Source organism: Primulina eburnea, chromosome 1 (genome assembly GCF_022965805.1).
Source record: "Primulina eburnea isolate SZY01 chromosome 1, ASM2296580v1, whole genome shotgun sequence".
In the NCBI taxonomy this organism is placed as follows: domain Eukaryota; kingdom Viridiplantae; phylum Streptophyta; class Magnoliopsida; order Lamiales; family Gesneriaceae; genus Primulina; species Primulina eburnea.
This window is the reverse complement of record NC_133101.1, coordinates 9,449,951-9,522,039: the sequence shown is the minus strand read 5'-3', so window position 1 is coordinate 9,522,039 and position 72,089 is coordinate 9,449,951. Positions and strand designations below refer to the sequence as shown.

At 36.2% G+C, this 72,089-nt stretch overlaps 3 protein-coding genes and 1 long non-coding RNA gene across 6 annotated transcripts; 1 reads left to right on the top strand and 3 right to left on the bottom strand.

Moving 5' to 3' along the window:
* Window positions 1-37,811: 37,811 nt before the first annotated feature.
* On the bottom strand, window positions 37,812-42,841 carry LOC140826946 (uncharacterized). 3 transcript variants are annotated; one of them, XM_073189505.1, is made up of 6 exons: window positions 42,599-42,841; window positions 41,167-41,418; window positions 40,716-40,859; window positions 39,121-39,867; window positions 38,204-38,625; window positions 37,812-38,107 (listed from the first exon to the last, which is right to left on the bottom strand). In XM_073189505.1, the coding sequence occupies exons 1-5, from the start codon at window positions 42,710-42,712 to the stop codon at window positions 38,206-38,208; spliced, it is 1,677 nt and encodes a 558-aa protein (XP_073045606.1). In that variant the 5' UTR covers window positions 42,713-42,841; the 3' UTR covers window positions 37,812-38,107; window positions 38,204-38,205. The 3 variants fall into 3 exon arrangements, with proteins under 3 accessions (XP_073045606.1, XP_073045615.1, XP_073045621.1); XM_073189514.1 differs by having other exon boundaries at window positions 38,373-38,625; XM_073189520.1 differs by lacking the exon at window positions 38,204-38,625.
* On the top strand, window positions 41,425-42,582 carry LOC140826961 (uncharacterized). Its single transcript, XR_012116898.1, has 2 exons — window positions 41,425-42,190; window positions 42,244-42,582. It is a non-coding gene; the product is annotated as an uncharacterized lncRNA (long non-coding RNA).
* A 1,853-nt stretch (window positions 42,842-44,694) lies between the features above and the next one.
* LOC140826937 (mechanosensitive ion channel protein 6-like) lies at window positions 44,695-48,202 on the bottom strand. Its single transcript, XM_073189498.1, has 5 exons — window positions 46,360-48,202; window positions 46,096-46,219; window positions 45,683-45,976; window positions 45,397-45,599; window positions 44,695-45,294 (listed from the first exon to the last, which is right to left on the bottom strand). The coding sequence occupies exons 1-5, from the start codon at window positions 48,069-48,071 to the stop codon at window positions 45,003-45,005; spliced, it is 2,625 nt and encodes an 874-aa protein (XP_073045599.1). The 5' UTR covers window positions 48,072-48,202; the 3' UTR covers window positions 44,695-45,002.
* Window positions 48,203-67,180: 18,978 nt separating this feature from the next.
* Window positions 67,181-67,924, bottom strand: LOC140803621 (uncharacterized). Its single transcript, XM_073159525.1, has 3 exons — window positions 67,907-67,924; window positions 67,263-67,823; window positions 67,181-67,204 (listed from the first exon to the last, which is right to left on the bottom strand). Exons 1-3 carry the CDS (start codon window positions 67,922-67,924, stop codon window positions 67,181-67,183), a joined length of 603 nt encoding a protein of 200 aa, XP_073015626.1.
* Window positions 67,925-72,089: the final 4,165 nt, after the last annotated feature.

Here is a 72,089-nt window from a genome sequence, read left to right as displayed (position 1 = left end):
TTGAGCAAATTGATTACAAAAATAAAATTAGATGTAATTTTTTTTGGACCATTTGACCCTTCATTCACATAACTTATAAAGTACTAAAGTTATTATGCTAAATGATATATTTGTAAAATTACTAAAATAATAAGGAATAAATATAAAATAAAATCATATTTTTTACTATTAATATAAATTTAAATTTTAAAAATCCTAATTCAACGCAGATACATGGTAAGACCAAGTGTTTGACGTTTGACCAAAAGATATAACTGGTGGTAACGATTCAACCTAAATCTATCTAATAAATAACCTCACATGAATTTATTTATTAGATAGATTTTATGCAATAATTAAATTAAATTAAATTTACTATAATTATATTATATAAAAGTGTGATGCATAAAGTTTTCATTATTAATTTTCAATTTTGTCTTTTAATGTACATATTTTACAAAACGTTGAAAATTCACTTTGATGCCCTTAAAAATAAAACTAAATTGTTAAAATAAGGCAAAAATTTGAAAATATCGTTTTTTTAGATATCTGAAGATATTTATTACAATAATGATATATATTTCAATATATATGAAGATTTAAAATTTTCATTTCGAAAATTAAATTTGAAAATATGATATATCTTTTGAATAAGTTCATATATGCAATAAGTTTATTAAGAGGAAAGTATTGCTATGTTAAAATATATATTATAATTTGATAATAATATTTGAAAAATTATTTCAATTATTTGGTCTCTCAAATGATAGTTAAATATTAATATCTAAATTATGGAATAAAAATGGAGTTTTCAATTTGATACATATTATGCAACAACATATAAAAGGGATAATGAACAAGATTATTGTGAATTGTGATGGAGGCAACCACAATATATATTCTTAAAAAAAATTATTTTTAATTCAATTTTGAGGGGAAAAAGGTGCGTTAACAGGAGAAATTATCTACATTTTTGAAAGATTTCAAATGAAGCAAATTTGAAACGAGTGGTACTCATTCATTAATTATCAACTAAAATTGTTCAAGATTTAGGCTTTGAGGGTCGTCAAGTAAAGCTGATCATAGTTCTCAAGAACCATGGAACCAAGATCAAAAGTAACAAAATATAAAATTATGAAACATTATAAAAAAAATTCAATTGTGAATTCTCAACTTTTGTCATTATTTTATATATATTTCTAAAGAACCCTAAAAATTGGTGTGAATGTTTTTGTAAAATAAATTATTATGACAAAGACAAAATAGAAAACATAGCATGTCTTATGTTTATAAGAAAAAATCCAACTATAAATGAATATCTATTAGATAGATTTATTTAATAATTAAAATAAAAATTATAAATATTATTTAAATTTTTAAAAGTTAAAAATTAAATGGATCGTAATTTGGAGTATAATTACAAATTGTATTAATATTATTTAAAATAAAAATAATATTCCACTAAATATTTCATGTCAACTCATCTATTAGAGAGAGTTTATGGAAAATATAATCAAATTATATTTGTTATAATTATATTATATAAAGCATAAATGTTTAGAGATAAAATTTTCATTATGAATTGTCAACTTTGCTTTTTATTTTATATATTTTATAAAATGCTGAAAAATGATCTAAGTTTTTTTTTCTATAAAAAAAATAAATTATTAAGATATGACAGAAATTGGAAAATATCATTTTAAAAAAAAATAGATATGAAGATATTTGTTAAAATAATGATATATATTTCAATATTTATATAGAGATTTTAGCCTTTTCACTTTGAAAATTTATAATTGAAATATGATATTTTTTTAATAAGTCTATATATGTAAGGTAAGGGGATATTTGGGAAAATGGAACTTGTCAACTATTTTTTTTTAAAAAAAATAACCTCCCCAATTGTATTTGAAATACACTGAAAAAAGTCATTTTTAAAAAATAAATATTGACTAGTGTTAATGTAAAACTCATAATTTTATTTAACCGTGATCATATTTTAGTGATTTAAATTTGTAAATAAGATTTGTACCATCTTGGATGCTCATCCCATTAATTAAGATTAAATATTTTCTTATCAAGGTTGGAGATATACAGAATACTTGAGATATATTGAATAATTGAGATCTACAAAGATATACATGGATAAAGATTTAAGCAAGAATATAACTCAATCTTGGATCTCAAAATCTTGAAGAATATATCATTGAATTTTCGAAAATATTGGAAGATTTATTGTGGATTTTCGAAAATAGTTAGAAATAGGGAAAATTCTACACGATATAAAATACAGGCTTGGGAAAAATTTAAAAGTTTAACTACCAGGATTTTTGGGAAAAATCAAAATCTTATTTTTGGAAAGATACCACTAAATTTCGGATTTAGATAGGTAATTTTTTGGGATTTAAGAAAAATAATTTTATTATATTGGGAAATAAAAAGTTTACCGCATATTGGAAATTAGACACAAAAGTCGAAATTTTTCAGGCTGGACAAGGCATATTTCGAAATTATCCAAGGGAGAGATATCTTGATTTCGAAATATTATCCAGGATCAGGGATAAAAGATTGATATGTATCTTAGATTCAGATTTGATTCAGAATTTAAACGCGAGATAATACACGATCAGGATAGCAGCCAACCCTTATAAATAAGAGTGCCCTATAACTCGAAAATCACACCATTTTCTACTCCAAATTTTTGAGTTTCTCTCCTAGTTTTCTTAGGATTTTCGAGAGCTTGCTCTCTCAGTGTGCGAAGAAGCGAAGCGCTGCTGCAGTCCAAACCCGAAGCTAGGGTTCGAAATTCCAGTGCAAGATTCCCCTCTATCCACGTTTTTTTCTACAAGATCTAAGGTAAGTGGGATTGTTTTAAATATTGAATTTTCGAGTGATGCATTTTCGTTTTTTATGAAAATACGGTCGAGTACACTTTCTTCTTGTACTCCATTCTTGTGTTGGTTGTCATATGAATTCTGGACACTGTGAGGATTCGACTGTATATGGAAGGGAATCCCAACCATGACATGACCCTCATACGGTGGGGATATAACCGATTCGGCCTCGCCCCCTTAGAGGAATAAAAATTAGGGACTGATATCAGTTAACCATAGAAATTTGAGGAATCTCATTGTCAGGTAAATGTTATGCATGTGATATGAATGATGTTACGCAAGCCTTGTGATTTCGAAATTTGCATGTTGTAATTTGGTGCTCAAACGCCCCCACTTGTTGAGTATTTCCCAAAATACTCACCCCTTACTCCCCTCCCCAGATAAATCTGAAGAGCAGGTCGAGGAAGAAGAATCAGAAAAATTCTGGGGCTGGTGATTAATTTCGAGAATCGTAGTACTTGGATTATTTTTTAAATTTTCGTAATTTTATTTGTAAAACGTTTCCGCATTTGTTTAGTATTTTCGGTTGTAAAGACATATTTTTGAGATTTATGAAATAAACTGGTTTCGGTTTGTACTGGGCTAAGAGGCTGGTTGTTTTTCGATTGTGTGATTGATGAACAACGCCGATGTCAACTAACCCCGATCTCGGGGTATGACAGTTAAATAATAAAATACTCATATATGTAAGAAGTTTATCAAGAAGAAAAACTGTATTTGTTAAAGTATATATGATAATTTGAAATAAGTATCTCAATTATTTGGTATTATTTTTTTCTATGTGAAATTTTAAAAGTGTTTAATGATTATTGACCAATTATCTGGTGTTTATTATCATACTTCATACTTAGTTTTAACAAATTATTGCAAGATTGCATGTATTTTTAGTGAGCATATTAAATCTAGTGATGATGTTTTAGTTCAATGTATTTATGTCATTAAAGCAAATGAGAAAAATACTTTTTTAGAAATTTTTGAAATACTTTTATGTGCTTTTGTTTTAAATCCTAGACTTAAATTAGATTATTTACAAGAAATACAAACATTATATTCTGATTCTTTAAAACCTACTACGGAAACGGTTTCATCAACCTCGTAGATTTTATTTAATATTATAATTCATTTATATGATATTTATAATGAATATAACACCAAATATGGTGGACAAATTATTCCACATGAACCACAATCCATTATCATTAGTAATATCATTTATTAACTTACTAAAACATAACTTTTATTAAAAGAATGGACAAAATGTCTATGAGGATCCTCAAGTTCCAGTCAAGAACTTAAGAATTATTTTACCACTACTTTTGATTTTACTGATGCAGATGAGGACACTTAGACATATTACGATTATGTTTGCAAAAAACACATGTATATCTAATTTTGTCTATAATGACAAAAGAATTCTAGCTTGCCCCGTTTCAATGGTTGCAGTGAATCAAACTTTTAGTATCGAATGAAATACGTTAGATTAGAGACGTTCTAGATTAAGGCAAAAAAATTTGGAATTCCAATGTTTACTAAATGATTGGTCAAAAGCAGCTACCCGAACACAAGATGTTAAAAGTGATGAAAAACCAAGATGAAACTGAAAGAACATTCAGAACAATGACGGGAGGAAATGTGAGTGATTGAGCAACGTCACTCTTAAAGGTAAGTATGTAAATGTAAGCAAACTATGAGGGCTTTGATTTCTTTACATCAAAAGAAGATATATAGACGAATTACATCGTTATACTATATAATTATATACAACTATATAAATGCAAACCTTTTACATATTTTTTTTAGTTGTATGTGATACCTTGCAAACTTGAATACTACCATACTGGTTAATGAAACAGTGTGTTGGGGCTGGGGTGGAAAAATTTGGCCGCCCTCGCGGGTCCTTCACTCCCTGGAAAATCCAGGTAGTGTACCACGAGCTAGGATGACCAAAAATAGCCGTCCTAGCGCAGTTCACTTAGCTTGGATTTTCTAGCCAATGCCCCTCGCGCTGAGGCGGCCATTTAGGCCATGCTGTCTAGAAATTTCCAAGCAGCTTCTTTGCGCACTTTGAGTTTGGGTTCGAACCCCGGTGTTAACTTTTTGAATTTTTCTTATGCTTAATTTTCATTTATTTAGCCTACAAATTCCTACAAATTTTTCTTGTATATATATATATATATATATATATATATATATATATATATATATATATATATATATATATATATATATATAAAGATTGAACTGGATATGAAACCTGAAAAGGATCGATTTTAGGTGTCCGAATGCGCAACGGAAGTTCAAAAATTTCGATTTTTACAAGAAAAATTCGAGCACCTCTACTAAGATGTGTAGCAAATACAAAAACACAAAATGACATTCATAGAGTGTTTCAAAAATGTACCTATCAATCTTAAAAGATTGATGTTTGGATCCAACTAAGTTGTAAACAACTTAGCTCTTGAAGGTAGACAATCTACAAGCTTCCTTCTTTCCTTCAAAATAAGGTCCACCACTAACAAAGTAGAACCACTCTAATTTTGCACTAGAAAAATTAGAGCATTTTTCATTGAGAAATGTAGGCTTTTCTCTACCAAAATGAAGAGAAAAATGAGAGAATAATATCAAGGAAATTTCAGCCATTCTAGGTTGTAGGATGGAAGGAGAAACATTTTTCTTGGTTTGGCAAAAAGTTAAAGTTTGCATGTGTGACATAGGTCTTGATTATTGAAAAGGTTGTCTCCCAACTTTTCACCTCCCCATGCATATTATTTGGGTTTGTAACAATTACAAAGCCCATTGACTATTATTTAAATGTCTCAAACATAATTGAGCCCAATTAAACCTTACTTGAATTTACTCAAGTCCACTAGTTAAATAATTTAATTATTTGGACTCTACTAGGCCCACTAGTGTTTAATTAATTCAACACTTGAATTAATTTAATTTAGTCCACAATAATATTTATGAAAATCACAATTTTCAAATACATTATTTATTTGGTCATCTTATAATTTAGGAACACTTCCTCAAATTAAAAGTTACATTCTCCATAATTCTCTTATAGAAGTCATACTTCAATTTTTCCTTACGCTTATAAACTCCTTTATAAGCCGTTCAACACATTGAACTAATTTACTTCTCAACGGGATCTAAAAGGTTAGCACTTGTGTGACTCTCAATGGTTCATTGATACAACTAGCCGTGGGTTCACATCTCCATGTGATTCGGGACTAAACATGTCCTTATATGAGCATACCCTAATTTCTCCATTCTTACTTATCAACTCCTTGATAATAAGAACGTCAGAACTCAAGTCTGATAGTACCCAACCAATCATGTTAAACGCCTAGCAGCATCGCTTACATGATTCCCTAGATATCAAATGATAGTCCTGCAAGAACCATTCAATTATGGTTAACGTACAGTACGGTCCCTTCATCTCATATATCCCGACCGATTCGACAACCATTGGTATATCGAGAGTTGTCAATGAATCGATACTATGTGTCATGTCGTAGTTGCATCGATGGTGTAATCTATGAAACCCCTTTCATAATTACCACCAACACTCTGATCAGAGATTTCATACTACATACACTTAGGATATCCATACCTGAAGGTAAGCAGTGAATCCCCGACTACAATGCATCGACTCCTATATGTTTCGACAGAACACCAAACCTTGCCACCTGATGACCCCTTGAGAGTCGGTAAACAAGTCAAAGTGCAATGCTAGCACATAGAGTCTCAATGTTGTCCCGGATCATAAGGACTAATGATGTACAACCATAAACTAGGACGTTTCCACTCGATAAGTGAGAACCACTTGGAAAGTCCTTTATGGAGGGTTGTTCAGTGCACTCTACAAGGAGCACCTATCTGTATGTTCGGACATCACAATATCCCCTACCAATGAAACATGGTACTCACATCGTAGATACTAGTCTCGAACTCGAGCGGCCTATATCCTTCTTAGCAGCGGCTGAATCGACTAGGAACTGTTTAGAATATACAGTATTGCAAATATGAGTTTCATGATACTCATCATATGAGCATCTCATATTATTTCTTCTATTTGTATATTCAAGGACTTTATCTATGCAACTAGCATGGGTATACAGATAAAGAAGTGCCAAAACAATAATTTCAAATATTATTAAAATAAAGACTGTTTATACATAGAGTTTCATTGTGAACACTCGACCAACACTTGGCTCGACGTGCACCTACTCTAACAATCTCCCACTTGCACTAGAGCCAACTACCCATATGCTTTAAACCCATCGATTCGCGATGCTTCTCAAATAATGGTCCATGTAAAGGCTTAGTTAGCGGATCAGCAACATTATCTGCGGAGCCGACTTTGTCAATCGACACTTCTCCTCTTTCCACAATCTCTCGGAGGATGTTGTACTTTCTCAATACATGTTTGAACTTCTGATGAGACCTTGGCTCCTTCGCTTGAGCTATAGCTCCCGTGTTGTCACAAAACACCGAGACAGGAGCAACTCCATTAGGAATGACGCCCAACACTTGGACGAAATTCCTTATCCAAACAGCCTCTTTTGCTGCAGCTGATGCAGCAATGTATTCGGTCTCAGTGGTAGAATCCGCTGTACTATCTTTCTTGGAATTCTTCCAAGAGACAGCAGCACCATTGAGCATGAATACGAACCCAGAGGTTGACTTCGAGTCATCGACATCGTTTTGGAAGCTAGAGTCGGTATAGCCTTTCAATTTCAGTTCTTCACCCCCATAGACCAAAAACAACTTATTGGTCCTTCTCAAATACTTGAGGATGTCTTTCACAGCTTTCCAGTGTGGAAGACCAGGGTTCGATTGATATCTACTCACTACACTTAGTGCAAAAGCCACGTCAGGACGTGTAGATATCATCTCATACATGATGATACCAATCGCAGATGCATAAGGAAATTTTGTCATCGCCGCTATCTCTGCATCAGTCTTGGAAGACATAGACTTGGATAGGGACACGTCATAACACATTGGTAGATGTCCTCTCTTGGACTCATCCATCGAGAACCGCTTCACGATAGTATAAATGTATGTGGACTGGGTGAGACCAAGCAATCTTCTTGACCTATCTCTATAGATCTGTATTCCCAATAAAAAAGATGCTTCACCCAAGTCCTGCATCGAGAACTTACTCGCTAACCATATCTTAGTTGATTGCAACATTCCTACATCATTCCCAATGAGTAGAATGTCATCAACATAAAACACCAAGAATGTCACAGCACTCCCACTGACCTTCTTATACACACAGGGTTCCTCACGATTCTTAGTAAAATCAAACTCTTTGATTGTACTATCGAATCTAAGGTTCCAACTCTTAGATGCCTGCTTTAGACCATAAATAGATCTCTGAAGTTTGCATACCATATGTGAAGTCCCGAAAATTTTAAGTCCATATGAACCACGTGCGTGCAAGTTATTAAATTATTTATGTATTTTATTAAATGATTTTAATGCATACTTTCATTTAATTTATGAAATTTATTATTTTAATTATTTATGTTTATTTAATGTATGTTAAAATGTTTTTGAGTTTTATGTTTCAGACGATTATTCGAGGCGAGATCGAAGAAAGGAGACCGGGACGATTTTTAGTAAATTTTAATGTGGTAATTATTTTTAAATTAAGGATGGGGTATTTTAAATAATTTATTAAGTTTTATCAATTTATAGCCTAATTTAAATATTAGGTAATTCTTGTGAGTTGCAAACTTTTAAAGATTTAGCACATGTATATGCTAATTTTAAATTAAGATTTTTATTTAAAAAATTTGTAGAGATAGTATTTTATTTAAATTGTTAATTGAGTTAGCATTTTAATTAACATTTAATTAGCATCTTGATTAGCAATTATAATGGAATGATTAAACCTTTTAATTCCCTAATTAACCACTAACTAACACTTTACCAAATTCTTCACGTAACTCACACATGTTGACTCAAGCATACACGTATATCACACACACCCACACAATTCTATTATTTTATTTGACTAAAGCAGAAGAGAATTTTGTTTTAAACTCTTGTGCCAATAATCTCCATATCACTCACACATATATTCAATTATATATATATATACACTCACACACGTACAACATATACATACAAAACACATTTCATATATTGTCTCTTTTGACTATAGGAATGAAATGTTTTTAAAACTCCTACCTATCAATTCTTCTCTCCCTTTTCCTCCTCTTCCCTTTCCCCTTCATCGAGCTGATATTTTCTGAAATTTCCAGCATATATTTAGTAAGTTTTCTTTGAAGAAAACTGAGCCAAGTTCGTCCCGTATCGTCTCCGCTTCGGCATCGTCGTTACGGTATTTTTAAATATCAAAAGGCACGTATATTCTATTCTTGCTGCATCGATCATGTCATATTATGTGTTGAGTTGTTTTTAAGCATAAAAACATGTGATGGATGTGTAGTAGTTTGAGCAGAAAATTCATTTGATGTGTTTTGAAGTAGTTTTGGATCTGAAATTTATATTTTTGCTGTTCTGAAAAATACTGCGATTTTTCAGTAAAGATTTTGAGAAAACTTTTAACTACAAAAACGTAGATCTTTTCGATACGTTCGATTTGATATAAAATTCGAGTTATTTGGATTAAAAACGAGTGAGTTATGGAGTTTTTAGTATGACTGCTCAAATCGTGTTTCAAGAAAGTTATGAATTTTAATATGTTCTTGAAGTTTTTATGTTGCAGGCTTTGTTGGGGATCGACGGGTGATCGTTGCTGCATATAAGAAAGTTAGTAATGATGTTTAGAGTATTTTTGAGGTTTTGATTCATGTCGTTAAGAGCTTGAATTATTAAGAAGTCTTAAGAAATAAACTTTAATATAAATGACAGTATTTTGGGTCGTATGAATTGTAGCGTGATTATAAAAGTTTAGTTCATTGTATGGTGTCCTAGAATGGTCTCATAGTGATGAATCTTGATGCATTATGTGTTAATTGGGAGAATAGACATGTCGCAAAATTTTCATAAAATAATTCGTCGAACAGAGCGGACATGGACCCAGACACGGAGGCAGGCACGGGGTCCGTGCCTTCTCATTTCTTCACAACATTTTTAAACGCACGGACACGGACCCGGAGACGGAGGTTAGCACGGGGTCCGTGCCTTCTCATTTTCAAAACACATATTGCAACGCATGGACACGGACCCGGAGCCGGACCTGGGCACGGGGTCTGTGCCCCTTATTTTTCCGAATACTCCTTTGGCAGTAGGTAGACGGACCTGTATACGGACCCAAGTTTGGGGTCCGTGTACACACTGTTTTGGACAAATATTTTTATCACTTAAGGTTTGGTTTGAGGTTTTATGCTATAATTTAATATGATGTATTATAAGAATTTTTATGGTTGATTCAAGGGAAATTTTAGAATGTTCTAAGAATTTATTTAGTTTGAGATTAAGCATGACTTTTACATTTTAGTTGTACAAGTTAAGTTTATGAATTCATGTTAGTATGTTGCAGCAACGGCCTCGATTGACATCCAACGAATCCCTCAATGCAAAGTAAGTATATATGACCTGCAAAGAAAATATTTGAAGTTTTTGAGGTATGCTAAATGTCTTGTGACCAAAAGTGAATGGGTTTGGAAGTCGGTGAACGTGGCCGAGGACCTCTCCACCCTGTTAAATTATGAACGGGTTATGAAGTTAAGGATTGGAAAGCGTTAAATTATGAACGGGGACCAATCCGCCCGTTAAATTATGAACGGGTTAGATCGTGATTGTGAAGCGTTAAATTATGAACGTGGATCAACTGGCCTGTTAAATTATGAACTAGGATCTTATGTATGTGGCAGTGGATACGTCCCTGTCAGCCAAGTACTGTGGTTTGTCTGATCAGATATTTATTATGTTAAGGGTCACTTGCTTTGAAACATCCTCTACGAAAATGATGAAGTTAAGTATGTTGAAGTATGTTCAAGTATGCAGTATGTTTATGAAAGTTTATGATGATGGCACGTCAGAGTATGTATGTACGTATGTTCAAAGTCATTATGCAAAGTTCAAAGTTATTAGGCAAAGTTCAAGCTATTTTCAAGCTCAAGTTTCAAAGTATGTATGTTCAAGTTTTAAGGTTATTATGAAAGTTTTAAATTTATTATGCAAGTTTCCAGTTTATTATGCAAGTTCAAGTTTCAAGTTATGTATGTTCTATTTTTAAGTTGCATGCGATTTTATTATGTAGTACTCGTTATTCCAGTTTATACGTGTTGAGTCTTTAGACTCACTAGACTTGATCGATGCAGGTGAGTATGTTGAGGAGGAGACAGGAGGTGGCGATCAAGGGGCAGGCTTGGACTGAGCGGAAGGCTAAACCCGAGGACCACTATGTTTATATTTTATGAAAACTTTAAAATACTATGTTTTTATGTTGGATGTGAGATGATTTGAAATAAGTACTTTGTTGGAAAATATTAGTTGGGAATGTTGAATTTAATATTATTAAGTTAAATGACAAGTGACAACCGTATGAAATTTTATGTTTAAGAAAATTTTTAATTTTTCCGCAAATTTTGAGTAGTAAAAAGTACGGTACGTTACAGTTGGTATCAGAGCGGTGTTCTTGTAAAGGGTTATGCCTACTGCCAGTCGCAAGAAGCTCACGAAGTCACACCTCATGTCTGTAAGTTTTAAAGTTTTAAAGTCTTTTAAGTAATGAGCATCAAGTCATGATTTCAGTATGTGTATGCTTTAAATTCTATTACCTGTATGTTTACATGACATACGTTTCAGAGTACAGGCTGACTTGTCGTTATGAATTGAGATTTGATCTTTAAAAATTTTCTGCATGTTATGACATGAAATGAGAAAGTAATTAATTTCTTGCATGTTGGTGTGGTGGACTTGGACATGAGTAAGAATTTTACTTTTGGGCGTTTGGAAAAGTTGAAAATGATTTGTCTATATTAATTTTTGGTTAGTAGTATTGATGTTATACTTGTGGGTCATAAGTTAAACTTGACAATGATAATGCTTTTGGGACTTGTAGATTTTATAAGAAATTTCTGATGATTCATGGTTGTTAGCTGAGTTGATTCTTTTAGAACTCCATTAAAGGATTAATGGTTCGGGACTACGACGATCTTTAGAAATATAAAGACGTAGAATTTATTTAGGATGCATGTCTTCCCAGTTGGATTTAAGGATTTAATTTCACGAATTGAGAATTTTAAAGATCTAGTTGTATTGACCAATAATTTCAGGACCTAAGTGCAAAACAAAATTCTAAGCGATTATTTTTGAATTTACCAAATTTTGGGATTTAATTTTTTTGAGTTCGAGAATTTTAAGATTAATGGGGTTAAATCGAAAACTTTATTAGGGACCGAAGATACAAAATTCGAAGAGTTGTAAAAATCAAAATCAAAATTTTTGAGAATTTTAAGGACCAATTTACAAATTTCGAAATTTTTTTGAGGATTAAGTTCGAAATTTTGAGGAACACTTGAGTAAGATCAGTAGCTTTTCGACGTTATGGAATTGATTTTGGGTTTAATAAGCTTAATATTGTTGAATTTTATGATACGAGAAATCTATAAGAGGGAATTTGGAACGTCAACAACTTATGGGTAATTGTGAAATTTTTGTACTTTAGACAATTGGATAAAATTTCGAGGAAAGTGAGAATTTATTTTACAATTTTAAGAAATTGGAAGAACTAGTAGCGGTAAGTGAGAATTGAATTGTTTAAATGATAGAAAACTTCGATGATTTAAGCTCGAAGGGATCATTAGAACCTTGAAGTATCTGGGGTATAATATTATAAGAAATGGTAATCAAGAGAATTGTAGGATGAATCGACATTGAGCTCGAAAAGTTAAGCGATAATAAATTAATGTTGCGGCAAATCAAAAGTTTAGGGTGATAATGATTTGAGGTAAAGTTGATTGATTAGCTAAATTATAAGAGTAAACATTGAGTTGGCGAAATGTTTGGGAACTTAAGTTGATGTGTCATAAGTTTTAGTCATGATTTTAACAGTTAAAAGCTTGTATCTTCGTTGGAGTTTGATTTTTTAAAGTTGGGTATGATCGATGGTTAGGTTACTCGATGGATGTATGAAAAGATTTAAGTAGACATCTGGTCTTCAGAAATTTTTTTTGTAAGTTATTAAGAAAATTGGGAATAAGTAAATATGTGTGTTGGAATTATGTTATCTAAAACTATTTGGATTGCGTAAGTTGAATTTAAAATGTATGAAATATTTGTTTGTACGGAAATTTTTGTGGGTGAAATAAATACAAAAGGGAATTAGTGGTGTTCAACATAAATTATCAATCAATGAATATTAAGATTTTTATTGAGTAAGAAATCTAAAAGTTTGCCATGGTGGTACGACAAATCACGATGCATTTTATTAATTAATGAATATTGCAATATAAAGTAATGGATAAACAACAATTACAAGTAATCGTAAAAATAAAGAAAAAACATGAGGAGGATATTCTCCGATAAATACAAGAATCGTAAATATAATAACTAAAATAATTGAAAATAACTTTGCAAAAGCCATCTTCTTTTTCTTCGGAAAAAAAATTTGATGAAGAATAAGTTTTAGAAGAGAAGAGAAAGTTGGAGTGATTGAATGTATTTGTGAGATGGTATTTATAGAGAGAGAAAAAAAAACTAGCCGTTTGTTACCGTTTTATGACCGTTGGTATATGTATGTATTTGTATAATTTTATGGTAAAAATATGGTGTATATAATATTAGATATGTTTAAATAATTATATATATCATATCTCATTATTATAATGAGATGTCATAATTTATTTTGTTTAAAAATCTTATAGACTTTTATACTTGTCGTATCCCTTACTCGAAATAATTCGTCGAACAGAGCGGACACGGACCCAGACACGGAGGCAGGCACGGGGTCTGTGCCTTCTCATTTCTTCACAACATTTTTAAACGCACGGACAAGGACCCGGAGACGGAGGTTAGCACGGGGTCCGTGCCTTCTCATTTTCAAAACACATATTGCAACGCATGGACACGGACCCGGAGCCGGACCTGGGCACGGGGTCCGTGCCCCTTATTTTTCCGAATACTCCTTGGGCAGTAGGTAGACGGACCTGTATACGGACCCAAGTTTGGGGTCCGTGTACACACTATTTTGGGACAAATATTTTTATCACTTAAGGTTTGGTTTGAGGTTTTATGCTATAATTTAATATGATGTATTATAAGAATTTTTATGGTTGATTCAAGGGAAATTTTAGAATGTTCTAAGAATTTATTTAGTTTGAGATTAAGCATGACTTTTACATTTTAGTTGTACAAGTTAAGTTTATGAATTCATGTTAGTATGTTGCAGCAACGGCCTCGATTGACATCCAACGAATCCCTCAATGCAAAGTAAGTATGTATGACGTGCAAAGAAAATATTTGAAGTTTTTGAGGTATGCTAAATGTCTTGTGACCAAAAGTGAATGAGTTTGGAAGTCGGTGAACGTGGCCGAGGACCTCTCCACCCCGTTAAATTATGAACGGGTTATGAAGTTAAGGATTGGAAAGCGTTAAATCATGAACGGGGACCAATCCGCCCGTTAAATTATGAACGGGTTAGATCGTGGTTGTGAAGCGTTAAATTATGAACGTGGATCAACTGGCCTGTTAAATTATGAACAGGGATCTTATGTGTAATGCCTGAAGTAAATATTACAATTTGTTGATTTAGTAATGGGAGATTACTAAATAATTAATGATTTTTAAAGAGAGAAATATGATATATCTTGGTCATATGAAGTCCAAATGATTTGAAATTTGGATATGTCGTAGAAAACTCAAAGATATAGAAGTTCCATGTTTTGAGTTTTGGAAAATTTGATCGTTTGACTGGTCCAAATGAATATATCGATGTTGAAAATCTAAAATATTTTATATTATATTATATTATTATATAATATAATATTAAAAAAATCACGTTGAGTCGGTGGAATTCATTCAAATATGAATTCCACCGAATTCATTAGATGACATCGACAGAGAGGTGATGTTGTGAAGAGGAGATATCATTTTGAATTTTCTTTTCGATCATGTGACTTATCGGTTTATCCAATCGACGAACCGACTTCAGTTTTGGAATCGTTGACACGAGGTCTTCGATTTGAGGTATAAATTTTATAGTTTTGGTGATGTTTGAAATTCGTCGATTTCTGGAATAAATCCGATAAATTGTTAAATCATACTGAAATTGAAGATTGTTGAGTATTGTATGATTTTAACGAAGTAGAGAAGATTTTAGTGGTGTTATTTTGAATTATTCCTAATTTATTATAATTAGGGATTTTTTAGTCATTGGACTGAGATTGGAGAGTTGTTTGTCAGTTGTTAATAATTCTGATTATATATTCGGAGTCTACGAAGTATAGGCTACACGTTGATATAAAGTTTTCGTAATTTGGCGGATGTTGTAAAATAGCCTATTATTTGATGTTAAATTAATTAGGGTGTATTTGATGGTAGTATTGTGAATTAAATACACCAGAATATTAAATTGTTGAACGATGAGAATTTATAATCGAGTTTTATATTTTGTTGAATTAATTGTTTTTGGGCTATTTGATGTTATATATTGAGGCTGTTATGATTGTGTTGATACGGTGACAGTGATCTAATAATTGTTGTTGAATTATTTAGATACGTCACAAGCCTCGGGATCAAAGAAGTAGCCAGATTTTATATATACTCGATTATCAGGTACGTGTTGACGTACGAGCATATGTTGTTATTTTTTAGTATTGATGAATACTATTGTGTTGAACAATGATAAATCACTGGAATTGAGTGATTTGATATTATATCAGTTGTTGTTTATTATTGTTGATGTTGTTGGCTATCGTTGTTGGGAGACGTCTCGTTCCTGTTATTCGTTCAACGATATTGCTGTCGCCGGAGTTGGGGTGCGACGTATCAATGATGTTATTCGTTCGACGATATTGCTGTCGCCGGTGTTGGGGTGCGACGTATCGTCGATGTTGTTGTTCGTTCGACGATATTGCTGTCGCCGGTGTTGGGGTGCGACGTATCGTCGATGTTGTTGCTGCAGTAGCATGAGAGTGATGTCGTTGGTGGTTTGATTGTCCAGAAACAGTAAAGGGAGTATTTCTGTTATGATTCCAGTTATATTTTATGTTGTTGATATAACTGTTATTTATTACGATGATGATTGTTGTATATGCTCACCCTTTGGGGGCTGTTTCTGTTGGACAGGTTATGGGACTATGATGTGAGACAGGATAGTGGTGAAGAACTAGGTATGTCTAGTCGAACAGTCCTGTAGTTGATAGTAGATAGAGCCAGTTAGGAGTGTTCATCGGTCGGTTCGGTTCGGTTTTCGGTTTTTTATTTCGGTTTTTTCGGTTTTCGGTTTTACAAATATATAATCCGATATCCGAACCATTTTTCTTCGGTTCGGTTCGGTTTTCTACCGAAATGGTTCGGTTATTTCGGTCGGTTAGTTCGGTTTGATACAATTATTTAAATTAACAATATAAATATATTATAAAATATAATATGTTATCGTTTTAAATGATTTCTTAGTAAAATATTTAAATATAAAGTACAAATGAATTACATAAACAATAATCAACTAAGTATTATTGAAAATAATTCTTCATTCACTAATATCATCTCAATAAATAATATAAATAAAAATAACATTATTAATTTAATTAAATTTCGTTTTTTTCGGTCGGTTCGGTTTTGACATTTATAATCCGAAATCGAACCAAATTAATTTCGGTTTTAACATTTATATCCGAATTATAAAATTCGGTTTTCGGTTTGGTTTAGTGTTCGGTTTTTTCGGTTTGGATTTTCGGTTTTTTTCGGTTTTATCCGAAGTTTGAACACCCCTAGAGCCAGTATAGTTTATTGTCTTACTTTTGTTGTAGGTGTGTATTTATTAAGAAAGGCTGTCTTGACATCCATCTGTCATATCTCATAGTCATACCATGCAGCTATGGCTAGCAATATCCTTATAGACTTGAACATTGCAACTGGAGAAAAGGTTTCCTCAAAGTCAACTCCTTGTCTTTGAGTATATCATTTTGCCACCAATCGCGCCTTGAAGGTCAATACATTCCCATCCGCCTCAAGTTTCCTCTTGTAAATCCATTTACACCCTATGGGAACAGTTCCCTCAGGTGGATCCACAAGGTTCCACACTTGGTTCGTGTAATAGCCGAGCCCGGTGTACGGTACGATTTAAGTTTCGTATGTTATTTGGGTTATGTGATTAGATGTTTAGAATTGTGTTTTGGGCTATAGTATTATTGGTTATTAGTGTTATTGAGGTGTTAGAAGTTGTTGGTCGTTCGTTTCAGAGTTTCGGATCGATTTTAGTTGCGTTGATTTTTTATCATTGTCGTAGCTAGAGTGCACCCGCGCTCTTAGAGGAGTGCCCCCGCGGTGTACTATTCATCATTTTGGTTTTGGAAGGCCGTGGCATCACCGCACCCGCGGCAGTGTAAGCACCGCACCCGCGGTAATTGTAGCACCGCACCCGCGGTCATCGTGCATGGAATTTATTTTGTTGTGCCGTGAGCTTAGCGCACCCGCGGCCCTTGTGTTGTCGCACCCGCGGTATAGGTATGGGCGAGTTTTTAAGTTACTTTTTGGAGTTGTTGGCCATACCTTATCTTATCTTTTCCCCTTCATTTCGAGATTTCTCTCTTCTAGCAAGGGTTTTCATCCATTTTTTTTGTTCCCTATCTTCAATCCAAGCTTCTTTTCGACGATTCGACTTGAGATCGACGTTCTCCTTGGTGCTAGGAAGCTTAGGTAAGTTTTTGGTGCGATTCTATTAAGATTGTGAGTTAAGAGTTGACTAAGGTTTGATGTTTTGTTGGTTTAATGGATTATTTAACTTGTATTTTTGGATATAGAGTTGATTTTTGGTGTTGTTTATGGATTATTGTTGTAGGTGGTGTACCAAGAGTATAGTTTGGAGGTGTTCTATTGTTTGTAAGTGGAATTTCATTCCTTTGCTCACATGATGTTATATGTATTGTGTTTTAAAGGTTTCAAAGTGATATTCCCTTCAATTGATTCATTGTTATGTATTGATCCCATTGATTATCTATTGGAGGCATTGATGTCTCACTATTGTTAAAAGGGAATACAAGAGAAAATAAGATTGTGAAACGACGGCTTTAAATGCTATTCAGAGTTCAAATGTTTTATTGGATTGATTAATCATAGTCAGAGCATTGCATGCAATTAGTTGATCAACGACCATAGGCTTTTATCCCTCAGAGTTATCGGTTTATATCGATAGGGATATTAGCACCAGAGCAGAGATACTATTGATATCAATCCAACCAGAGAAAAGAGAATACCATCTTATTGCTATCTTATTGATATGCTATTGCTACAGTTATTGCTACAGTATTCATGTTTCAGAGTTGATGGTATTTATGATTTCAAAGTCATGTTTTACAGAGTATACTATGTATCATTGCTATGTAGAGTTCCACTTGCTGAGTTTTTATACTCATTTCAGTTATTTCATGTGATGCAGATCAGAGTGGAGGCCCTGGACGTTGACTGTGGATAGGGGTCATATGCATACACCGTTGGAAGGAAGATTATTTTGTATCATTTTGGGACATGATCATAAGAATGATTATTTTGTATTTTGTATATAATTTGAATGATCATGTATTTATTTTGTAAACATTTTTATGATATGTATTTTGAAACTCCTTCCATATTTTAAAGAAAAATTTATTTCCGCTGCGTATTTTTATTGTTACGGGTCAGAGGTGTCACATTTAGTGGTATCAGAGCGGTGTTCTTCGGACCAATGCATATGACTTCGTCTACTTTCAACTGTCCGGGTTTGTTTTCTTGCATCTATCCATTGTTATATATTGATATGTCTTTTGTGAGCCCATTGTAGAGTATGCCTCCTAAGCATAAGCCGACAGAGGGTGAGGATAGTTCTTCCTCGAGAGTTGTCGACGAGTTCGGCAAGTTGCTTAAGGAGCAGGCTAAAGTTCATAGCGATCAGATTCAGCAGTTGCTCCGATTGCAAGGAGCAGGTCAGGGCAGAGGTCAAGTGAGAGGGCAAGTTGCACAGGCTGTTGGCACTGATGCCGTCTTTTCTGCTTTTAAGAGGATGGATCCACCAGAGTTTTCAGGGAGCACTGATCCTTTAGTTGCAGTTGAGTGGGTCAAGGCTCTAGAGGCGATCTTCGATCATCTCCACTACGAGGATAGAGACCGTATCAGCTGTGCTGTATTCATGTTGGTTAAATCTGCTCGCATTTGGTGGAATGCGACCAAAGTTGGAGTTGATGTTGCGACACTGAAGTGGTCAGAGTTCACTGACCTGTTCTACGACAAGTATTTCCCCGACACACTTCGAGCGAGGAAGGTTACGGAGTTCTTGGAGCTTCGACAAGGGAGCATGGATGTTGGTCAGTATATTCTAAAGTTTGAGGAGGGTTGCCTATTTGCTCCGTACATTGCATCCAATGATAAATATAAAGACGCTCATTTCATTCGAGGCCTTAGAGCTGAGATTCGTCGTGATATCAACATGTCCAAGGCTGTGACTTTCAAGGAGATTGTGTCCAAGGCATTGTTGGCAGAGCAGGATGAGAAGGACATCACTAGAGAGAGGCAGAAGAGGCATCAAGCTGTTGCTCAGAGAGGCCAGGGTTCTAATCAGAGGGGCAGGGATCGTTTCAAGGGCAAGGGCAAGATGGAGCCGAATCCTAGACCACCGCCAGTTCCAGTTGATCCCGAGAAGCCTTTGTGTCCGAAGTGTGGCAAGCATAATAGGGGAGAGTGCAGATTTGGCACTCATACTTGTTATCGTTGTGGCACGGCAGGCCACGTTGCGAGGAATTGTCCACAAGGAGCTAGCCAAGGGAAGGTGCAGGGTCGTATCTTTTCGATGACCAAGGAAGGTATTAATCATGATTCTTCATTGATCTCTAGTACTATTTTGATTTCAGGCAGAGTAGCTACTACTTTGATAGATACTGGTGCTACTCATTCTTTTATGTCTGATTTGTTTTTGAGATCTTTGGGTATAGTTCCTTCTGTTCTTCCCCTCCAGCTTAGTGTTGTTTTGCCTTCGGGGGACGTGTTGTGCCCGACATCAATTGTCTTTGCGTGCCCTGTTCGTATTGAGGAGCGAGTTGTCTTCGCTGATTTGATTGTTATCCCTATGGTTGCCTTTGATGTTATTCTTGGCATGGATTGGCTTTCGACTTACCGTGCAGTTATCGATTGTGTTGCTAAGAAGGTGACTTTTGCAGATGATGGCCAGGGAGGAGTTCTCGCCAGCTCAGGTACTTCGCTGGTCCTTCCTTTTATTTCTTGTCTTGAGGCTGAGAGATTGCTATGTAGAGGTTGCGATGGGTTTCTTGCTTCTATTGTGGATGTTGATGGTATGGTTAAGTTGAATATTGATGATATCGATGTTGTGAGGGAGTTTGCTGATGTGTTTGAGGATGATGTTCCGGGTTTGCCGCCGGATAGGGATGTTGAGTTTTCGATCGATCTAGCTCCTGGTACGGTTCCTATCTCTAAGGCTCCGTACCGGATGGCTCCTACTGAGATGAAAGAGTTGAAGACTCAGTTGCAGGATCTTATAGACAAGGGTTTTATTCGTCCGAGTTCTTCGCCTTGGGGAGCTCCGGTTCTATTTGTTAAGAAGAAAGATGGTTCTTTGCGGCTGTGTATCGACTACAGAGAGCTCAACAAAGTGACTGTCAAGAACAAGTATCCGTTGCCACGGATTGATGATCTATTTGACCAACTTCATGGTGCCTCTGTATTTTCGAAGATTGATCTTCGGTCTGGCTATTATCAGTTGAAGGTTAGGGAGTCTGATATCCCTAAGACGGCGTTCAGGACCAGGTATGGTCACTTCGAGTTTCTGGTTATGTCTTTTGGTCTGACCAATGCCCCTTCAGTCTTCATGGACCTGATGAACCGTGTGTTCAAGCCCTATCTGGATAGCTTCGTCATTGTCTTCATTGACGACATCTTGATCTATTCCAAGACCAGAGAGCTGCATGCAGAGCATCTCAGAGTTGTTCTTCAATTGCTGAGAGAGAGGAGGCTGTTTGCCAAGTTGAAGAAGTGTGAGTTTTGGCTGGATCAGATTTCTTTTTTAGGCCATGTCGTTTCGAAGGATGGCATTGCTGTTGATCCGATGAAGATAGAGGCGATTCAGAAATGGCCTATTCCTACCACTGTCTCAGAAGTACGCAGTTTCCTTGGTTTGGCGGGTTATTATCGTCGTTTCATTTCAGATTTCTCCAAGATTGCCCTGCCATTGTCCAATTTGACGAGGAAGACTGTGAAGTTCGAGTGGTCTATTGATTGCCAGAGTGCATTCCAGGAGTTGAAGGATAGATTGACGACAGCTCCTGTTCTTTCATTGCCCAGTGGTTCAGATGATTTCGTGGTCTATACTGTTGCGTCGAAGAGAGGCCTTGGTGTAGTGCTGATGCAGCGAGGTAAGGTCATTGCTTATACTTCTCGTCAGTTGAAAGACTATGAGAAGAATTATCCGACGCATGATTTGGAGCTAGCAGCTGTGGTTTTCGCCCTGAAGATTTGGAGACATTATCTGTATGGCGAAAAGTGTGAGATCTTCACAGACCACAAGAGTTTGAAGTATCTGTTTTCTCAGAAAGAGCTCAACATGAGGCAGAGGAGGTGGTTAGAGCTTGTCAAGGATTATGATGTGTCTATCAGCTATCACCCAGGGAAGGCGAACGTTGTGGCTGATGCTTTGAGTCGTAAATCGAGTTCTTCCTTGAGTTCTTTGATTCAGAGGCCGTTGCTGATGGATTTGCATCGAGAGGATATTTCTTTGGTAGTCCCCGGAACCATTGCTCTCTTTTCAGCGTTGGTCATTCGGGCTACTTTGACGGACAGGATCCGTAGAGAGCAGACTGTCGATGTGCAGTTGCTAGAGTTGAGAGCTAGAGCTGAGGAGAGGGGTAACTCAGAGTTTGCGATGAATGGTGATGGATTGGTGACTTTCAGAGGCCGTATCTGTGTTCTTTTTGGCGATGATATTCGGCGAGATGTCTTGACAGAGGCTCATACTGCGCCATATTCGATTCATCCAGGCAGTACGAAGATGTATCAGGATCTTCGTCGACTCTACTGGTGGCCAGGTATGAAGAAAGATATTGCTTTGTTCATTTCTCAGTGCCTTACTTGTCAGCAGGTGAAGATTGAGCACCAGAGACCTGCTGGGACATTGCTATCTTTTCCGATTCCTCAGTGGAAGTGGGAGCACATTACGATGGATTTCGTGACTGGTCTTCCCAGAGTGCAGAAAGGTTATAATTCCATTTGGGTCATTGTGGATAGGTTAACCAAGTCAGCGCACTTTCTCCCAGTCAAGACGACGTACTCCATGAAGCAGTATGCCGAGGATTATATTGCAGAGATTGTTAGACTTCACGATGTCCCTGTATCGATCGTGTCTGATCGTGACCCCAGGTTTACCTCCGAGTTTTGGAAGAGTCTGCACAGAGCTATGGGATCACGGTTAGCTTTCAGTACAGCTTATCACCCTCAGAGCGACGGTCAGTCAGAGAGAGTCATTCAGATTCTTGAGGATATGCTCAGAGCTTGTACTATTGACTATTCTGGTAGCCGGGATTCTAAATTGCCACTTTTGGAGTTCACGTACAACAATAGCTACCAGGCGTCGATTGGGATGGCACCGTATGAGGCACTTTATGGCAGGAAGTGCAGATAGCCTTTGTATTGGGATGAGGTTGGCGAGAGAAAGATGTTGGGACCAGAGTTGGTCCAGCAGACGGCCGATGTTGTTGCTGTGATCCGTGAGAGGATGAAGACAGCACAGTCCAGACAGAAGAGCTATGCAGATGTTCGTCGTAGGCCTTTGCAGTTCGAGGTTGGCGATCATGTGTTCTTGAAGATAGCACCTCTCAAGGGTGTGATGAGATTTGGCAAGAAGGGTAAGTTGAGTCCGAGATTCATTGGTCCTTTTGAGATCTTGGACAGAGTTGGTGACAGAGCCTACAGATTAGCCCTACCGCCAGATCTTGATAGAGTTCATAATGTTTTTCACGTATCGATGCTCAGGAAGTATATTGCGAATCCTTCCCATATTCTTCGCCACGAGCCATTGGACTTGACGCCGAATTTGACTTACCAAGAGATTCCGATTCAGATTCTGGATCGCACAGTTAGAGTTTTGAGGAATAAAGAGATCGGCATCGTTAAAGTCCTTTGGATAAACCATTTGATCGAAGAGGCTACGTGGGAACCAGAGGATGAGATGAGAGAGAAGTATCCTGAGTTGTTCGTGCAGTGACGTCAATTTCGCGGACGAAATTCCTCTAAGGAGGGGAGATTGTAATAGCCGAGCCCGGTGTACGGTACGATTTAAGTTTCGTATGTTATTTGGGTTATGTGATTAGATGTTTAGAATTGTGTTTTGGGCTATAGTATTATTGGTTATTATTGTTATTGAGGTGTTAGAAGTTGTTGGTTGTTCGTTTCAGAGTTTCGGATCGATTTTAGTTGCGTTGATTTTTGATCATTGCCGTAGCTAGAGTGCACCCGCGCTCTTAGAGGAGTGCCCCCGTGGTGTACTATTCATCATTTTGGTTTTGGAAGGCCGTGGCATCACCGCACCCGCTGCAGTGTAAGCACCGCACCCGCGGTGAGACCGCACCCGCGGTAATTGTAGCACCGCACCCGCGGTCATCGTGCATGGAATTTATTTTGTTGTGCCGTGAGCTTAGCGCACCCGCGGCCCTTGTGTTGTCGCACCCGCGGTATAGGTATGGGCGAGTTTTTAAGTTACTTTTTGGAGTTGTTGGCCATACCTTATCTTATCTTTTCCCCTTCATTTCGAGATTTCTCTCTTCTAGCAAGGGTTTTCATCCATTTCTTTTGTTCCCTATCTTCAATCCAAGCTTCTTTTCGACGATTCGACTTGAGATCGACGTTCTCCTTGGTGCTAGGAAGCTTAGGTAAGTTTTTGGTGCGATTCTATTAAGGTTGTGAGTTAAGAGTTGACTAAGGTTTGATGTTTTGTTGGTTTAATGGATTATTTAACTTGTATTTTTGGATATAGAGTTGATTTTTGGTGTTGTTTATGGATTATTGTTGTAGGTGGTGTACCAAGAGTATAGTTTGGAGGTGTTCTATTGGTTGTAAGTGGAATTTCATTCCTTTGCTCACATGATGTTATATGTATTGTGTTTTAAAGGTTTCAAAGTGATATTCCCTTCAATTGATTCATTGTTATGTATTGATCCCATTGATTATCTATTGGAGGCATTGATGTCTCACTATTGTTAAAAGGGAATACAAGAGAAAATAAGATTGTGAAACGACGGCTTTAAATGCTATTCAGAGTTCAAATGTTTTATTGGATTGATTAATCATAGTCAGAGCATTGCATGCAATTAGTTGATCAACGACCATAGGCTTTTATCCCTCAGAGTTATCGGTTTATATCGATAGGGATATTAGCACCAGAGCAGAGATACTATTGATATCAATCCAACCAGAGAAAAGAGAATACCATCTTATTGCTATCTTATTGATATGCTATTGCTACAGTTATTGCTACAGTATTCATGTTTCAGAGTTGATGGTATTTATGATTTCAAAGTCATGTTTTACAGAGTATACTATGTATCATTGCTATGTAGAGTTCCACTTGCTGAGTTTTTATACTCATTTCAGTTATTTCATGTGATGCAGATCAGAGTGGAGGCCCTGGACGTTGACTGTGGATAGGGGTCATATGCATACACCGTTGGAAGGAAGATTATTTTGTATCATTTTGGGACATGATCATAAGAATGATTATTTTGTATTTTGTATATAATTTGAATGATCATGTATTTATTTTGTAAACATTTTTATGATATGTATTTTGAAACTCCTTCCATATTTTAAAGAAAAATTTATTTCCGCTGCGTATTTTTATTGTTACGGGTCAGAGGTGTCACAGTTCGAATGCATGGAATTCATCTCAGATTCCATTGCTTCAAGCCACTTGGATGAATCGGCATCAGATAATGCTTTCTTGAAGGTCCTTGGATCACATCCATGGATAGGCTCATCATGGCCCTCTTCAAGAAGCAGACCATACCTCATAGGTGGTCTCAAGACTCTCTGCTAGATCAATTGGTACCAGGATTGTGCCAAGTATCTATATATCCATGTGATCATGGGATCGATCCTGGGGAGGCACATACTTCAGTGCATGGGCTGAAGAGTTCTATGAGTAACCCATACGATGCCTATGGAAAGCCCGTGAGTGACACCACAGGGTGGGCAAGCCCACTGGGCCTACGGGCTAAGTCACAAGATCGGGATAGCCTTGGGTCGATTGGGGCAGTGGGCCGTATGGGCGGTCCACTGGGCCTGTAATGGGTCGTTACAATATGAGCCGAAATCATGGGAGTTCCACGTAGTTCACATCACCATGTCAATGGATGTCACAGCTTTCCGGCACCCAGGGCTCTCCCAATAATATGAGCTGAGCCCCGAGCACGGGTAGCGTTCATCATGCACCCATTGTCGATGGAAGACATGGAAATTATAAAAAACTTTATAATTCCCATTTTCGGGCTTGATATTAATTTTGAATCTTATTCAAAATGAGGGTTTTTAATTTTGAAAGGTCTCATCATTAATGTTATTTTAAAAGCTCGCCATGTTTGATCGTATGATTGCCGGATTCATGCAACTTAGTTATTATCATAATAATAACGCACATACTCATTATTTATAACATATCATGCATATATTATAAACAGTAAACAAAACAAGGATGATCAATCGCCCCAACACTAATGGCCCGTGTGAGCTAAACACGGGCCTAGGTCCAATCCTAAGGAAATTCAAGGGATGCAAATGCAGCTATTACAAATGCTTCCAATATTTACATGTCTTCGATTTTCATAATCATCAAGGCCACCATCTTCCAATCTTGATCTTTCACTATAATAATATTTACAAATAAATATTCATGGCAAATAGGGATACATCTCATGGGGTGGGAACGGGCCATAAACCAAGCCCACTTGAAATTTGATAATTATTACAATCATTCAACACAAAATATCCTAGCATACACCTAGCAAATTGGGCTTGGGCTTTTGATCATCCTTCATGCATAATATCACATATCATACACCATCAATTAATTATCACAATAATTAATTGAAACAATATTATATATCTTGATCCAATCACTAACCGCCACGATTATAAACTAAATTAACAAAGTATACAAATACCTTTGTCTACTTTCTAATTAATTTATTTATAACTGAATTTTTTGTAAATCACAATTTACTATAAATAATTAAAGTCCAACTTAAATTATTTATTTCATGAGAAAATATTTGCAATTTTTGTAAATTTAAACTTAAGGGCTCTTAAAATCATTTTTCACCAAAAACATTTTGGCCCATTTAAATTTCACAAATATGTTAGTCATCTAATGGCCCAACAACATCAAGGCCCATGACACTTTGATAATCCAAAACACTTTTGGAAACCCTAGTCGTCATCGCCATCGCCGGAGCTCCGGCCAAAAATTTTATTTTTTTTTAATAGAGGGGTTCGGGCAGCCCCTCGGGCTGCCCTTGCTGTGACGTCCCGAAAATTTGAGGTCTACATGAACCACGTGCGTGCAAGTTATTAAATTCTTTATGTATTTTATTAAATGATTTTAATGCATGTTTATTTCATTAAATTGAGTTTTAATTCATGATTTGTGAATTTGCATTATTTCAAATTATAATATGTTTAGTTGATTCATGTTTAAATGTTTTTCTTGAGTTTTATGTTCAGGCGATTATTCGAGGCGGGATCGAGGAAAAGACCGGTGACGATTTTTAGCAATTAAAAATGTGGTATTTTATTTTTAAGTTGAGTTTGGGACATTTTAAATTAGTTTGTAAAGAGTTAGTATTTTAAAGCCTAAATTAGTTACTTAATAATTTTAGGAGTTTAAATCTTTTAAAGTGGGTGGTACATGTATTTTGGTTAAAAGGAGAGTTTAGTGGAGTGTATCAATTTAATTGATAAATTTGTGTGGGTCAAACTTTTATTAGCATTTTTATTAGTTGATTTAGCAAAATTATCTCCTAATTAATGACCCACACACACGTTAAACACACTAACACACACTTACACGTTTTTACACACACTAAAACACACAACACACACACAAGCTTTAAAAATCAGATTTTTATTATTTTAAAAAGAGAGAAACCTAGGGTTCCATAGCATTCAGCAGCCGTCCCCTTCTCTTCGAGTCTCCCAGCAATTTTCGTGAGTTTTATTGCAAGAATTTAGTGCCACGTTCGTCCCGGATCAAGCCTCGCTCCGTTCCCGCATCGGTATCGCCGTTTCGGTAAAGTTTATCATCAAAAGGCACGTATAATCTGTTCTTTCTGTATCGATCAAGTCATATTATGCGTTGCGTTGTTTTTATGCGTAAAAGTTATGTATGATGCTAGTAGTTTGAGCGGATCATGAATCGGATCAATTTCGAAGGAAAATTTTTAGATCTAAAACTCGTTTTTACTATTCATGTCAAAACTGCGATTTTTCTGTTCATATTTTGGGAAAACTTTCAACGGCAAAAACGTAGAACTTTTCGATACCTTCGATTTGATATATGATTCGAAATTTTTGGACAAAAATTGAGTGAGTTATGGCGTTTTTCGTGGGACTGCTCAAACTGCGACTTTTATGAAAATATGTGTTCCCGAGTTTATTTGTTGCAGGCTTCGTTGGAGATCGACGGGCGATCGTTGTTGCACCTAGGTATGGTTATTATGACGTTGGGTTGTTATTTGACATGTCGTTTCGTGTCGATAGGTACTCGTACACTCTAGAAGTCGTAGGTAACGTTTTAATGTCAAATGCCACGTTTTGAATGGTATGTGTCGTAGGGCGAGCGTCGTCGCTTTGGGAACTGTTACGATAATGTTTTGATGCCATAGCGTGCTAGGATGGGTCTCGGGGTGTCGTTTCATAGTCCGTGTAAGCGAGTCTAGAAGAATAAGCATTGGGTGTTCAGAATTTTCGTAAGTTCGCGATCACAGTGGGTACACGGACCTGTACACGGACCCTGACACGGGGTCCGTGCCTTTGTTGTCCCCTCGGAGTACTTTTCCAGTATCTACACGGACCCCTACACGGATGAGGGCACGGGGTCCGTGCCTTTGGGTTTCACTTAGTGTATTTTTCCAGTGCCTACACGGATGTCCACCCGGACCTCGACACGGGGTCCGTGCCTTTGCTCCCTTCCGGTGTCCACTTCCAGAGTCTACACGGACCCCTACACGGATGTAGGTACGGGGTCCGTGTCCTGCACATTTTTGGAAAAATATTATATCACGTTCGAGGTTTGATGTCATGGTTTAGTGCAAGGGTTATCAAGGTCGTGTCATGGGAAATTTTAGGAGGTCCTAAGTGCGATTCCTACGTTTTAGTTATGCGAGTTAAGTATGCAATTTCATGTTAGCTTGTGCAGCAACGGCCTCGATCGAAGTCCAACGAATCCCTCAACGCCAAGTAAGTATGTTGACGTGCAAGAAAATATTTTAAGTTTTGAGGTATGCTAAATGTCTTGTGACCATATTATGTTAGGATTGGAAAGCGTTAAATTATGAACGGGGACCAATCCGCCCGTTAAATTATGAACGGGTTAGATCGTGGTTGTGAAGCGTTAAATTATGAACGTGGATCAACTGGCCTGTTAAATTATGAACAGGGATCTTATGTATGCGGCAGTGGATACGTCCCTGTCAGCCCAGTACTGTGGTATAATCTGATCAGGCTCATTTATGTTACGGGTCACTTGCTTTGAAACATCCTCTACGAAAATTGATGAAGTTATGTATGTTTACGTATGCAGTATGTTTATGAAAGTTTAAGTTATGGCACGTCTAGTTATGTTTGTACGTATGTCAAGTTTCTAGTTATGTAGGTCCTATTTTAAAGTTGCATGTGATTTTATTATGTAGTACTCGTTACTTCCAGTTTATACGTGTTGAGTCTTTAGACTCACTAGCCTTGATCGATGCAGGTGATTGTGTGGATGAGGAGACGGGAGGTGGCGACCAAGGGGCAGGCTTGGACTAGGCGGGAGGCTAACCCGAGGACCGCAAAGTTTATGCTTTTATGCAAAGTTTAAAATACTCTGATTTTATGATTGGATCGTGAGACATTTTGAGACAGCTTTGCTTTTAGAAAATTTTAATTGTGATGATTGATTTTAAAGATATTTTTATGATTGATGAGTGACGACCGTATCGATGTTATGTTTTCTTTTATTTAAGAAAATTTTTAATTTTTCCGCAAATTTATAGTAGTAAAGAATACGGTTCGTTACACTTGCTGCCCGAAATGGGCAGCAACATGCTGCCCAAAAAACCCCTTTTCTAGGGCTTGATTTTTGTTGCAAAAATTCATCTCATGCGGTTAGAAATTGCCCTCAATATAATATTATGTATATGCTACACAAAATAGTATCCTTACTCTGATACCACTTGAAAGGGATCGATTTTAGGTACCCGAATGCGCAACGTAAGTTCAAAAATTTCGATTTTTACAAAAAAAATTCGAGCATCTCTACTAAGATGTGTAGCAAATACAAAAACACAAAATGACATTCATAGGGTGTTTTAAAGATGTACCTATCAATCTTAAAAGATTGATGTTTGGCTCCATTTAAGTTGTAAACAACTTAGCTCTTGAAGGTAGACAATCTACAATCTTCCTTCTTTCCTTCAAAATAAGGTCCACCACTAACAAAGTAGTACCACTCTAATTTTGCACTAGAAAAATTAGAGCATTTTTCATTGAGAAGTGTAGGTTTTTCTCTACCAAAATGAAGAGAAAAATGAGAGAATAATATCAAGGAAATTTCGGCCATTCTAGGTTGTAGGAGAGAAGGAGAAACATTTTTCTTGGTTGGGCAAAAAATTAAAGTTGGCATGTGTGACACATGTCTTGATTATTGAAAAAGTTGTCTCCCAACTCTTCACCTCCCCATGCATACTATTTGTGTTTGTAACAATTACAAAGCTCATTTAATATTATTTAAATGTCTCAAACATATTTGAGCCCAATTAAACCTTACTTGAATTTACTCAAGTCCACTAGTTAAATAATTTAATTATTTGGACTCTACTAGGTCCACTAGTGTTTAATTAATTCAACACTTAAATTAATTTAATTTAGTCCATAATAATGTTTATGAAAATCACAATTTTCAAATACATTATTTATTTGGCCATCTTTTAATTTAGGAACACTTCCTCAAATTAAAAGTTACATTCTCCATAATTCTCTTATAGAAGTCATACTTCAATTTTTCCTTACGCTTATAAACTCCTTTATAAGCCGTTCAACACATTGAACTAATTTACTTCTCAACGGGATCTAAAAGGTTAGCACTTGTGTGACCCTCAATGGTTCATTGATACAACTAGCCGTGGGTTCACATCTCCATGTGATTCGGGACTAAACATGTCTTTATATGAGCATACCCTAATTTCTCCATTCTTACTTATCAACTCCTTGATAATAAGAACGTCAGAACTCAAGTCTGATAGTACCCAACCAATCATGTTAAACGCCTAGCAGCATCGCTTACATGATTCCCTAGATATCAAATGATAGTTCCTGCAAGAACCATTCAATTATGGTTAGCGTACAGTACGGTCCCTTCATCTCATATATCCCGACCGATTCGACAACCATTGGTATATCGAGAGTTGTCAATGAATCGATACTATGTGTCATGTCGTACTATGAAACCCCTTTCATAATTACCACCAACACTCTGATCAGAGATTTCATACTACATACACATAGGATATCCATACCCGAAGGTAAGCGGTGAATCCCCGACTACAATGCATCGACTCCTATATGTTTCGACAGAACACCCAACCTTGCCACATGATGACCCCTTGAGAGTCGGTAAACAAGTCAAAGTGCAATGCTAGCACATAGAGTCTCAATGTTGTCCCGGGTCATAAGGACTAATGGTGTACAACCATAAACTAGGACGTTTCCACTCGATAAGTGAGAACCACTTGGAAAGTCCTTTATCGAGGGTTGTTCAGTGCACTCTACAAGGAGCACCTATCTGCATGTTCGGACATCACAATGTCCCCTACCAATGAAACATGGTACTCAGATCGCAGATACTAGTCTCGAACTCGAGCGGCCTATATCCTTCTTAGTGGCTGAATCGACTAGAAACTGTTTAGAATATACAGTATTGCAAATATGAGTTTCATGATACTCATCATATTAGCATGTCATATTATTTCTACTATTTGTATATTCAAGGACTTTATCTATGCAACTAGCCTGGGTATACAGATAAAGAAGTGCCAAAACAATAATTTCAAATATTATTAAAATAAAGACTGTTTATACATAGAGTTTCATTGTGAACACTCGGCCAACACTTGGCTCGACGTGCACCTACTCTAACAAAACCGCGGTTAATCAAGCCTGAATCCGGACCCAAACCGCCGGGATCAGAACCCAGACCATAATCGTCTAGACAGTTATAGTTAAGTGTCGGAATTTTCCAGACCATAACCCGACGGGTCTGACTCGGACCTGGCCCACGACCATGTCTAGAATGAGGTCCTACAACACACATCATTCAATAGAGGCACAACATCCTAACTAAAGTTTGATTCATCGATTCCACTAGGGGTCAGAAAATTAGAAGTGATTATACAAGTTCAAAATGTGACTTTTTTACGCATCATGATTTATCTTACATAACATTTATCTCCCAGTGTTCTTGTTGACAACTATCTCTAATATGATTTTATCATGTCCTGAGCCTAGGTCCGTGCAAGCACAATTGCGAAATAGACTTTGCAACTACCACGTATCCTTTCTTGTTAATGAAAGTGGTAAACCAATTGGCATGTGAATGAATTAGAACCTTTTATAAATCGTTTTAAATATTCATTTTGAATATGTGGGATTACAGTATTACAATTTCTACACTGAAAAATTTTAAAAGTGCAAAGTATATAATTTATGCCATTGAAATAGAAGATTGAGAAAATTATATTTTTAGTCATGTAAATTACATTTTTTTTACTTAATTAGGTGGGATTGCAATATCAATTTCTTGTTAAATATAGTTTCAAAATAATAAATAAATCAATGTATGTAATGAAATACACATTCAAATAAGATGATATGATAAACATAAAATAAAATCAAATAAACTCATACGATAATTATTAAATATAGATTTAAAACTACTGGTATTATTTTCATCATTAAAATTTGAAATATAACCAAATAAATAAAATTTCATAAAAAATACTGTTTTTTGTCTTTTTTGAATTAGTTAGTTTGATTTCAAAATAATTAAATAAAGATATTAAAATATCATACGTAAAAACTTTAATATTTTGATAAATGCTAATAAGTGAGCATTATAATTATATTTATTATAAGAATTATGTCATATATTGTTTTTACAGTAGAAAATAACTTATGTGTCTTTTATTGCTCATTAATATATTTTTTCATGTATTACATATGGTTTTTATTTATGATCAATTTTGACGAGCAGATGTATGTAATTTTTTAGTTAAACAATTTAATAAAATAATCATGCCTATAACATACAAATTTGTTTTAGAAATTTTTTTCTTCAAATTTTCATATTTTTTGAATTTTTACTGTCTTTTAAAATAAAATCAAAATTATATATGTATTACATTATAAATTTTAATATGAATATTTATTATCTCACTTGAAAGAAAAAATAGATATGAATATATAATTTTTTTTACAATCAAATATTTTTCATATACATTAGTTAATGAAATTTTTTAAAATAATATAAAATATATATTAGTCATCAAGTTTTCGGATATGAATCATTATTATGTTTTTTTTTATGTATTTATATGTGCTTAGTTCTTATATCATATGTACATTGAACATTTAAAATTATTTGTTTTCTATGATCCACTTTTTAATATCAAATAGGTCGTAGTACTAAAATTTTGAAATAATTTTCTTTTAAGTTTTAGAGTTGTAGCATACTCAAATTATATGCAATATTTCTGTCATTTGACTGTGAAATTTTTTATTTTTTGATTATTGATTTTTTTATTTTCTTAAAATTTCATAAATAATTAATATATATATATATATATATATATAAATATATATAAACTGAAAATTATAAATCAAAAGAGATCATACTACCAAATTTTATATATTGAATTTATAAATTTGTCTGATATATAATTTTTTTTAAAAAGTGCTACTATGATCTATTTTTTAATATCAAATAAAATAGTTATACAATACTTGAGATAGTGAAACTAATTGTATAACAATTATGTCGTAAAATTTATATACTATGATAGCTGATTTTGGAATTAAACCAAAAAAAAAAGATTTTAGTTCTGATTTTGGTTTAACTGTTCTTGAGAACCATGTTCGAGTTTACCTTTATACTCTTAATGCCTAAATCTTAAACAATCTTAGTAGATGTTTCAATACTACCAAATTTTATGTATTGAATTTATAAATTTGTCATATATATAATTTTTTTAAAAGTTCTACTAAAATCTTTAAATTTCTTATTATAGCTAAACTCTCAGAATTTTCTAAGAGATTCATATTTTATGAGATTATTAATATATTAATATTCATAATTGTTGATATAAATTCTCCTATATAATTTATTAAAAACTCTTTACTTTTAATTCATTGGTTAAAAAACATAAAATATGATAATATTAAACTTCATATTATCAAATTTTTCTATATTTATTATGTTATTCTATTATTGCATATATATTTAAATTCTTTCATATATCTTCTCGTGATACTATAATTTATTACTTAATTAGAAATTGCACTAAAATTATAATTACAAAATTACATTAAAATCATAAAAAAATGTAAAGAGATAATTAAAATGATAAAATATTTAAAGATAGTATAAAGATGAATTAATTGAGAAAATTAATATAAGAGTTACCTTTTTATTCTTGCAGTGATATAAATTACTACAACCAATGTATATTGTAGTGATAATTCATTAACATTTGTTAGAATAATATATATATATATATATATATACACACACACACACATCCTTATTGAGTTTTTAGATATCCATATTGAGTTTTTAGATTTGTATTGATAAAGAGACTATTTTTATCATTTCACAATTGAAAGACAAAGCCCATGATCCAAATTTTTATAGGTATATAGATATTTGACGATCATCGATAATATTTTAAAGAGATTCTCTCCCAAGGTAACCATGCTATGTTATTAAACAGCATCTGCAAAATTTAAAATCCATCACATGCCTGTTAAGTAAAGGGTTTCCGAATTAGACAATGAAAATATCAACGTTAACCATACATACATTCAAGAATATTGCATTAAAGAGTGCGAAAGAGAGCAAAGTGGATTCTCCGACGACAAGAGGTCCCAATATTGGCGTGCAAAATACCTGAAATTTTCATTTTGTTCCTTAATCAGGACATAATTTATCTTTATTAACAATAATGTAATATGATGCGACATGGTGAATTGGGTGTGAGATAGGTGGATAATTGCACCGGGTCGGGTTGTAATATTCTTTCAAGATAAAGTTTTCCCTGGCTCTGGAAATATCTGCACACTTGAAACAACAGAGATCGTTAGTAGGGCGTCGGATGATTTTCTGGCTTGACCACTCCGACGCTCAAGTCAATATTTTATTAAGAGAGTGAGTATTTCGTTTGCAAGAGAATATATATATATGAATGCCTCGGTATTTATAGGAGGAAAACCAATGATAACTTTGTTTTCAGTGCCCAGCTACTACTCATGATAGGATAGCTGGCCGTGCTTATGTTTGCTGACACTGTCAAGTCTGACAGTCCATGCTTACTTCGACTTAGTCCTATCACTCTTTTATGCACCAAAAGATCTCAGAGATCAATCTAAAACATGACACTTGTGTCCGAATGCCCAGGCTCTAATCTCCCGGGCTCATAGATGAACTCCACCCTCGCTACTCCAGTCTCCTAGCTGCCCGGGCTCCAATCTCCAGGGATCACAGATGAACTCGGCCCCTGCTTGACATGGAGCAAGGCGACTCTGATCTCTTGCTTACTCGGGTCTGCACCGGTGATGACCCAGAGTAATATGAGATATTTCCCGGGGTATCATAATAATCTATAAGAAGAATACATTTGATAGAACTGCCACGATGAGGAATATAATTGCAAATTGTTCTTTTCTTGAAGCCGAAGCTAAATTTCCAATTCTACGACGCTGCGACATATAGAACACAAATACATCTTCATGATGTAAGATGTGAAATTGCATTTTGGAGCACCAAAAATGGAAATCCGAGAGTTGGTACCGTACTGCACAATCAACAAGGGTGGTGAAGAAGGCAACACATGCAGCGATGGTGAATTTGGCGCTGTACGCCTGTACGTATTAATTAAACTAATGAAGCACCTTCGAATCTATTGTTTACCAAATTACAAAGAGCGAGGCAGAGAACTCCACTAGCTGTAAGCATAGCAGTGAAAGACCTGAAGACGTAGTGTGCATAGACCCAGTTCTTCGTTCTCTTCCACGCCAAGATTACTGCTTTGTGGCCATAAATTTGAGTAAATTCAAGCCACACATGCATGAAATTAAGCCATCAAAACAGCACAACGTACGTACCTAGTGGAATCACCTGAAAAGAGTAATTGGGATTGTGAGTAAATTTTTCCTGCCGTAGAAATCGGAAAGATTACCCATAAGTGGCACCATCAGGTTAACTCGACCCTACCCCTGTGGGCAGTGTCCACACAGGATCTCAGCCATTGATTTTACATGGTGATTAAATTTAGGCCTTTGATCACCTCATGGGGTGTATGTATATTTAAATCTGGACCTTTGATCACCTCATGAAGACAGTGCCTCACGAGGTAGGGTGAAATGAAACCAACCACACACCCAACCCCGAAATCTACAATAAATACAGTCAAAAGATCGCTATATTAATTCAAATATACTGTTTTTTAGCATACACGTGGTACGTATATATACTTACAACAGCTTGCTGGAAACCGGTGAGGTCATTTATAAATACTAATACACCGCCGCACGCATTGCGTGCTTGTACGATATATTTTTTATAATTTATTTTATTTATATTTAAATGAAGATCAAAATATATTTATAAAAAATAATGAGTGCATTGTAATTTTGATATATGAACTAAAAAAATAAATAAATAAAGGAATAAAAAAAAGCCCCAGTAAAAATTGAACCTACAACCTCATAGCTAAGAAACATAGGCTTTATCTGCTAAACAACATGTGACTTACATTAAATTTTTAACATTTTATTAATATATATAATTAGAAAAACAGACCATGACATCAAAAGTTAGTTACTCTAGAGGTCTCTTACTTAATAATATATAATATAGTATAGAAGTATAGATTTTGTTAATTTTATATGCATCTTTACTATATTATATTATTATTTTACATAATATAATAATTTTCTGATTCTGATTGAACCATTTTTACAAAGTAAACTGGCTCGATCACTAATGTTACTAATATGATTATGAAAACACTCATTGAATCCAATTTAAAGAACCAATAAGGCAATTAATTTTCCCTTGTTTAAATGGAAAATGACAAGTAGATTATAAAAATATGTATTTTTCAAGATATACCATCTAAAATGTTTTGGTAAAAAAGAAAAGAAAAAGTATTTTTCTAAATACACCATCGTCGACGGGTGCATACATATATTTTGGTGAAGTAGGTCTAATGTGAGACCGTCTCACGGATCTTAATCTGTGAGACGGGTCAACCCTACCCATTTTCACAATAAAAAGTAATACTCTTAGCATTTTTTGCCATTTTGGTGTCATCAATTGATTTTGATTGAAAGGTTGTAGCTATTTTATGTACAGTTAGTTGATATATGTGCAAGTAATTATAATACATTTTATACTAATTCCTTTGTTAAATGTCTTAAATTTGATACGGAGTTAAGTGGTTCTTTCCCATAGTTCGTTCCATTTATTTACAACTAAAAATTCATCAACTCTCTTTAATTTATTTCAAGGAGGTGAGTTATTTCTTATTTCTTATCTTTTTTTTAAAAAAAAAAACAACTAAAATGGAATTCAATTAAGCATAGTTTGATACATATGATAGGATAAACATGTGATATATAATATAAGGATATATAATTTGTAGGATATTATATTTAATATTTGATATGATTTTAATAAGAGTGATTAAATTTATATATTTGATTGTAATGACAAAATTAACATTAACATAATAAATTTTATAATTTCAAATTTGTTGCTTGAGTTCATATTTCTTATCTGTTCATGCACCGACAGTGCTTGATTTTACCTAATTTTATATATTATATAATATGATAATTGAGCCCTTGATTTTGTGAGTCAAGTCAAATATCAATTTTTAAGGTTAATCGACTGATACGAATAATTTTATTGAGATTTATAAAAATCATTTATATAATTATCTCGAGTTCATTTATATAATTATCATATTATATAATATATAAAATTAAATAAAATATTTATTTGATTTTGATTTCTAGCTACTAACAGATATTTATAAAAATCATTTATATAATTATCATCTACTGATAGGATTTATGATTTTTATATATTGATGACAATTAAGTCATTTGTGATGTTTTTTTATAATTAAATTAAAATTATTAAATTATCTTTTAAATTTTGTATTTTGAAATGACTCGACACATGCAACGCGTCTTCGGGAAATAGGACATTGAAAGAGACCGTGAACAAAAGAGAATGTTAAAAACTTATTCAAACAGCTTATGTACGAACAAACATTGTTCATTTCTAAATATATAACTCAGATGGAACAGTCTTCGGCACTTGTGGTGTCTCCGCCATCATCAAATGTAAGAAGAAGCTGTAGCAGCTCCCTCCCGACATCTACATTTTCTCCAGTACCATCGGGGGAGGGGGAGGGGGAGGGGGAGTCGCGCCATCCCCGTTGTAGCGAAAATAAATGCAACATCAGATCATCCGGAGAAACCATTCGGTGCATCCAACCGCCTTTTGGTTTAGGTCTTCCCTGGAAACAGAAAGAGCCATGTCATTATCATCATCAAAACTATTTAAATCACTTTCATCATGAAAACCTTCCATCCATTAAAATCAAAGTCACGACCATCAAAATGTGTAATCATCAATATCACAGAGATCAACAAGTGAATCATCAGCAGCGGCATTTTCAAAGTCACCATCCTCCTCAAATCCATCCTCAGAATCATCGCCATCACTATCACTATCACTATCACCACTGTATTCTGATTCTCCGAGTAAAGTTAAATTAGTACCATCGTTTTCCACGGCCTCCTCTTCCACTTCCACCACCTCCACCTCCTCTTCACTCAAAACCTCATCACTGTCAGTGGAGTAATCATGGTTACAATCATCACCATCGTCGTCATCGTCACGACTGTCATCATCTTCAGAGTCGTCGTCGTCTTCGTCGTTAAGGTCATAGAAGCCGAGGCCATCATCGTCATCATAAAAACCGCCAAAGGTTAAGAAACCAATTCGACGATGAATCGAGTTTGAGACCATATCCTAATAAGTAATGCAGAGAAATTAGAACTCCCTCTGCTTTGATGCTAATTTAGTTCCATGGGACAAAAAGGAAAAAAATTGCAGAGGATAACTGCATGTTAAGAGTCCGGTTGTGTGGTGCTATATGATGATGTAAACAATCCATCAAGAAGAGGCAATAGCTACAATAAACAGTGGTTAAATTAAACCTCAATTGTTTTTTATTTGAATTTTATAGCAGCACCACAACTACATGATACCAAAAATCACTTATCCTAGGGACTCGAATAAGTTATGGCTTTTCAATTTCTCAAACTCACCAAATTGATAGATCTATCCTAAAGACCAAGAGCAAATGAAATGACCCTGGTTCATTTTTCTACAATTTCCCAATACCGCATCCTAAGTTAGCGCACAACTATGGAACAAAATAATAAATTTCAACATAAGGCAATATGAGAAAGATCCAGTCATCTTCAAAATCTTCACACAGTCATGCTTAAAAAATCTTCATACCTTTTGAATATTTGTGGGTAAGGTAGCTTTATCAATGTTATTTGGAGTCCATATTTTTATGTCATGCTCAATTCCGCTGCTAGCCAACACAGTAGCATGAGGATGAGATTCAATGCAATTCACCACGTGTTTATCAGCTTCAATCACACGAATGAGCTCCCCACCCTTCTTTTTCCAAATGAAAATTCGACCACAGTCTGATCCACTCATGACATACTCACATTTGGGCCCAAAAAAGTTCACGCCCTTCACAGTCTCGCAGTTCCTATGCCCTTTGTATGCCTGAGGAGCTCCAGTTACATTGGCGTTGACATTTGAGAGGGGTGACCCTGATGGCAAATTAGATGAATCAGCTACATCATTGCCATCAGATAACTGAGAAGTAAGAGTTGGATCAGGCCCCAAACCAATATCTCTGGCAAAAAGATAGATAAATTCATCACTGTAAGACACCAGAAGCTCGCTCTGATCAGAAAATGCCAACCCAGTTATGCCCACATGCTCATCGTCTGTCAAATGAGGGGGACAAAAGTAATCGACAGGCCTATCAAATTCAGATGACGCATCCCACTTATATTTACGAATATCAAATAGTCTAGCCAGCTGATCAGATCCACCTACAGCAAATAAATTAGGATTTCTTGGATCTATAGTGATTGCATTTAGATGGACGACGGACATATAACTTTGTTTTTGCACGGGTTTACAAGTAAAAAGGCTGGTAGCCGTTCCAGTTCTCAGATCAATCTGCGAAATAGAAGATGGTGTCAAAATTAGGCTTTCAAGCTTCCGATAGAAACAAAACGAGAATAAAAGGCCACCAAATAAAAAACTTATCCATAAAATATAATATCTAATTCAGTGTGTGCTACGTGCTATCTAGAGGTGTTCATCGGTCAGTTCGGTTCGGTTTTCGGTTTTTTATTTCGATTTTAGAAATATATAATCCGATATCCGAACCATTTTTCTTCGGTTCGGTTCGATTTTCTACCAAAACGGTTCGGTTATTTCGGTCGGTTAATTCGGTTTTGGTATAATTATTTAAATTAATGATATAAATATATTGTAAAATATAATATGTTAACTTTCTACGTGTTTTCTTAGTAATATTTAAATATAAGGTCTAAATTAATTAAACAAACAACAATCAACTAAAAATTGTTCAAAATGGTTTTTCATTTACTAAATATCATATCAAAATATATAATATAAATAAAAATATTAAAAAATTATTAATTTAATGAAATTTCGATTTTTTCGGTTTTTTTCGGTTTTGACATATATAATCCGAAACCGAACCAAATAAACTTCGGTTTTAACATTTATATACGAATTACAAAATTCGGGTTTTGGTTCGGTTCGGTGTTCGGTTTTTTCGGTTTGGATTTTCGGTTTTATCCGAAGTTTGAACACCCCTAGTGCTAGCTATCGATACAATTCCTTTTGATAACTATTTTATTCCAAATTTTCTAACTAAGACTACAACACAAAAAACAAATGATGTATAACCGGGATATGTCTTTGTTTGGTTCAATAAATTCTCAACAGAAACAGTCAACACCAACCACTTCAAATTTGATTAAAAAATTACTCACATGTTGAACCAAGCCGTCTTCACCACAGGTATAAAAGATATGTGGGCTTCCAGGTTCAATCGCCAGTTTGTGTGCTCGTCCTTGATGTTTTGCCAGTAAATGGGTCTCCACTTTTCCTGAGTCATGAATTTGAGCATGTCTCACCTAAATTCAAGAATCAAACTTTGTAAGAGAACACTCTTCCAATAATATATGCAGATTACAACATGAAATTAGAATCATTATGTAATCAACTTTAGGCTTTTCCTAATTAATTTTCAGGACCTGCCAACGATCCCCCTGTTTAATCATCAAATTTTCAGGTCAAATTTATCAACATGAATATTAAACATAGACCGATTCCCTGATTGCATAAAAGAGCTATGAAAAATCATATGATGAAAAATTAAATATCCCTAAAGGAGTTTCAAACATACTTTTTCCTCCCAGAGAATTCAGAAATAAAAGATACCTCTCCATCAGCAGCGCAGGTAACAATGCTCAGGTCTCCAGTGTATGGCATGAACTTTGCTTGGAAAACATTGTTGCGATGACCTGAATGGAAAGAAAGTTTAGCACTACCAGTTTCCCAGTCCCAGAGAATGATCCTCCTATCATCAGAGCCTGACACAAGAATATCACCAGCCGCACTGAAGCTAATAGTATTGACACAGCCTCGATGTTTAGCTAGAGTTCGCACAAAACAAAGACGAAGCACAAGATCCTAGTAACATGAGGAAAGGGAAACATATTATACTTAGATTCAAATTTGCTAAAGCACAACCTCACCGCAAAGTTAAAAATGAAAGTACTTTTGAAGTTACCAAATTGAAGATGATCATCTTACTAGACATGGATTAGTTGCGGCTTAACAGCACATTTATTAAAGAATTATCCGATTTTGGACCTTGGCTGTGAATTGCAAATAAACAACAGGAGGTATAGTCTTTTGACAAATGAACTTCTCATGGAAGCAATGTAGGGCATTTGATATGCTACTAAAAAGGCAAATCAGTCGGATCAAATATATGGTAATCAGATCGCCTGAGCAACTTCACAATACTATTAGCCATTTAAACATGCAAATGAAATTTTTAAAGAAATATTTTCAGAAAAATGGTGTTTCTTGATGAAGAAACACAACACTCAAATTTCAAATGCACTTTTCATGCTTCGGTCCAAACATCTGCCATGATAACCAAAAATCCACGATGTGTAAGCCAGACAGGCAAATCAAGGTTCAACTATTATGTGTGTAGGCATGGCAAGGAAAACCCATTTATCGAGACCTAAGGTGTAAATTGTCAATCTTTTTGCATCTTCAAGGCCCAAGGCGAGTTTTAAGAATGTAATAGACATTCATATTGTCTTGTACCGTGAAAAAATTGTTTAATTGTCATTCCATGGCTTGCAAATTACATCTAATATGCCATTGATAGCATCTTTTTTAAAACATATAAAACTTAAAATCGTGTTTCTCATCGCGCTTCACTTCAGTGCACCTCAATTGGCATCTTGAGTCAAGGTATTTGCACATTTGTACTTTGAGTTGCAGCTAAAAGGATGCGAACTCAAGCATTGATTCGCAATTGTCCTGAAGCTAGATAATTCATGCACTATGCAGAGCTTAGCAGCCCAGCACCATAGGCAATAGCTAAAGATTTTCACAAACAACAAAACAAGATTCGCATGCAAGATACTTTTGCATAGATTTTAAGAGAGCGATGTGCAAGTCAAGTCACGAAAGCTAGATATTACACTCGCTATCGCTATTACGAGGCCAGAAAGTTGAAGTATCAAAGAATCATTTAAAATTCCAATTTGATCAACTGGGTTTCACAACAAACAAGAATCTAAACTAAAAGACACACTCCGGCAAAAAAAAGAGGACTCGAATCATGAACCTCTGACGCAGCAAGGCGATGTGCAAACTTCCGCGCGGAAAGACGGCCAATTTCCCGATCCCAAACATCAACAATCGCGTAGTCTAGACTCGTTCTGGGTCTCTTTCTCATCATTGTCCTTAACCCTAAACGCACAATTGCGACTCGAATCAAGAGAGGGATGAAAGATACACAGCGCAACAAGGGAGAGCGACTTTATATGGGATTTTGCATATTGCAACAGAATTGTACATATCGCCCAAGGAGTTTTACCTAGTATCCAGCCAAAACACGTTTCTCTCGATGCAGCGCACTTGTTCAGATATACTAAAATAGTAATGATAATAAATCAAAAAATACACCACTAAAATAAAATTTGATAGTATATAAATTCACACACAAAAACACATATTCATCACAAAAATAAAAAAATTTCATATCTTTTTATGTGAAATACAAAGATATTAGAATAAAAAGGAATTCTTCTGAAAAAATAATAATAATAATTTGGTGTGTTTCTGGAGACCCATTGTAGTTAGTATCATTGTTTTTAGAATCGAACTGAGTCACGGGTTTTGTCCGGACCACACTCAAAATACGTTTACTTGGCAAATCAATCAACAACCGATCGTCCGACCATGAACTTGTTAAAATCGATCGGACTGGTTCACATTTTTTTTAATTATTTTAGAATTTAATTATTTCTTATATTTTAAATTTTATTTTTGGATATATATATATATATGATGAGTGAGTCTCATGTGAGACCGTCTCACGGATCATAATCTGTGAGACGGGTCAACCCTACCCATATTCATAATAAAAAGTAATACTCTTAGCATAAAAAATAATACTTTTTTATGGGTGACCCAAATAAGAGATCCGTCTCACAAATACGACCCGTGAGACCATCTCACACAAGTTTTTGCCATATATGATTATTTGGATTTTGAATTTTGTTAAAAATATTATTTTATTAATATTAGAGTTTATTTGATTTATTTTTTTTGGCTTACAAATATATAATTCTATATAGATATTATTTTATATATATTTGAGATTTTTATAATTTAAATTCTATATATATATATTATTTTTATATATATTTGAGATTTTTATAATATAAAATATATTATTTTATATATTATATTATTATTTTATATAATATAACAATATTCCATCCGACGTTTCCAAAAAATTATTTAATAGCTTCGATAAGGTTCATGACCTGCATAATATATTCAGTAGCTGATCTATAGATATAAATGGCTGTGGTTAAAGTCTAAAACTCAAGTGTCACGTTTCGATTTAATTAAATAACCATGAAAAGTTTTATCATTGTGAATTTACAATTTTGTTTTTTTATTATTCTACACTATCCTATGTAACATGGTATATATATTATATTTATCTTAATCTATCTAAAAATGTGAATAGATTTTGCCCTATTATTATGCATTATTCTACGTAAAACTAAATAATTATAGGGATATATATTAATCTTATCTTTATTACCTACCTATCTAAAAATGTGAATAAAAAGAAAAATCTACGATGGTAAATTTACGACTTTGGTCTTTTATTATATACTATTCTATGTAAAACTACATAAATATAGGGTATAAATGTAAAAGACAGATATTTTAGTTAGGACATAAGAGTAAATATAATTAGGGCATGAGAGTAAATATAAATTTTTATTTTGTTTCCATTTTATTTATCACAATTTTATGTAAAATTAAATAAATACAAGGATATAAATGTAAAAGCTATATCTTTTATTTTTGTTAGGAAATAAGAATAAATATATAAATATAAATTTGATACTAAACATTACGTACTAAGTCAACATTCATGGCTTAATAATTGCACATTATATATGTTTGTGTGTATCCACATAAGGATTTTGGCAACACAAAAAGGTCATATTAATGCGGAGTTCAAGTTGGTATAGTGGATGAATACTTGGTCAATGGTCAGTGATACCAACAATTTCTCGGAAAAGCCTATCGCATAGGGTTTTGCGAATTGCGGTTTATCAGACTAGCGGAGTTTGCTATCTATTGTGTTGATCCATAGTTTGTTCAGTACATACCGAAAAGTAAGAACTGCGGGTTGAATCTCAGTAAAAAAAGAAAAAAGAAGTATAGCACGATGATGAAGTTCTTAAAATATAAATGAAATCTTACAATTAGCAATACGTATGTGAGTTTACCATTCATAAATGTGTTTATTGTTCACTATAACTTGTACAACAAAAACTAAGAAACGATTTCTTCCAATGAGGAGAAAGGAGCATCAATCTCAATGCTACACTCAACTCCCCAAATATTATATACCAGCTGCCTAAAGAAATTCAGGCTCTGGTGATTTACAATGGATACTTTTACAAGAAGATAACTTACACCTGAAAGTGTGAACTCAATCACTCAGGGAGAGGCGGAGGCCAGGCCGAATGGATCCGGGTAGAGTTGAGAGGAGGCATTGCACGAATGTTGATATCGAGGGGATACAAACGATACTCTATGTCCAGCTCTTTAAAAATTCTGACCATCTCTTCCACTAAAAGGGCTCTCCTCTTCCACCTCTCTCCCATGTTCTGGTGGTTCATTCGGTGCCTCAGCCATACAGACATTTTCAATCTGTTCAAATCTTCTAGATTCATTAAGACTACAGAGGGCGAAGGATACCAGTATTCGCTCTTGTTCTCGATGTAACTGCAGTAAATGCCAGCCAACAAATTAATGTAATCCAATATGGAAACTAGAAAATAGATAGTATCCACATTGCAGAAGTTGGAACAATATTATAGAATGTACCTTGTGATTCTTTGCTTGATCAAGGCTATCTTCTCTGCTGGTGTAGCAAGATGGACTGCAAATTCAACTGAGTCGCCCATATCTGGACTGCGGTAGAAGTTGCTGATGGGCCTAGTGGCGAGAGTTACATTTGGATATAATATCTTCTGATTGTCGAACCTCAAGAAGATTGTAGTCAAGATGTTCATTTCTTCAACAATCATCTGAAAATTTACAAAAATATTTTGGTTTTGAGTATTTAATGTGGAAGCAAAATAATTAAGTACTAGAAGTTTTATTGCGGTACCTGAACTCCATCAACCTCACACCGATCGCCCACATCAAAAGGATGCATGACGAATACAAATATGACAGCTTCAAATACTGTCTTGCAAGTGTTTCCAAATACAAATGCAACTACCACAATCTGAGAGCTAAGGAAGAGCAGAAACTTGCTAGTAGCAACTTCAAGAATGACTAACCAAATGATGAATATGGTGATACCCATTATGGCGTTTACCATCTGATGAAGCTTTTTGACTGCTGTTTTCGCATCATTTAGTGTCAGGGCAAGAGCTTTTCTTTCTCTAAACGCATTGACCTGCACGAATGAGGCATGCATATAGATATCAACAGCTACCTAAATCATTTAGCACAACCTTAAAGAACACCAATAAAATTTTATTGTTTCCAATTCTTGGTCAGCTGCATAACTCATACCACCCAATTTTTAAGAGATGCTTTGCTTATTTTTTCGCTTTCAGTTGATCCTTCCACGACATTCAAGGTTTTCAAAGCCTCTTCTTCTCGCATGAACCTCATCAGATCGTTAAGGTAGATAAACCTGCCAGAATGTAAAATAAAATACATTTTGGTCCTATGATGAGCTGAAGCTCAAATTGAGGATAAATAGATGTGGTTATATCATGTTGTCCTATAATTAATTCATCTAAAAGAAAATACCATTTCTTCCCCATGACTTACTTGGCCTTAGGCTTAGCTACATTCTGAAATATTTTTCGGGCTGCAACCTTGGCCTCACATTCACTCCTGATCTGGGTTGTAGCCTCATCGCCTCGTGAGTTATCCATCACTTGCTCATCCAGGGTGGACAGAACCCCATTCTTGACCGTGTTTATTAATCTTTTCATATTCCATGCAGAGATGTTCTTATTGTTTAACCTGTGCAAGTGATCAATTGATATGCCTTGATCATCTTGGTTTCTAGGCAGTGTTCCAGAAATCTTGTCGCTTGCTCCCTTTGTCGGTTTTGGAGGCAAACCTCCAGGTATGGTGCCTGCGAACTTTTCACTCTTCATAGGTTGGAAAACTGGTGGCCTCAAATCAGGTGGCAATGTGGCTCCGGCATTGTGATGCCTCCACACCTCGACCAAAGTCCTATCTTCTTCTTCCTGATGATTCTGTATCTCGATGAGTGGAGGTCCTGACAGTGTCTCGATGACATATTGATTAAACAATGATTCTTGAATACGATTGAAGAACGTGCTGACATGAAACGAAGAAGCAAGGACTTTAACCATGAGGGTCTTAACCAGCCACAACAACGTCCCCACAAGCAAGCATACCATCAACTTGTTTACATACAGAAGAAACTTGTTGTCCTTCTCGATCTTCTGGTCAAGCATGTAATGCCAAGAAATCAAAACCAACCCCAACCAAATGCAGTTCTGGACAGCTTTCCTTATTCCATACACGAAGTACAGAATTCGTTTCCTCATAAAAAAGTTTCTCTCGATGAAGAAAACGACAATCCTTATTCCCCAACCAGACACCAATCTCCCACAAATGAGAACAAGTACTAGCACCTCCCACTTCCACAAACTCAATCCCCTCATTTTCTTTCTCTTCCATTTGGAAACAGCGAGGGTACATACCAAAGCGGAAACAAGGAGAATTAGACTAAGCCACTGTGCAATAGTTAAGGCATCAAACTTAGCTTTATTATAGTCCTCGGGGAGATCTTCACCGAACAATGGATCATCCTCTTCATCTTCCACAGGGATATCTAACTTCCCTGATAGGATTTGGCCAGATTTGATCATACCGGACCTTCTGTCGGGAATCTCATGTGGGTTCATCAGCCTAGAGTTGGTCTCCAACCTACCTAAATTACTAAACCTCCTCTGAATTGAGGCGCGCCTCGAAAGCCGACAATCCTCACCACCTGCATTATTATTGACATCAACATTATTCTCCACATTTGACAATCTCTTCCTGTTATGAACCCTTTTCTGACTCTCATCCTCATCAGAGGAGGGTCCGTTGCTTTTTCTAAAGTTTTTCTGCTCGTAGGCCCCTATATCAACTACATTGCTACCACTAGATTGTGGAGCTTGGAAAGAGAAGCTCAGCTCCTTCGACGTCGGAGAACTGCTATTATTCTCAACATAATTATTCTGATTGGAATTGACAGGAGAAAAATTCTGATGATTTCCTTGATCATGGCGCAACTCATCCATTTCCATATCCATGTCCAGAGCCATTTCGCCACCAGAAGCCTTCTGTTGATTCAAGAACTGGCCAATCATCTTGGACGGGGGATCTTCGTGAAAAATGAATTCCCTTTGTTGCAAAGACCTGGTTGCATTTGGGGACCTATTGGAGGGCGGTGTGGTGGTGGTGGCGGGTTGATCACCGCCATGGATTTTTACGATGACTTCAGGCGATCCTGGCATAGCGACGGGCGTTGTGATCTTGCATTTGTTGAAAGCTGCCTATAGAGATTCTTGTTCCATGTTTCTATGAATTCAGGGATTTGAGGCGAGGAATCATGGATGGACAATATTTATATACTATTTATAGCACTGGAAAGGATTCATGGAACTTGTTTCAATCCTTCTTGCGATAAAAGAATAATGAAAAATTTATTGTTTAAAAGTTTTTTTTTTCCCTCTAAATAATAACGAAGTTGCAAATCAAATGAATCTCGTATCTACAAATGCTTAAAAAAAATTGATTATAAATTCTCCGTTTACAAATGTAGCGTTCATAAGAACTTATTTCAAGTGATTGTCAACTTCTACGTACAATTTCCAAAAAATTTATTAACTAAAAGTTTGAAAACATTTTAATAAGTTCTCGCAAATACTACAAAAATTCTGAATTGTAAAAGAAAATTCTGCTATATTGGCAAAAACTTGTGTGAGACAGTCTCACGGGTCGTATTTGTCAGACGAATCTCTTATTTGGGTTATCCATGAAAAGTTATTATTTTTTTATACTAAGAATATTACTTTTTATTGTGAATATGAGTAGGGTTGACCCATCTCACAGATTAAGATTCGTGAGACGGTCTCACATGAGATCCACTCTATATATTTTTATAAATATGTGCACATACTATCTTATCTCTAACACTAAAATTTTAGTTTTAAATTAATTGATCATTATAAAATTGTTATACTTTATTAGAATATATGAATGAGATTTTTATTTTTTATTTAGGATTCGTTGTTATTAGTGTAAAATGTTTGATTTATAACGATTTAATTAAATATTACATATACCTCGACTTCTTCACCCGTACTTGCAATGTATTTGTGATATGAATTAATGTCGATTTTGTTTTTTTTTTGTTAATTCTCGTTAATTTCTCTTTGCTATGTATTTAGAAGATAGACTGTGAATTTAATTTATAACATTTTATATAGATTTTCTTTTTTCAAAACAATTTATTTTGTTAAATAAATTTAAATAGAAATCAAATTATCGATATTATTTTCATTCCTGACTTGTGAATAACATTTAGAAAACTATGTGAAAGGAATGTTGCTCATAAACGCACCGGAAATTAATTAAAATATTATAATGTGTATCCGAAGTTAGTGTTGTACTCCTGGTGTTGTCAACACGAGCACACAACATACAGCAGAAATTATTTTAACACACACGTAACTTTAATAAATAAACACCAGTTTTAAATTATGCACAAGTACGAATACTTGTGCGATGTCTCATGGAAAAAATTTCACTAAAAATATGTAAATCGTTTACACCAAAACAATACTAGTGAAAATAACAAAAATAAATTCCTTGACACTACAAGGAATTAAAATATGCATAAAAAATACAAATCAAATCTAGATGCATAAAACAAACACGTATTCCTTAAAACCAAACGAAACAACTCTTCGATTAGCACTATGCGTCAGTGTTGTTCTTCGAGTGTTGACAACACCAATCAGCAACACGGTATAACAGTGAATCAATCACGCAAACTCTTCACACAAAATCTTCAACTCTGAACTATGAGTGTGTTCAGAGACAAACTCCAGCAGCTCTCCTGCACTGCAAAGTGATCAACCGATCACACACAAGTTTCTCATCAAAATAGGTTCGGCTCTTGTATTTTTCCCTTCTATGCAAGAACTCCTCGGCCGACCTTTTCGTTCACTCCCAAAAACTCCAGCAGCTGTGTCCTTGCAAAAGTGATCACCCTATCACAGAAAACGTTAGCAGCTACTCGATAAAGTGATCACCCGATCACATAAAAAATGTAGAGCAAATATATGATGGACTCTTGTGATTTTCTCTCTGTGAAAAGCTCTCTCGTCCAACTCTCTCTCTCTACCCTTCTGTAGCGGCCCTGAAGTTCTTCATATATATAACCATTGCTTGAACCTAAAAATTATTCCATAAAAAAGTTATAAAAAATATGGAAACAAGATTTTCATTAGGGATAAAACTCTTTTAAACATGGATAAAATATATTAAAGAAAAAAATCATATTAAAAACAAATCCTAAATATCTAGAGATAAATCAACCAAGATCTTATCATTTAGAAATAAATCAAGCAAGATTTTATAATCTGGAAATAAATCAAGCAATAATCTAGAAAGGCAAAATCATAAATTAATAATATCAATTTATCAAAATAATAAAGGAATAAAATATTCCTTTCAATTTTCCCTTTTTGCCTCTCTAGACAAAACATCCAAAATTATAATATTAGTAAGTATCACAGTCAGTTAAGCTCCTCCTGCGTTAGAGTGTATCTCCTCCTGAGTCAAAGTTCATCTCCCCTGAATTAAACATGTTAGAGCACTGGTGTTGTCGACAGTGTTGTCAACACCATCATTAGAACACCTGAAAACATAAGAAGACATACGAAAGAGAAATTCAATAATCATCCAAACAGTTATAAGAGCAACCCAAAGTCTCAGCAACTCCAGATGTTTCAATATCATTTCTTTGCATTTTTTGTCCTTCTACTCCCCTTTTTGGCAAGAATGTAAACCAACTTCCAAAAGCACCATCTACTCAGCCACATGTTATTCTTAGTAAGCAATGAGTTCTTTGGCCTTTTGAATCTGATTGTAGACCAAACGCTAATTGGTCATGTAACTAAGAACCATAGAGCATGACAAATCCATTGTGAATGGAAGTGGACGAAGATGTCGTGTTGCCAACACCAGTGACAACACCAGTATCTGACCTAGGTAGGTCCAGTTTTCTGTTACCCTTGAAATAATGCGAAGCGATCTTGAGGGTTTCACTCACAAAAAAAGTCTCATTATCTTCTTTGAGAAACCCCTATAAGTCCAGTATCCCAAAGATTAGGAGGAAAAAAAGTACATTAGTGATAGCATTGATGTCTTCCGTTATTTCATTTTCTTCATCCCGGGTGTATTGTAGAATTCATTGATGATACTCGGGGAGAACTTCACAATCATAGCAAATAGTCCTTGATCTTTGAAGAAATTAATTCATCAAATTTTGTTGGTCATACTCCTCTATGTTAATGTTATTCTTTTCAATAAATTCTCTATTCACATAGAGAAGCCGTAGGACTAAGGCAGCTTCAGTGTAGAACTTGGTGGAGACATAATGACTCACATCATAATCAAAAGAGTCAATGTTTTCAGCAGTGTTGACAACATCATACTTAACATCAGCAATATCTTCAGCCACCTGTAGAATATGAGAGAAAATTATAGAGTTATATCAGGAGTTATGCACAAAAACCCACAAAGAAATCACGAGAGCAAGGAAAGATTGCGAGGGTAAATGAGAACTAGCAAGAGTAATTATCAAGCATTTAACATATTTACTCTTATAAAAACAGAAAAATACATCAATTCACTCCTTCAGCTCCGAAAAATTCGCAAAGTAACGGTAATAAATTGTAGACTTGATTTTCAGTTTACACGTAACATCCTCATTCAATCGTAAAATTGATTCAACCTCATGTTACGAATATTTCAGAAGATTATCCAACGAAAACTCACGTCGATTATAATCCACTGACACAAGTAGTCATACAAATTCAAATTCTGGGTTAATAAGGTTTTCATCAACTGTCATAGGTCAACACTGATATGTCATTGCACATGATGAATTCACGAAACAAAAATCAATATGCAAGTCCTAAATATGCCTCCAATATGATGGATTATTAGAATGTCAGGCAGTTTATAAATTGTGCTGTTTCAGAACTTGGTGTTGGCAACACCATTGAGTTTTATTCAAACTTCCTATAAAATTGGTAGCTCCCCTACTAGAAGAACGGTCTTCAATGGACTCCCCTAAGTAGCTTTTTCATTACTATTTTTACTTAGAAGTGGTAGCTCCCACACTAGAAGAACGGTGTTCAATGGACTCCTCTAGTTAGCTTTTTCTATTTTCTTCTAAACAATTTTTATTATTATTTACCTCTTTTCTAATTTTCTCCTTATGCTCGCATTTTCCAAGTCACTTTTTCACATTAGACAATGATCACGACTTCCATGAATATCCTCAACTACTCGATGCCTTGGATTGAACATAATTTATTCCTCAACATTTGATTGGAAGTATGAACACTCAGAGAATACCTTTCAGAAATTGCCTTCACTGTTAAGACATTACACAAATAAATAGGATGGTTATGATTATGCAGTATGCCTAGCAACCTAAAAATAGACATGCAAAAATGGTGATTGTCACCGGTGTTGGCAACACCAATGATAACATGTGTGTGTGATTATTGTACGCACATTCTGAGAGAATTCCGAAGATTGGAAAATCTCTCAAAGTCCAAATGTTTCGAGAATATATAAGTCAATTGATTCTCAGTCCTAACAAATTCCAGTCGAATTATGCATTTTTTCAACCAAATCTCAAATAAAGTGATGTCTTATGTCTATGTTTTTTGTTCGAGAGTGTGGAACAAGATTCTAAAAATGTCTATAGCACTTGAGTTGTCACAATATACCATCATGTAATTATTTAACTTGTAATCCAAGAAAGAAATTCAACTCTCCTACCATGCTCATTTCAAATTACGAAGACATGCACTCAATAAAGTTATCAACAAGTTTTGTGATGCACCGAAGATAATGTCATCTACATAAACTTGACAAATCAGGATATCAGGCTTCAATTTTTGAATAAAGAGAGTTTTATCAACATCACCTCGTTTAAAACCCAAGTTTATCAAATAATTAGCCAATCTACCATATCATGCTCGTGGAGCCTGTTTCAGTCCATAGAACCTTCTTCAGCTTGTAGACATAGTCCATGTGATGTTGATCTTCAAATCCTTTTGGTTGACTTACATATGCTTCCTTATTCAAAATTCCATTTAAAAAGGGACTTTTAGCATCCATTTGATACAATTTGATGTGCATATGACATGCTATGGCAAACAACAGTCGGACTGGCTCAATTCGGGCTACAGGAGCGAAGGTTTATCAAAATCCACCCCCTCAACCTGTGTATACCCTTGAGCTACCAACCAAGCTTTGTTCCGAACAATGTTACCAGATTCATCTGTTTTATTCTTGAAAATATATTTTTTCCAATAACATTGGTATTTAAAGGTCTAGGCACTAAATCTCATACATTATTGCGCACAAATTGTTCAAGTTCTTCATACAATGCATTGATCCAGAATTCATCTTTTAGTGCATCATTAATATTCTTGGGTTCAATTTGAGACACAAAACACGAGTGACTTACCTGAGAAAATGTGGAGCTCATACAGATTAAATCAATCATTTTGCGGTAGTCCACTTTTTCTTTCTTGTTTGCACATCATCATGTAATTCACCAATGATTTGTGATGATGGATGATTCTTCTGAATATTGCTGGGAATTTCTTTTTCACAATTGATCACCACATCATCATAATCATCGTTATCATTATCCACAGTTTCTGTTCGGTTCAGAGGCGGTGTTGTGCTTGTTGTTGCCTCACTGGTCTCAACACCAGACTCAACACCATTTCTGGTCAGTGGCTCACTTATATCCAGCAATTCTTCTACATCATCCTCTGGTGTTTTAATTTTCAGATCTGCAAGATCATCAAACACAACGTTAATTGATTCCATTGTAGTCCTAATTCTCATATTAAAAACATGATAAGCACGGCTATTAGTAGAGTATCCAAGAAAAAGACATTTATTACTTTTGGAATCAAATTTAGCTAGATGATCTCTATCATTCAACAGATAACCTACACATCCAAAAATATGAAAATATTTAAGGTTTGGTCTTCTTCCCATGATAATCTCATGTGAGGTCATTGTAGAACCACTCCTTAAATATACACGGTTGGAAATGTGACAAGCTGTATTTAATGCTTCGGCCCAAAAACGTTTTGACACATTATTCGAAGTTAGCATGACCCGAGCCATTTATTGGAAGGTTAGATTTTTCCTTTTAGCTATGCCGTTTTGTTGAGGGGTCTTCGGAGCTGAATATTCATGAGTGATACCTTTCTTATCGCACAAAGAAATAAAATGAGAATTTTCGAATTCCTTACCAAGATCAGTTCTTATTTTAACCACCCTCATGTCATACAAATTTCATATCAAATGTATCAAAGTTTTTTCTAAGGAAAATTACCCAAGTAAAACTCAAAAAATCATCAACACAAACAAACGAATATTTCTTACCACCCAAGCTCTCAACATCCATCGGACCCATTAGATCCATGTGCAAGATTTCAAGGCACCGTGTTGTCCCAAAGTGTTGCAACATCGGGTGCGCAACACGGGCTTCTTTATCTTTCTGACATGGTCCACATACATAAGCATTACCTGAACTCAAATTTGGCATACCTTTCACAGCATCAAACTTACACAGATTCTTAAAAGTCTTGAAGCTCACATGTTCTAGTTTCTTATGCCATATTTCTAAATCGTTCACCTTGGCACTTTGGCAACCATCATCTTCTCCCAATTGATAGCAATTGTCAGCAGATCGAGTACCTGACATTACACAAACATTGACATCATTAAAAACTTCACAATTATTTTTATCGAACTTAACATGTAAATCATCATCACAGAGTTGAATTATTCTTATTAAGTTCGAGTTAAGTCCTTCAACGTATAGAATATTATGAAGTTCAGGAAGCCCGTCAATATTCAAGGTTTGTTTGCCTACAATTCTTCATTTGGCACCAACACCATATGTAACACGCCCACTTTTTATTTCAACATAATCTGTGAGGTGTTCTTTAGATCCGGTTATGTGGTGTGAGCACCCACTATTAAAGTATCATGTACCTGCAATGTTAGTTTTTAAAGAAGTATAAATGACATTGCATTGAATAGTAGTTTTGGGTACCCATATTTTCCTCGTGGTTGAAATTTTGTTTCTGGTGTTGTGCTTGGAGTTGTGCAACACCCGATTTGATTGCCAATTCAGGTAGTTATTTCTTAGTTTGTAGCTGAAGGGTTTGATGTGAAACAACCCACTCCCATGACAATAACATTAACTAATTACCATATGCGGAAGCTTTAGCATTTAAAAGGGAAAGAACAATATATCCTTTACATCATAAACATAATCTATACTAATATATATGAACATTCACAAAATATCCTCCAACACATAACTACAAGCCAACACATTCAACCAAATACATGATGTTTGTAAAACTTTATATATGTTCACTCCTCCCTAAAAAAAGACATGATAGAAAATCTTTCCCTTGGCCTCTTATATGACTTCCCCCGCCTTGAACAATCCATTTCAGTCCTTTTTATCACCTGCATCACATGACATAACTGGAATGAGAATAATCTCAGTAAGTAAGAAGCTGTACATAGCAATTACATATACATAGCTTGGATTAGATCATGGCTGTGGCAATGGCGGTAAAGAATGAATCATAAATCTCCAATCAATTTAAAGGGTATAATATCATGAATTAAAGGAAGGAAATGACAGTACTGTGACCTGTGACCTGTGACCTGTGGATAGTATCTCTTTGATATATAAATATACCAAAACTGTGAGAGATACTCATAATCATGTGATTGGCCAATGACATGCATGAATTACTATCATTCCTTGACTTTAATCATAGGGACTTTAATTGAGGCATTACATCAAACACTTGATGAACACAAAGGTTTATTAGCTCCTTGATCAATGAATTCAATGAAAATACTTGAACAATGAATATATAATAAGATATAACTCAAGTATACACCAATGAAAGGAGCTAATTATCAATAAACATGGCTTTTATACATATAAATATCATGTGAGCAATTGAAAGAGAACTTCTACTTACACTCCACAATCACTATGATGGCTATGATGAGTTTGAATGAATCCTACAACAATAGTAACAATCACAATCATAAATCATCTCCAATAATTCAATGAATCATGAACCCAACTTAACCCTCAATACTCCAAACCCTTATAAACTCCAAGAATGGTAAGTTCTTACCTTGAAGTTTGAAGATTTAGGTAGGAACAACTAAGAAATATGCTATGATCCTTAAATTTGGAGTGAAGAATTGAAGGGAAGAAAACTTGAGGGAGGAAGGGTTTGATCGAACAAGGAGAAGAGAGAATAAGAATAAGCCCTATCCAAGGCAATATATAAACCTTTTATTGCCTAAAAACGTGTTTTTAATTTTTATACAGAGTGCTGGGCGCATATGCGCGACTTTCTGGGCGCACATGCGCGACCTGTACTGCCCACCGGGCGCATATGCGCGGGTTCTGGCGCATATGCGCTCTGTATTCTGCCAACAACTCATTTTTAAATTCAGAATTAGCAAAAGTGGTCAACATGAAAGTTGTAGCCCTATGTGTTTTCTTGTGTCTCCCAAAATTTCAGGTCATTTGGAGGTCTGAGTAAAAGTTATGCCCATTCTCCCAACATGTGTCAGTACAGGAACAACGAAACACACGACACACTTCGGGCTGCTTTTGGCTCGTCTTCCCTTAGGATTTGAACAAAACTCAAAATAAGAAAGTTATAGCCTTATATCTTATCTTTCTAATGGAAGCGGCCTCACATCAATTGGATCAATATACAAAACATTATACTAAAAACCACAACTACTGCCACGTTTGTCATACCATTTCTGCACTTCCATTTTCTATTTGGCTCAAGTCAACTTTCTATTCTACCCATTCATTTCCATAATCCTCACCAACTATGAACATAATATTAAAACAATAACCATTTCAATATAGATATCCATAACCAGTAACCATTCAACATAATCTCAACCAGTAAAGCATAAAACATGATCATAACAATAATAAACCATAAGGATTAACATAATAAAAGGTTGGGCTATTACAACCTCCCCTCCTTATAAAAATTTCCTCCCCGAAATTTGCTTACCGTCGAATAAATTGGGATAACGATGTTTCATTTCTTCCTCGGGTTCCCAAGTCGCCTCTTCAATCATATGATTCCGCCATAAAACTTTTACTATACCAATCTCTTTGTTTCTTAATACTTTTACCTTGCGATCAAGAATTTGAATCGGTACTTCTTCGTAGCTTAGGTTAGGTAAAAGATCTAATGATTCATGTCGAAGAACATGAGATGGATTGCGAAGATATTTGCGTAGCATAGACACATGAAAGACATTGTGCATTCGATCCAAGTCTGGTGGCAATGCAAGACGATAGGCTCGGTCTCCAATCTTGTCAAGAATTTCAAACGGCCCAATGTATCGAGGACTTAGTTTACCTTTCTTGCCAAATCGCATAACTCCCTTGAGAGGAGCTATTTTAATAAACACGTGATCACCAACCTCGAATGCCAATGGCCGTCGTCGTACATCAGCGTAACTTTTCTGTCTAGACTGAGCGGTCTTCATTCTTTCTTGGATCAATGCCACAACATCTGCTGTTTGTTGAACCAATTCTGGGCCCAACATCTTCCTTTCACCCACCTCTTCCCAGTACAATGGAGATCGGCACTTTCTTCCATATAAAGCCTCGTAGGGTGCCATGCCGATTGAAGACTGGTAGCTGTTATTATACGTGAATTCCACCAAAGGTAACTTAGAATCCCAACTTCCCGTGAAATCAATCGTACAGGCTCGTAACATATCTTCAAGAATTTGAATCACCCTCTCTGACTGCCCATCACTTTGAGGATGATATGCCGTGCTAAAAGCCAACTTTGTGCCCAAGGCTCTATGCAAACTTTTCCAGAATTTAGAAGTAAACCTCGGGTCACGATCAGATACAATTGATACAGAGATTCCATGAAGTCTTACAATCTCAGCTACATAGACTTCAGCATACTGGTTCATTGTAAACGTCGTTTTGACTGGCAGAAAATGAGCCGACTTGGTTAACCTATCAACAATTACCCAGATGGAGTTGTAACCCTTTGGTGTTCTTGGAAGTCCTGTTACGAAGTCCATAGTGATATGCTCCCATTTCCACTGAGGTTTTGGAAGAGATTGCAAAGTTCCAGCAGGTCTTTGATGTTCAATCTTAACCTGCTGACAGGTTAGACATTCAGAAATAAATAACATGATATCTTTCTTCATACCTGGCCACCAATAAAGACGTCGAAGATCTTGATACATTTTGGTACTGCCAGGATGAACTGAATAAGGCGCTGTATGAGCTTCAATAAGTATATCTTTCCGAATGTCATCACCCCTAGGAACACAAATTCTACCTCGAAAGGTCAATAAACCATCATGATTCAAACCGAATTCAGAAACTCCTGTTAAATCATTTTTATTCTTCAACTCTAATAACTGAATATCCAATTGTTGCCCCTTTAGAATACGATCAATCAAAGTAGAGCGAAAAACTAGTGCAGATAACTGATCTAATGTACCTGGAGATACCAGAGTTATTTCGTTCTTTTGCAAATCGAGTAATAACGGTTTCTGAATCATGGAACCCAATAGATAACTGGATTTACGGCTTAAAGCATCTGCAACGACATTAGCTTTTCCAGGATGATAGCTAATGGTGCAATCATAGTCTTTTACCAGTTCCAACCACCTCCGCTACCTCATATTCAATTCTTTCTGCGAAAACAGATAACTCAAACTTTTATGATCTGTAAAAATTTCACACTTCTCACCATATAAATAATGCCGCCATATCTTCAAGGCGAATACTACAGCTGCCAACTCCAAATCATGTGTGGGATAATTCTTCTCGTATTCTTTTAGCTGACGAGAAGCATAAGCGATTACTTTCCCACGTTGCATCAACACCGCACCTAATCCCTGCTTTGAAGCATCTGTATACACAACAAAATCCTGAGTGCCACAGGGAAGTACTAATACAGGGGCAGAAGTTAACTTATCTTTCAAGGTTTGGAAAGCTTGTTGGCATTCAATGGTCCATTCAAACTTGGTAGTTTTCCGTGTCAAACTTGTCAATGGCAATGCTATTTTCGAGAAGTCTGCTATGAATCGTCTGTAATACCCTGCCAAGCCAAGGAAACTTCGTACCTCTGAAACTGTCTTTGGAATAGACCATTGCTTAATAGATTCAATCTTGGACGGATCAACTGCTATTCCTTCTTTTGACACGATGTGGCCCAAAAACGCCACTTGCTCTAACCAAAACTCACATTTCTTTAACTTCGCATATAATTGCTTCTCTCTCAATGTCTTTAATATGATCCTCAAATGCTCCCTATGCAGTTCTTGTGTCTTTGAATATATCAGAATGTCGTCAATAAATACAATCACAAAAGCATCCAAATACGGCTTAAAGACACGATTCATCAAATCCATAAACACTGAAGGAGCATTAGTTAATCCAAACGACATCACCAAAAATTCATAATGGCCATACCTCGTTCTAAAAGCAGTCTTGGGTATGTCCTCCGTTCTCACTTTCAATTGATGATATCCGGATCGAAGATCGATTTTTGAAAATACAGTGGCCCCTTGCAATTGATCAAAAAGATCGTCGATTCGAGGTAAAGGATATTTATTTTTAATAGTTACCTTGTTGAGTTCACGATAATCAATGCATAACCTCAACGATCCATCTTTCTTTTTCACGAACAAAACCGGGGCTCCCCATGGGGAGGAACTAGGACGGATAAACCCTTTATCTAATAGCTCCTGTAATTGATTCTTCAATTCTTTCATTTCAGTTGGAGCCATTGTAGTAGCCCGAATTCCAAATTGGGTAATTAACGGATTAATGGTGATTAAGAAGGTTTAATGTGTAATTTTGACCGTGGTCATGATCGGACGGACCGAAGATGGTTCGGTAGCACCGAAGAGTTCGGACGATCCGAAGTGGGTTCGGTGGATCCGATCATGAGGTGTCAAGAGTTGATCGACACGTCAGTTTACATGCAAGTTCGGATGATCCGAAGTGTAGGTTCGGTGGATCCGATCATGAGGTGTCAAGAGCCGATGGACACGTAGGAGTTCGGACGTTCCGAAGTGGGTTCGGTGGATCCGAACATAGCCTATAAATAGTGCTCGGAATTCCTCATTTTTCATTGCAAATTCTTGAGTTGTGTCTCATATTTGAGAGGTTTGGAAGGTTTCTAGGGTTAGTTGTCGGTCGAGCGATAGCCAAGAGCTGCCAGGATTGGTAGCGTAGCGACGCCTGAGTTACGAGGCAATCGACATCAAAGGGCTGTCGACGGACGGAGGTAAACCCTAAACCTTTGGTAGTACTGGTTTTGCTAGTCGAGCATGGTAGTATTGTTCATTGAGTATGCTTTTGATGCGTAGGCTTGTTCTAGACCTGATTAGCGGTGTTGCGTAAGGCTAGGCTTGCTGTGATAGAGGTACGGAAGTACTATCCGAGATATCCTGATCGAGTATACATCCTTATATGTGTTGCATGATTATGTGGTGCATTGATATATGTCATATGATGCATGCTATTATGTCACGTTTTATGATGCATGTTGCATTTCATGTTGAGCCGTATCTCCTTCGAGATAGCCTTTACTGTTGAGCTGTATCTCTTTCGAGATAAGCTATATCTTGTGGGGCCGCTCAGCCCTGTCTTGTCTTGTGGACGCATGGACACCGAGAGTACACAGTGGCCGACGGGTCCGGAGGGCTTCGGTGATCCGGGACATTTTAGGTCCACGTCTGTTCTTGTAGTGGATGCAGTGACCCAGAGGAGTACCGCGCGGCACTATCCACTTGGCGCCTCTAGACTGAGCATTTTGAGATCCTTTGTTACTCCTGTTTCTTGACTACCCTGGTATCATATCATAGCATGTGCATTTCATATAGGCTTGTATACTCATGCTTTTGTACTGGGCGTTCTTATCGCTCACGTCCTCGGTTTTGTTTATCTTGGACACCCCATTCCCACGGGGCAGGCCTCAGGTTGGATGGCTCAGGAAGAGCAGGAGGAGGACAGTGAGTAGCGGGTTGAGTTAGTTCTTCAGTACTGTTTTGTTTCGATATGGTTGTACCGCATATTTTCATTTTTAGTTTCGAGTTGTTCTGGATTTCGATTGGGTTGTATAACTATAGTTTGTTGGCCTTTTCCGCAATTATCTCTGATTATTATTAATTAAGTTAGTTGCATGCTTAGTTCTTGATTAGTAGGTGATTCTGGAACGGGTCACTACATTTATGGTATCAGAGCATGCTTACGATTTTGGGATATAGATTCTGTTTTGGGATTTTCGTTGACCATTTTACCATTTTCCCCATTCTATCTTGTAGCGATGGCTGACCACTTTGGTGATGAGAGTAGTCAGGGAAGTGTAGGTCGTTGGGGTGACCAGGACGATTTGTTATGCGTCATAAGTTACCATATGTTTCTCTAGACGTCATTCTTTCCGTTTCTACCCCGATGGGTCATTCGGTGTTAGCGAAGCGTCTAGTGATGGGTTGTCCCTTAGATTTTGAGGGTAACGAATTGATTGCGAATCTTATGATCCTGGAGATGGAAGATTTTGATTGTATTCTAGGTATAGATCTATTGACTACCTACCGAGCTACCGTGGATTGTTACCAGAAGCTTGTTCAGTTGTTCAGTTTCGTACGACTGAGAGATCTAGTTGGTTTTTCTATGGTGAGGGAGCGCGACCTCCGATGCCAGTGGTATCTGCTCTGAAAGCCTGTCGTGCTTTAGAGGCGGGCGGGGAAGGCTACCTCATCTATGCGATTGATTCCTCCACAGGTAGTGTTGGTATAGATGATATTCCAGTGGTTTGTGAATTTCCTGATGTTTTCCCAGATGAGATTCCTGGTTTTCTTCCGGTTAGAGAGGTGGAATTTGGCATTGAGTTAATGCCAGGGACTGCACCGATTTCTCGTGCCCCCTATCGTCTTGCTCCGTCAGAGATGAGAGAATTGAAGCAGCAATTGCAGGATCTTCTTGATAAAGGTTATATTCGCCCGAGTGTTTCACCTTGGGGAGCTCCAGTCTTGTTTGTCAAGAAGAAAGATGGATCTATGCGATTGTGCATTGATTATCGCCAGCTGAATCGTGTGACGATCAAAAACAAGTATCCATTACCTCGTATTGATGACTTGTTCGATCAGCTTCAGGGTACCTCTGTTTACTCCAAGATTGACTTGCGATCGGGTTATCATCAGATGAGAGTTAGAGATGATGATATTTCCAAGACTGCATTTCGTACTCGATATGGGCATTACGAGTTTCTAGTTATGCCATTTGGATTGACGAATGCGCCAGCAGTGTTCATGGATCTAATGAACCGAGTCTTTCGGGATTTTCTAGATCAGTTTGTTGTGGTTTTTATCGACGATATCTTGATTTATTCTCACAGTGTGGAAGAGCATATCCAGCACTTGAGGATTGTGTTGCAGATTCTTCGCGAGAAGCAATTGTATGCTAAGCTGAGTAAGTGCGAGTTCTGGATTGATCGTGTAGTATTTCTTGGTCATGTGATTTCCAAGGAAGGAATTTCTGTGGATCCTAGCAAGATTGAGGCAGTGCTGAATTGGTCACGTCCGACGACGGTGGCTGAGATCCGTAGTTTTCTAGGTCTGGCAGGGTATTATCGTCGCTTCATCGTGAATTTCTCTCAGGTAGCTAGACCATTGACGCAACTTACTCGGAAGGATGTTCCATTTGAGTGGTCATCTGAGTGCGAAGATAGTTTCAGAGAGCTTCGTCGACTTCTGACTTCTGCACCTGTTTTGGCGTTACCGTCAGGATCTGATGGTCTCAGTGTTTACACCGATGCTTCTTTTCAAGGCTTAGGGTGTGTGTTGACGCAGAATGGTCATGTGATCGCTTATGCTTCCAGACAGTTGAAACCTCACGAGGAAAAGTATCCTATTCATGATCTAGAATTAGCTGCTATTGTGTTCGCGCTGAAGATCTGGCGTCATTACTTGTACGGGGTTAAGTTTGAAATTTTTACTGATCATAAGAGTCTGAAGTATCTGTTCACTCAGGCTGAGTTGAACATGAGACAACGTCGTTGGATGGATCTACTTAAAGATTATGACTGCGAGATCAAATACCATCCAGGTTCTGCGAATCTCACAGCCGATGCTCTTAGTCGCAAGGTGAGAGCCTCTGCACTTCAGACCAGTGCTATGATTAGTACTATCCAGGATTGTTGTTCATTGGGATTTAATTTCAAACATCGGAAAGGTATGGAGAGCATTCGTGTTGCTACCATTTTATCTGAGCCAGCTTTGTTCGCTCGGATTCGAGATGCACAGATGTCTGATCTCAAGACTCAGAGATTAGCCCGATTGGTTGGTGGAGATAGCAATTTCCATTATCAGTCTAATGGTCTTCTGTGTTTGTCTAATCGGGTTGTGGTACCAAAGGATGATACTTTGAGGGAAGAGATCTTGGCTCAGGCTCATCGAAGCAAGTTGAGTGTCCATCCGGGAAGCAACAAGATGTATAAAGATTTGAGGACACGATTTTGGTGGAAAGGGATGAAGCGCAGCGTTTATCAGTTTGTTTCCAAGTGTCTTGTTTGTCAGCAGGTTAAGGCAGAGCACCGTCGACCGGGAGGATTATTGTTGAACTTACCTATTCCCGAATGGAAGTGGGAGCATATCGCGATGGATTTCATTACTCACTTACCATTGTCTTCGAGGAATAGTGATGCTATTTGGGTAGTGGTGGATCGACTCACCAAGTCTGCTCATTTTCTGCCATATAACCGTGATTTCACTTTCGATCGTATGGCTCGATTGTACATTCAAGAGATTGTACGTTTGCATGGGGTGCCAGTTAGTATTGTCAGTGACAGAGATCCTCGTTTTACCTCACGATTTTGGGGTAGTTTCCAGGCGGTATTGGGTACGTCCCTAAGTTTAAGTACAGCTTATCATCCAGAGACCGACGGTCAGACGGAGAGGACTATCCGTACAATTGAGGATATGATGAGAGCTTGTGTGATGGATTTCGGAACCGCTTGGCAGGATCATTTGCCTTTGATGAGTTCGCGTACAACAACAGCTATCATCGTAGTATTGGTATGGCACCATTTGAGGCGTTGTATGGGCGACGTTGTCGTACTCCATTATTTTGGGATGAAGTTGGGGAACGACATGTTGAGGGACCGGAGTTAGTCCAGCAGGCTATTGATAAGGTTGCAATAATCAAGAAACGGATTAAGATCGCTCAGGATCGACAGGCTAGTTATGCGAACACCAAGCGGCGACCTCTTTATTTTCAGCCAGGTGAGAAAGTGTTTCTCCGAGTTTCGCCTTTTCGCAGGATTTTGAGATTTGGTCTCAAGGGTAAGCTGTCTCCGAGATTTATTGGTCCATTTGAAATATTGGAAAGCGTGGGAGATTTGGCTTACAGACTTGCTTTGCCGCCGTACCTATCAAGTATTCATGATGTGTTCCACGTATCTTTGTTGAGACGATACGTAGCAGATGAGTCTCACATCTTGCATCCCTCTGAAGTTCAACTAAATTCGAATTTGTCTTACGTGGAACGACCAGTGCGGATCCTCGATCGCAAAGACAAGGTGTTGCGGAATAAGATCATTCCTCTTGTCTTAGTTCAGTGGCAACGCAGAGGCACTGAAGAAGCCACTTGGGAGCTAGAGAGTCGTATGCGTTCGGAGCATCCAGAGCTCTTTTGAGTTATGTTTTGTATATGTTTGTGTTTTGCAGTTGTAATCGAAATATCAGTTGTATTCAACAACAGTTGAGATGTAATAACGATGTTGTTATTTCGTTTTGTTCATCCTCTAAGCCTGATTTCGAGGACGAAATCTTTTAAGGGGGGGAGAATGTAGTAGCCCGAATTCCAAATTGGGTAATTAACGGATTAATGGTGATTAAGAAGGTTTAATGTGTAATTTTGACCGTGGTCATGATCGGACGGACCGAAGATGGTTCGGTAGCACCGAAGAGTTCGGACGATCCGAAGTGGGTTCGGTGGATCCGATCATGAGGTGTCAAGAGTTGATCGACACGTCAGTTTACATGCAAGTTCGGATGATCCGAAGTGTAGGTTCGGTGGATCCGATCATGAGGTGTCAAGAGCCGATGGACACGTAGGAGTTCGGACGTTCCGAAGTGGGTTCGGTGGATCCGAACATAGCCTATAAATAGTGCTCGGAATTCCTCATTTTGCATTGCAAATTCTTGAGTTGTGTCTCATATTTGAGAGGTTTGGAAGGTTTCTAGGGTTAGTTGTCGGTCGAGCGATAGCCAAGAGCTGCCAGGATTGGTAGCGTAGCGACGCCTGAGTTACGAGGCAATCGACATCAAAGGGCTGTCGACGGACGGAGGTAAACCCTAAACCTTTGGTAGTACTGGTTTTGCTAGTCGAGCATGGTAGTATTGTTCATTGAGTATGCTTTTGATGCGTAGGCTTGTTCTAGACCTGATTAGCGGTGTTGCGTAAGGCTAGGCCTGCTGTGATAGAGGTACGGAAGTACTATCCGAGATATCCTGGTCGAGTATACATCCTTATATGTGTTGCATGATTATGTGGTGCATTGATATATGTCATATGATGCATGCTATTATGTCACGTTTTATGATGCATGTTGCATTTCATGTTGAGCCGTATCTCCTTCGAGATAGCCTTTACTGTTGAGCTATATCTCTTTCGAGATAAGCTATATCTTGTGGGGCCGCTCAGCCCTGTCTTGTCTTGTGGACGCATGGACACCGAGAGTACACAGTGGCCGACGGGTCCGGAGGGCTTCGGTGATCCGGGACATTTTAGGTCCACGTCTGTTCTTGTAGTGGATGCAGTGACCCAGAGGAGTACCGCGCGGCACTATCCACTTGGCGCCTCTAGACTGAGCATTTTGAGATCCTTTGTTACTCCTGTTTCTTGACTACCCTGGTATCATATCATAGCATGTGCATTTCATATAGGCTTGTATACTCATGCTTTTGTACTGGGCGTTCTTATCGCTCACGTCCTCGGTTTTGTTTATCTTGGACACCCCATTCCCACGGGGCAGGCCTCAGGTTGGATGGCTCAGGAAGAGCAGGAGGAGGACAGTGAGTAGCGGGTTGAGTTAGTTCTTCAGTACTGTTTTGTTTCGATATGGTTGTACCGCATATTTTCATTTTTAGTTTCGAGTTGTTCTGGATTTCGATTGGGTTGTATAACTATCGTTTGTTGGCCTTTTCCGCAATTATCTCTGATTATTATTAATTAAGTTAGTTGCATGCTTAGTTCTTGATTAGTAGGTGATTCTGGAACGGGTCACTACAGCCATTCTGTATGGAGCTTTAGAAATTGGGGCTGTACCTGGACTCAATTCAATAACAAACTCTACCTCTCGATCAGGAGGTAAGCCAGGCACATCATCAGCAAATACATCAGGATAATCCTGAACCACGTCAATATCCTGAATTTGCAAATTACTATCCCTATTCACATCTGATACTAAGGCAAGAAAACCAGTACAACCCTTATTCAATAATTTCGTAGCTTGGAGACAAGAAATAAGGGAAATATTTAACGAGGAACCTAGCCCAATAAATTTATCACCCTCATGACCATCAGTTACAAACCTCACGGTCTTTTCCACACAGTTGATCACACCATGATAAGCGTATAACCAATCCATACCCAAAATAACATCGAAAGCAACCATTGGAATTACAATAAAATCAGCATACAACAATCTCGAACCTATCTGTACTGGACATGCCTTAAGAATACTAGTAGGACAAATCTCATCACCAGAAGGCAACATAATATTGAATTGTAAAGGCATGATAGTAGGCTCGCGAGATAAGGAGTGCATAAATACTTCAGACATAAAGGAATGAGTTGCACCAGTATCAATCAATGTCAGTGCTTCCTTTCCAGATATTAGAATATTACCTGATATGACTGAAGAATCAGGATTGGCTCCTTCTTTTGTCATCGTAAAGATTCTTCCTTGAACTTTTCCTTTATCAGAGGAGAGAGGACATTTTTGTGCGGTATGCCCCATTTCTTTGCACCTATAACATCGGCCACTTCCCACTAGACATTCCCCTTTATGTGGCTTGCCACATTTAGGACATAATGGTCGCTCCATCTCTGAAGAAGGCGCAGAAGGTTTATTACGTTGTTCCATTTTGCCTTTTCCTTTGTGACCACCTCGAGCACTAGTACTTTCCCCTTGACCTCTCGCTTGAAAAGCTTGCCTTCTTAATTCCTGCTCCTTTTCAATTTCTTGTTCATCGTGCTCAGCAAGTAAGGCTCTTTCAACAATGTCTTGATAAGTGATCACCTTGGCCATATGAACATCCCTTCGAATTTCTGGTTTTAACCCACGAAGGAAGTGTTCTCCTTTGTCTTTATCATTTTCAGCAATAAATGAAACAAACACGCATCCTTCTTCAAATTTCAATGTATATTCAGCAACAGACAAGGAGTCTTGCCTCAACTCAAGAAATTCTTTGACCTTCTTTGCTTTAACTTCTCTTGAAAAGTACTTGGCATAAAATAACTCTTTGAACTCTTCCCATTTTAACTCGCGAACATTGACAGTCACTTTCGTAGCTTCCCACCAGATGCGAGCAGCTTTCACTAGCATAAACACAGAACAGCTCACTCTATCTCGATCAGTGAACTTCAGATAGTCAAATATAGCCTCCAAAGATTTAACCCATTCCAAAGCTACGAGTGGATCGGCACCACCGACAAATTCGGGAGGGTTCATACGCCTGAAAAATTCATAGGAACTACCTTCGGTGCTTTCCACTCTAATCTGTCCTCTTCCTTGACCATGACCTTGGGTTGAGGTATGCAGGCTCAACAACTGTTGAATTTGTTCACCATGAACTTTCGCCTGTTCTTGTATTAATTTACTGAATTCATCTACAACGTTGGTAGTCCTATCAGTAGTAGGGTCCTATCATCTCCTTCAGTAACCTTTCGTTTAGGAGGCATTTCCTATATGTAAGCTCACTTTAACATAGATATGAAGAAAATACATCAATAACAATGGAATATGATCAACTCTCAATATTAAAATCAATAGATGCAGGATCGAAAACATACCGGATTGTCCTAGGTAGAAGAAGTCATATACGGTCCAAGAACTTTCGCTCTGATACCAATTGAAGCAACCCACTCCCATGACAATAACATTAACTAATTACCATATGCGGAAGCTTTAGCATTTAAAAGGGAAAGAACAATATATCCTTTACATCATAAACATAATCTATACTAATATATATGAACATTCACAAAATATCCTCCAACACATAACTACAAGCCAACACATTCAACCAAATACATGATGTTTGTAAAACTTTATATATGTTCACTCCTCCCTAAAAAAAGACATGATAGAAAATCTTTCCCTTGGCCTCTTATATGACTTCCCCCACCTTGAACAATCCATTTCAGTCCTTTTTATCACCTGCATCACATGACATAACTGGAATGAGAATAATCTCAGTAAGTAAGAAGCTGTACATAGCAATTACATATACATAGCTTGGATTAGATCATGGCTGTGGCAATGGCGGTAAAGAATGAATCATAAATCTCCAATCAATTTAAAGGGTATAATATCATGAATTAAAGGAAGGAAATGACAGTACTGTGACCTGTGACCTGTGACCTGTGGATAGTATCTCTTTGATATATAAATATACCAAAACTGTGAGAGATACTCATAATCATGTGATTGGCCAATGACATGCATGAATTACTATCATTCCTTGACTTTAATCATAGGGACTTTCATTGAGGCATTACATCAAACACTTGATGAACACAAAGGTTTATTAGCTCCTTGATCAATGAATTCAATGAAAATACTTGAACAATGAATATATAATAAGATATAACTCAAGTATACACCAATGAAAGGAGCTAATTATCAATAAACATGGCTTTTATACATATAAATATCATGTGAGCAATTGAAAGAGAACTTCTACTTACACTCCACAATCACTATGATGGCTATGATGAGTTTGAATGAATCCTACAACAATAGTAACAATCACAATCATAAATCATCTCCAATAATTCAATGAATCATGAACCCAACTTAACCCTCAATACTCCAAACCCTTATAAACTCCAAGAATGGTAAGTTCTTACCTTGAAGTTTGAAGATTTAGGTAGGAACAACTAAGAAATATGCTATGATCCTTAAATTTGGAGTGAAGAATTGAAGGGAAGAAAACTTGAGGGAGGAAGGGTTTGATCGAACAAGGAGAAGAGAGAATAAGAATAAGCCCTATCCAAGGCAATATATAAACTTTTTATTGCCTAAAAACGTGTTTTTAATTTTTATACAGAGTGCTGGGCGCATATGCGCGACTTTCTGGGCGCACATGCGCGACCTGTACTGCCCACCGGGCGCATATGCGCGGGTTCTGGCGCATATGCGCTCTGTATTCTGCCAAAAACTCATTTTTAAATTCAGAATTAGTAAAAGTGGTCAACATGAAAGTTGTAGCCCTATGTGTTTTCTTGTGTCTCCCAAAATTTCAGGTCATTTGGAGGTCTGAGTAAAAAGTTATGCCCATTCTCCCAACATGTGTCAGTGCAGGAACAACGAAACACACGACACACTTCGGGCTGATTTTGGCTCGTCTTCCCTTAGGATTTGAACAAAACTCAAAATAAGAAAGTTATAGCCTTATATCTTATCTTTCTAATGGAAGCGGCCTCACATCAATTGGATCAATATACAAAACATTATACTAAAAACCACAACTACTGCCACGTTTGTCATACCATTTCTGCACTTCCATTTTCTATTTGGCTCAAGTCAACTTTCTATTCTACCCATTCATTTCCATAATCCTCACCAACTATGAACATAATATTAAAACAATAACCATTTCAATAAAGATATCCATAACCAGTAACCATTCAACATAATCTCAACCAGTAAAGCATAAAACATGATCATAACAATAATAAACCATAAGGATTAACATAATAAAAGGTTGGGCTATTACATGATGTGCTCAAGTTTATGACAATATGGCATATAACAAGTCGCTTTCTTTGCTGTGGTTTAGAAGCTGACACTGGCATCTTGATTCCGGACATATTCAATAACGATCAACTTTCAAAGGAAAGGAAGAAACTCTGTTGTGATTCAGCATTCGTTCTGAGGCTTGCTTTGAAATTGGCAGAGACTTCATAGAAGGGTTCACTATTAAGGGGACATAGCAGTCTTCACTTTCCTTTACAAACAAGGTTGATTTTGATTCAGAGTTGGAAGTTTCACCATGTTCATATGCGCTTTCAACATATCCAAGACCAGTTCTGTTGTCATTTCCCATAGTTAGCATTGAGTCAAGTTTTGATGAACTTGAGCTGAATTTAGCAAGAGTCTTTGAGGCCTTCTCAAGATCATACTTGACTTTGCACAGTTCGAGGTCCTTCCTACTCAACAAGACTTGCAGTCGAGACAAACTACTCTTTAACTCAGTATTTTCCTTTGAGCGCACAAAATTTGTTACATTTCTTTTGATCCAATCTTCGTATAGCACTTCATACATAGCCTGCACACCTTCAAAGGTGAGTTCATCAGAATTAGTAATCTGGATTTCATGATTACTTGAGTCACTGTGAGATTTAGCATTGAGACACAAGGATTTTGAAGTGGTGTTGCAAAACCTGAGGCAACACCGTGTGGCTTGACTTGCAGCCAGCATTTTTCCTTCAAAAGAGTAGTGTTGGTAGACAGTATTTCCATTGGGATTCTGTTAAATTTCTTGTTAAAACAACAATAAACCAGAATCAATCCCTTAGTGTATCAAGCGTTGACTCTGATACCACTTGAAAGGAATTTTGCTCATAAACGTAAAGCAAATTAATTAAAGTATTATAATGTGTGTATCAGAAGTTAGTGTTGTGCTCTGGTGTTGTCAACACATGCGCACAACATGCAGCTGAAATTTATTTTTAACACACACGTAAACTTTAATAAATAAACATCAGTTTTAAATTATGTACTTGTGTGATGTCTCATGGCAAAAATTTCACTAGAAAAATATGTAAATCGTTTACACCAAAACAATACTAGTGAAAATAACAAAATTAAATTAATTGACAAGGAATTAAAATATGCATCAAAAATACAAATCAAATCAAGATGCATAAAACAAACACGTATTGTTTAAAACCAATCGAAACCACTCTTTGATCAGCACTCTGCGTCAATGTTGTTCTTCGAGTGTTGGCAACACCAATCAGCAACACGGTATAACAGTGAATCAATCACACAAACTGTTCACACGAAAATCTTCAACTCTGAAGTATGAGTGTGTTCAGAGACAAAATCCAGCAGCTCTCCTGCACTGAAGTCGAAAAAGTATTTGATATTACAGGACAAAGAAACAAATTTCTTCGTAATACTATAAATTATTTCAAAAAACTTATAATAAGAATTTACTAAAGAATGATCAATATCGGTGAATTGGAATCTGTACAAAAAAAGGATTTTTCCAAAAGAATTGGAAGAAGAGTTACCTCATATTACTGGACGAGTTTTCTCCAAGAAAATCTTAATCTTATGTAAAAAGATTAAGATGACATAAATATTAATCGGAAGTGCTGGACAAACACTTTTGTACAAGGTGAAAACACCACCGACTTATTTTCTTTATACAGGAGCACTCATTCTACTAGGACATGATTTATTACCAATGGTTAAATTCTATATACAAGAAAATGATACTAGAAGATTAGTATTAACAACATTAAATTATCACAAAAATCATAGTCTAGAGACTATGAGAGATATTTTAAAGAAAATTGTCAATTCAATTTCGCAGCAAGCATGTGAATAAGGAAATATTTTAATCTCAGAAAATGAAGGGTTCTAGACAGTTTGGATAAACAATGCTTCAATTAAAAGCATACCAAAATCTCCAACTAGGATAAATAGAATTCTACAAAATAGCTTTACACCAGCTTGACATAGATTTTGAATAAAAAATATTCATAGAAAATGTCCAGAATATGATCGAGAAAACTACAATAAAGATCTCTTGGGATGATAGGAAAAGAATTAACTCCAAGCCACCCTTAAAATTAAGGAAGACATGCAATGCATAAGAATTCGTTAAACGCA

Coding starts and splice junctions, on each gene's coding strand:
- LOC140826946 (XM_073189505.1), bottom strand. CDS start 42,712: ATGATGAGAAAGAGACCCAGAACGAGTCTAGACTACGCGATTGTTGAT. Junction 39,868..40,715: donor AAGACGGCTTGGTTCAACAT/GTGAGTAATTTT, acceptor TCTATTTCGCAG/ATTGATCTGAGAACTGGAAC. Junction 38,626..39,120: donor TACCCACAAATATTCAAAAG/GTATGAAGATTT, acceptor ATTACTTATTAG/GATATGGTCTCAAACTCGAT.
- LOC140826937 (XM_073189498.1), bottom strand. CDS start 48,071: ATGCCAGGATCGCCTGAAGTCATCGTAAAAATCCATGGCGGTGATCAA. Junction 45,977..46,095: donor CATCTCTTAAAAATTGGGTG/GTATGAGTTATG, acceptor TCATTCGTGCAG/GTCAATGCGTTTAGAGAAAG. Junction 45,295..45,396: donor ATCAAGCAAAGAATCACAAG/GTACATTCTATA, acceptor CATTTACTGCAG/TTACATCGAGAACAAGAGCG.
- LOC140803621 (XM_073159525.1), bottom strand. Junction 67,205..67,262: donor GGGATGTTCATATGGCCAAG/GTGATCACTTAT, acceptor ACGATGAACAAG/AAATTGAAAAGGAGCAGGAA.